General features: G+C 44.4%; 4 protein-coding genes across 4 annotated transcripts; 3 read left to right on the forward strand and 1 right to left on the reverse strand.

Annotated features, from left to right (window-relative positions):
• Positions 1-4,338: 4,338 nt before the first annotated feature.
• LOC147853128 (glucose-1-phosphate adenylyltransferase small subunit, chloroplastic/amyloplastic-like) lies at positions 4,339-10,843 on the reverse strand. Its single transcript, XM_087332999.1, has 9 exons — positions 10,480-10,843; positions 9,259-9,555; positions 8,657-8,926; positions 8,347-8,526; positions 8,171-8,271; positions 7,112-7,223; positions 5,141-5,239; positions 4,903-5,022; positions 4,339-4,823 (listed from the first exon to the last, which is right to left on the reverse strand). The coding sequence occupies exons 1-9, from the start codon at positions 10,792-10,794 to the stop codon at positions 4,707-4,709; spliced, it is 1,611 nt and encodes a 536-aa protein (XP_087189125.1). The 5' UTR covers positions 10,795-10,843; the 3' UTR covers positions 4,339-4,706.
• A 20,888-nt stretch (positions 10,844-31,731) lies between these two features.
• On the forward strand, positions 31,732-34,887 carry LOC147853129 (blue copper protein-like). The gene is made up of 4 exons (XM_087332839.1): positions 31,732-31,848; positions 32,425-32,598; positions 33,001-33,334; positions 34,806-34,887. The coding sequence occupies exons 1-4, from the start codon at positions 31,815-31,817 to the stop codon at positions 34,885-34,887; spliced, it is 624 nt and encodes a 207-aa protein (XP_087188965.1). The 5' UTR covers positions 31,732-31,814.
• Positions 34,888-37,162: 2,275 nt separating this feature from the next.
• Positions 37,163-42,371, forward strand: LOC147853130 (uncharacterized). The gene is made up of 5 exons (XM_087332840.1): positions 37,163-37,216; positions 37,987-38,330; positions 41,515-41,854; positions 41,956-42,120; positions 42,192-42,371. Exons 1-4 carry the CDS (start codon positions 37,163-37,165, stop codon positions 42,049-42,051), a joined length of 834 nt encoding a protein of 277 aa, XP_087188966.1. The 3' UTR covers positions 42,052-42,120; positions 42,192-42,371.
• On the forward strand, positions 39,872-41,218 carry LOC147853131 (uncharacterized). Its single transcript, XM_087333262.1, has 2 exons — positions 39,872-40,064; positions 40,152-41,218. The coding sequence occupies exons 1-2, from the start codon at positions 39,872-39,874 to the stop codon at positions 41,216-41,218; spliced, it is 1,260 nt and encodes a 419-aa protein (XP_087189388.1).
• Positions 42,372-72,089: the final 29,718 nt, after the last annotated feature.

Raw genomic sequence — 72,089 nt, forward strand, 5'->3', positions numbered from 1 at the left:
ACTGACAAAAGTGTTGACAAGTACTTCAATGCTCATGAATGAGCGATTGACCCCAACTCCCAAAAATATGACTACCTACTAAACTAGGAGTGTAGGCCTCTAATGACATGTCAGCTCCCCACAGATCTAGTTCTCCAATCCGGCCCATTTTGAGCTTGTTTCTAAACACTCCCCCTCAACCTCAACTTGAGGTTCCTCCTGCTCTGTCGGTTCTTCACCTTGCCTCCTCCTGCCAGCTTGTCTCCTAGCACATGTTCCATGACTCGTCCGATTCCACGCTCTTCGACCTCCTTGGTCGGCTTGTTTGCTCTTCAGGCTCTTCTTAGCTCCCTCGTTGTCGCGGCATTGGCGCCCCTCGACCCGTTGGCTCCTCCGTCTCGGCATCGGCTTTAGCTGCCCTCTCATCCGCTTGGCCTTTGTGTAGTCCGGCTCGTCTGAATCAAACCACTCAATTGAATCGGTTGTCTCCAATTCATTCCCGCTCTTGTCCGAATTGTCTATCTCCAATTCGTCCTCCTTCTTCAGGACCTTGACCACGTCTTACCATGTCCTGGTCCTGGCCTTTTTCTTCCAGTCGGCTTTGTCCTTCTTGACTCTACCGCCTTTGCTGCATGCTCTGGCTGTACTGGATGTTTCGACTTCCTTAGTCGATTCGGCTTCTTCTTCTTCTTTGGCTCTTCTCGTTCGGCTAGTTCTTCCGGCTCATCACAAATGTTCTTCCATGTTGTTCTCCCCCTCAAGTGCGGCACAAATAGGTGCTTGATGCCAAGCATCTCCAAGAAGAGTTGCAACTTGTTAATCCCAAGGGTCTTGGTGAAAATGTCGGCAACCTGCCGATCGGTTCGAACATACCAGAGTTCGACTTCACGGCTTAGGACTCGCTCGCGCACAAAGTGATAATGCACATCGATGTGCTTTGTGCAAGCATGGAATACGGGGTTCTTGGCCAACTACATGCTATAGATGTTGTCATAGTAGATTGGGATTGGAGTGAGAACTTCGATCCGTAAGTCCCATAACAGCCTTTTGAGCCATATTGCCTCACATGTCACAACAGTGGCTCCTCTATACTCCGCTTCGGTGCTTGATAGGGCCACAATCGGCTACTTCTAGCTGCTCCACGCTACAGCCACGCTCCCAAGAGAGAACATAAAACCTGATGTCGACCATCGATCTATGGCATCTCCAACCTAGTCGGCACCAGTATAACTGACTAGCCGTTCGACTATGTCGTGCCGATACATTTGTCCTCAATCCTTTGTGCCACTCACATATCACAATATTCGATGCGCGCAACATGAATTGACTTATCATGCTGACCAGGTAGCTAAGGTCGGGTCGGGTGATCATTAAGTATATGAGGCTTCCGACAACTTGTCGAAGTCGTTTCTTATTGCAGGACGCTCCCAAGTCAGGACGCAACTTTAGGTTTCTGTCAGGAGGAGTGGACACAGAAAGGCAATCTGTCATCCTGAACTTGTACATCATGTTCAAGACATAATGTCGTTGAGTGAGCAATATGTCGTCAGGGGTGTGGATCACTTCGATCCCAAGGAACTAATGAAGGTCCCCTAAATCCTTCATTTTGAATGTGTTTGACAACTAGGTCTTTACTCGGCCGAGTTCATCAAGGTTGAGGCCGGTGACGACCAAGTCGTCCGCGTACAACAATATGCACACCGAACCATTTGGACCTTTTCGGATGAAAAAGGAAGAGTCGGACTTCGATACCTCAAGCCCCATCTTACGCAACCATTGCATGATTTTGGAGTTCCAAGCTCGTGCGGCTTGTTTGAGGCCATAAAGTGACTTCTTTAGTCGGCATACTACTGACATGTTCATCTCCGACTGCAAACCTGGGGGTTGGACCATAAGTACCTATTCTTCAAGGTCACTTTAAAGAAACACGTCCTTAACGTCCATCTAGTGGAGATGCCAACCCCTTGTTGTTGTTGCCGCTAGCACCACACAGATTGTCGTCATCTTCGCCATCAGTGCGAAGGTCTCATCAAAATCAATGTTGTGGGTCTGCGCGTAGCCCTTGGCCACCAACCGGGCCTTATACCGGTTGATCGAACCGTTGACATTGTACTTCACTTTGTACACCCATTTACATCCGATCAGTTTGCAATGTCGGGGAGGGTCAACCAGGTCCCATGTCTTATTGGCACCAAGTGCCCACATTTCTTCCTCCATGGCCAATCGCTACTTGGCATCCTGTGATGCCTCCGCATAGCTTTCTGTAGAGGATCGGATAACTGGAGTCGGAGTTGGAGTCGGGTTGGACAAGTATGAAAAGACAAGTCCAATAGTGTATTTTTATTAAATAGAAACTAGAGTAATTAGAAATAGAAGAGTTAGTTAGTTGTAGGATCTTGTCGAACATGCAAGTGTATGTTCTTGGAAAAGACTCTCAGATCACCTATAAAACAGGATCAAGAGCATTGTATCAACATCATTCTTTTTTTATTAATATAAGTTTTGGTAGTTAGTGTATCTGCTGTGTCGAGTACTCTGTGTATTTCCTTATTGTGGTATGTTCGGATTCAGTCTCTACGATACGTATATTATATCTAATAGTCGATCAAGTTCCTATTTTTATTTACAGTAATTAGATCTATTATTACGGTTCTGAGTAAGTGTATTCCACAGTTAGCAACACCATTTCTCCAACCACAATCATCTTGACAGAACGGTTCGGTGATAGAATGTTCGACCCATTGTGTTGGTCGACGGAGAGTCGACAGGGTGTTAACACAATATTTTGGTACGCCAAGCAAGAGAATGGATGTTGCCCAATCAAGTTAATATAGATCAACCTGTTGGGAGCAGAAGACCCAACACAAGATTGGAGAGTCGACGTGCAGAAGAGGGTGACTTCAATAGTTCGAACGTTGCCGACCCAATCCAGTAGGAAGCTGAAGGGGAATTAAGAGGAATTCCTAAATTAGATACCGATAGTAGTGTTGTATGTTTTAGGTTAAGGTTATTGATAATGATGGTCCTTTCAAGTTAGTCGTCCCAAAGAGCTCTTGGATTCTTACGATAATTCAATTTCCATTAAAACTTTGGTTACTTGTGAGAATTTTTCATCCAAACCTCATTAGCCAAAAAGAATTCTCGATTAAAAACTAAATGTTTACGTTCTAAGCATATTCGAGAGTTTAAAATTAAATGGATGGATGGTTTTGTTACTTAGGAGTGAAAAGATGCACTTAAAACAAACTTCCCTAACTTTTCATTGCAAGATTGCAATGATTTAGACAAGGAGAGTATGTTATGAGCATAAATGTAACTATAGTTGTGGGCTGATTCATATGTAATGAAAGGTGAGGATTGAGTTATCTCAATCCTACGATGCGACATAACTTTAGAGGTATTCATCACTTGGATACTTTTTATAAAATAAGCAACCAAGGGACACTCACAAGGGCCTAGGGTTTGAACCTATATAAGAAGGCGGGCTATCTTCATCAAGAGCGATCTCTTTACTTTATTATTTTGAGATAGAGACTAGGTTGTAGCTCCATACCCATCTTTGCTCACTACCAATATATATAGATAATGCATCCTTGATGTTTTCCAAACTACGCACTTTCAACACAATCATCCTATTATTTTCTAACAAACATCATATATGAAGTGATGACATATTTCCATATGCTTCACTTTCACATGGAAGACCAAAATTTTCACCCATTCAATTAGAGACTACTACCACCATGGAGAGTTCAAGATCACGCTAAAAAGTAGACAAAATGTACTCTGCCCACATTAAAGTGGATGCACAATGATTGAGTGTACGTGCTTCTCTTCTTATCCAAGATCTCCAGTTAACTCCTGATCTGTTCTTATGCATCCGAAGGTCTCGTGTAACAGATTTCAATCTTCCACCTCATAAAGGCATTGTTGTGCATAAGCAAGAGCAATATTAATATTTTTCACTTATACACGTTACATACACACATAATCATACCAAAAGTATACTGCCTTCATGGCCACCCTTAATAGACTGATAACCCATCAGTTTTGACCATTTCTGAAAATGGGGACTTTGATCACAACAGGCAGTAACAGATCAGACATTTGCTGATATTTTTCATTTATAAGTGTACATACACTCTTAATCATATTAAGTGTATACTACCTGCATGGGAACCCCTAAAAAACTGAACCCATATATTACACCGGCGGTAAAAGATCCGACTTGTCAATTGTATGTCTATGGATGATGGGACGCACAAATCCATTGGGTGTTGTGGATCAATTGTGAAGGTGCATAGCATCGAATCAATTTACCTCTGCATAGTTTATTTATAGCAAAACTTAATGATCAAATTTGATCAGACAAAGTTTTATCTTTATTAGCAAAATTTACAGAGGTCATGACTTTGTAGTCTGGAGTACATATTTTCACATATATACTCCTTATTTTTTCACATATTTCCAATCTTCAACACAAATCGAATCACACCCCCTCGAAAGCTTAATTAAGACATAATTCCTACCCTGAGAACATGCTGGCATATCATCACAGATTTGTTGGTATCTCAGATCGTGAGATACTCTAATATCTCATGATCATGAGACTAATTAAAAAACCCCCTCTTACACTTATGACAGAATCTCCAGTTCTCGCTGCTCACTTGCACATAGGAATGGAATCTGGTTGGTGTATAGAGAATCATTGTTCATCTTAATATGTGTTAAATTATCATGCCAGATGGAATAACAGCATCTTTTATAACAGTTACAATCCCCGACTTGATAAAATATCCCTCTATTTCCCTAGCAGCCTCTTGCACATCATCTCTATTAATGATCTGTAAAGCAAGCACATGTTTTGTTTTATAAAGCCAAATCATCAGAAACATGAAACATCCTGACTTTTAGAGGATATACCTTAACATTGTCTCCTATGTGAGCATTCTTGTCAATAATAGCCCTTCTGATGTGTGTGTTGCAACCAATACCAACAGGCACACCACCATTGGCTATAACAGAACTCCGCTGATCATCCGTCTTTTGATGGAAAGGAGGAAAATCAATTGTTTACTAGCGAGCTCATACTCGTACACTAGATTCAATAATATCCCATACATAGATTGCATGTAAGAACAAAAGGCATAAACTCATATACCTCGTAATAATCTGCACCCATCAATAATGCATCTTCAATGATTGCCCCTTCCGAGATCCATGAGCGCAGTCCAATCACTGAATGATGTATCTTACAATTCTGGAGCCGTGATTAACTCTAGTATTAAACTTTGATAAGCTATTAATAAACAACAATATTAAGGGGTGGTTATTAAATGTTTATTAGCTTTCAGCGAAATATAATTAGAATATGAACCTTCATAAAAAGTATTTCATCGATTGGCACCCAAAACATAGCATCTAACAGAGGTAGTTCATTCTATTTCGATTAGGATCACAACACTAGTCATATCAGATAGAACACAGCCCAAGAACACAAGACCACTGGAGTTCCAGCTAAATTACACAGCTGCCAAAAAACCCAAGTTCAGACATCACCAGGATTATGACAAGATTTCAGCCAGCCACAATCTAGATACTCAAACATACACATGAAAGCTAAAAACCTTAAGAAACCAGAGAGTTCTACTACAATAACTCAGCCAGTTATGATCCAGGTACTTGCACAAGAGCACCTAGGTGTGAGGGACAAACCGTAAGCTTGCAGCTGAAACCCCAATTTTCACTACATCTTTAAAATACTAATTTCAAAAATTGCAAAAAACACTAGACCTGAGACAATATATGGAGGGAAATGCCTGACATTGTAGGATCAGGTGTACTGCTTGCTAATCAACAATGAGGAAGATCCCTGATGACCTTGCCACCTTCCAAACATGGATGCTCACTCTAAATATGGTATGAACTTCTAATATTCGCATTTTCTATGTATAAGAAGAGAAATCAAACATGGATGCTCACTCAAGATGTGTCAAGAGAGGTGGTACGAGATATTTGAGGGAAGGGCAGATGATTTATATCACTTGACCCATGTTGCAGGACAGAACAACCTAAGAGGTTCAACCCATGTACACACGATAATATTGTGAAAATGAAGAATGCACGAACAATTACCTTAACCTGAGAGTAATCACACGTTTAATTCCATCACTCATGGTGTGTCAAGAGATGTGGTACAGGACACCTAGTAAAAAATGTGAATGGCTTGTGTCACTTGACCTAGTTTGCAAGCCCAAGTTCTAACAACTGAGGGGTTTAATCTCGTTTTGGCACAAGAACTTTATGGAGTTGACAGTTGTGTGCTTAATAATCCAGCATATACCCCATAGTTAAAGCAATTGAAAGAATTTTTATGTTATTAAAAATATCAGTACATAACTATAGAACAGTGCATTTTTAGTACTACCGTTGGAATAAGAGACAAGCTCATAAAAGTCAAGCCCCCTTTCTGTGTTTGTGGTGTTTGGGTTTTGTCTCATTGAACCATTTCCTATAAATGATCAATAAAAGACACACAGAAGCAGGTGCCATTGTTTAGGGCTAAGATGAATTTTCTTCTTTGAAGAACAATTTAGCTTCCTAGACATAGATACGAGTGTTAATGCACCGTAAAGGATATTTTTCATTGTTTTATTATTTGTTCAGTGATGAAGTCTAGCTTGAATGGTGATTTGATTGGAATTTTACTACCCTCTAGAAATCCCACAAGTCGGTTTCAGGTTCACCATCATCATTATCAAGAACAGAGAGAAGGAGAGCATAGATCAAAACAAAAAGGCTGATTAAGATTGTTATTGAAACTGTGGCTGATATTGAAATTTGAGAACTTCACTGTGAAATGGATGGTAAGGTGGACATCTCCTATATTGAGCACCGTATATCAAATTCTCTTAATCATACTACAACGCATACTTACTTGATTTATGTAATTATTATTCCCTTTCCCTCATTCAATTTTCACAATAGTACGTACAGAGAAATTGTGAGAGATGGTTAGCTTTGGGTTCCATATATTATATTTAGTCTCGCAATGACAGAATCTCTCCCTTCAATAGAGTTGCATAAGAAAAGGACTGGTGCAACTGTTCCACGTTATTTGAATAACAATTACCTTGATTAGGCATCCTTCGCCTATAACACTATCCGTAACATCCGCATCAACCACCTTTGAAGGTGGAAGAAACCTAGGTTGTGTGTAGATTGGAGCTGATCTGTCATAGAAACTGATAAAAACAACCATTATTTCAATAAAATAGAAATACCATGTATTCCAATCAAACAAAACTTATGATACAGTGACGAATGTATCAGATCAGCTCGGATAAAAACAACCATTATTTCAATAAAATTTATGATACAGTGACGGATGTTTCAAATCAGCCTCTGATAAAAACAACCATTATTTCAATAAAATAGAATTATTATGTATGTCAGTCAAACAAGATTTATGACACGGTGATGAATGTATCTGATCAGGTATTAAAAAATTTCAGTGTAATATTTCCATGTTGAGAGAAGCCAATTTACATTATGCAGGCTGCAGCTCTACTTGATTATCACATTTTCTACCCTGCACAGTATAAATATGGCTGCCTGAAACAGGCATCTCTGGATAACAAAAATGGGAACACCATTTCATTGGAAACAGCAACCCAAAAGATGTAATCTATGGCTGGATACCTTCTTTTTCCTATTCAAACATTAGTGTTTTATTGTTTCTTCTGTTTCACTTTAAAATTGGCATGACATGCTACATAGTTAATCTTTTATCATTTAATGATCGTAAGTATAGAAGCTGAATGATTCCAGCATTATTCTATCCTCTTTCAAAATAATCAGACATCATTTCCAAGCATGCTTGACCTATGTACAAGTATCCAGGTAGCATAACAGTAAAGGATTTCAAAAACGACTATGGAACGTGTCCAAAATATTCGATTTACTCTACTTTTAAACACAAAACTAGACCTGACTTACAAATAAAGTACATGAGGGAATGGGTGAGTGAGACGTAGGTAATATACTAATCTAGAAAAATGTAAGTGTGAAGAACTACAATAAAAAACATTATTTGATTAAGAAGATACTGAATGTATATATCAATGCGTAAGACTTCAATATATTGCATCTAGCAACAGCATACCAGATCCATTTTAAAATTCAACCGCACCTGAAATCTGGAGGTTTCTTTGTAATGCCAAGATTGGCATTGTAAAAGGCCTCTATGGTACCAATGTCTTCCCAATAGCCATCATATAAGTAAGCTTGGACCTGAAGACATGAGATACCCAACACATTAAATATGTTACCTCAAGATTCACAGATAGAAACAGGTTATCATATTACCTTCATGCCAAGGGCTGTGGCACCAGGAATGACCTCACTACCGAAGTCATTGGCATTTGGGAAGTCATCTTTCAAAAGCTTGATCATTGCATCTTTATTCACAACATATATACCCATGCTAGCAATATATGGAAGCTCTTTTGCTCTCTCCTCATCCAAGCCAAGGATAGTAGTATCCACCTAATATGTTGCAAGAGAAAATTTAGATGATTTGCCAAAAAATGAATCAGCATAACAATTGAAAGCTGATGCATGGATCTTCTTTACAAGCATGTACCAATATTCAGCACAAATAGATGCATATACGAACCTTCATTCCCCTAAGGAAATCCCCTTTTGGTTTCTCAGCAAATTCCACAATACGACCTTCAGAATCTATCTTCATCAATCCAAAGGCAGTGGCCCTCTCCTCATCCATAGGCAATGCTGCAACCGTAATATCAGCATTTGTCTCCCTATGAACTTGAATGAATTTTTGATAATCCATTCTATAGAGATGATCTCCAGCCAAGATCAAGAACTCCATGACCTGTTGTTCCTCAAACAGCCACAGGTACTGCCTCACAGCATCCGCGGTACCCTGTGAAAATAAGTTCCATGCATATATTAAAAGCATAACATGTCATTTTTCTCAAACAATATACAACCTAGGTATTTTAGCTAAACCAGTTGATGAAACATTAGCTGCTGCAAGATAATGACAAGTGAGTTATTAAACATTTAATTTCGCCACATTTAGGTTCACACATGTATTTAAACTCAGTCATACATCCGTTTTACTCAAAAACCACAACATACTGGCTAGCTATTTTGGTTAATGCAAAATGACATAATATCAAATTCAACAGTATAGTTAATTACATGCGTGCAGAATCATTGAATAGCTATGTAAGTCTTCTAGTACTTTATTACCTGGAACCAGTTAGGATTTTCAGGGCTCTGCTGAGCTGCAAGCACCTCAACAAATCCTTCATGCTTGTAACCTCCCATGTTACTCGAATATGCTCGAGATAGATGACGATTCAGTGAAGCAGAATTGAACTGTGTAAGGACATATATCATCCTGATGTTGCTGTTGATGCAATTGCTGACAGGTATATCAATCAGACGGTAGTTTGCACCTAGCGGCACAGCAGGTTTTGCTCTCTTCTTTGTGAGAGGGTAAAGCCTTGTACCAGCTCCTCCACCAAGAATGATTCCAAGTACACTCTAGAACAATATTTACAAAGTCAAATGATGAATGTGCATACCACAAGTTCAGAGTTTCAATTAAAATTGAAAGCAAAAGTACAGAAATAATGTGCAGGAAGAGTTGGATGCTACCACAATACAACATGTTTGATGTGGTTGATAATCCAAAATATGTGTGTTTGCATGTATAGCATGCAAACAGATCACAGACGATGATGCATTATATAGAAATGGAATATGGTCCAAACGGTATGAATGGATGATCTGTTCATACTAAGGACTGAGTATATGACAGAAGACAGCCATGAGGAATTCACGATAAGCATGTATATTCTGAGTGGGAAGTAGACTGTAAAATACTATGGGTTAACAGTGCATAAAGCACGAGTATTTGGCAATCGTTAAAACGAAATGGAGAGAGGAAATGTAAGAAAGATTCAGGGTGTAAAGAAGCCATAAAGGATCTACACAGATGAAGCACAAACACCATGGACCAGTGCATAAAGCAAGAGTATTTGGCAATCGTTAAAACGAAATGGAGAGAGGAAATGTAAGAAAGAAGAAGCCATAAAGAATCTACACAGATGAAGCACAAACACCAGGGCCGTACAGTGTAAAAGGTTAAGCTCTGATAATAATATAAAATGCAACACAGAATTCGCAAAAGCACAATATCCACGAATGAGCAGCGCAAAAGGTTCACTTCTGATAATAATCTCAAATGCAGCAGAGGATTTAACAGAGCAAACAAACAACAAATTTAGTTTCAATATAAATAAAAATGCCGAAAAGGCCATGCATAAGAAGTAAATTTTCAGTTGCGATGGGAAAGAAATGCAGAAACGTTTCCTGCGAAGATCAACATTAAGGACGCCACGCGATGAATCAACGGGAAACAATAGAGAGAATCGTTCGAATGAGGTATATGAAGCTTTCACTCACATCTCCAGCGTCAGGATCTAAGCAAACTTCATCGTTGCGAGAATCTGAGACAGCACGAGGAGAGACGAGCTGGAAATCATTCGGACGACCTTGGCGATGAATAGCAGATCCCACAGAAGGACGAGTAGTGAGCGAGGATATGTCAGAGATGGCGTTGGAGGAAGCCAAATTGTTGCTACGAATGAAGGTGACCGATACCGAAGACGGAGAAGGAGGCCGCCCATGTTGTTGCCATTTAACGTTAAGGTTAGTGCTAGAGTTTGCGATGCAGGAGGCAGAAGAAGCTGAGAAAGCCGCCATGGAAGCTTCTGCCATCGCCGGAAGGCGTATGTGTGCCTGCCTGCGCAGAGACAGAGAGACAGAGAAGAAGCAAAGCAATAATGGTAGAGGAGGAGGCAGCAGCTGCTCTCACAAAACCGCTTTTCAAGTGAACCCACTCTTTACGCGCTTGGAAGCGGTTTTGTGACCTGACCCAGGTGGTTTTGCTTTTCCTCTATCTACATATCTATATCTATGTACAGGCCAGGTGGTTTTGCTTTTCCTCTATCTATGTACTTGAGCGAGAGAAGACATATATATATATATGTACATACAGACGGATGTCTTCTCTCCCTCAAGTGTCTCTATGCGTCTTTTTGTCTCTCTTGACGATATGTATTACATATCTACATACATACACACACACACACACACACACACACACACACATATATATATGCTGCATATGCGAGTACATGTAGAAAAAGATTCCTCCTTCGAATAAGACAACAACAGTATGTACATAATATTATTATTATTAATTAAATTTTGGTCCATTCAAAATTCATTCTTTATCATCTCTCTCCCGCTTCTTGGCTTTACAAAAGCAACTAATATCTTGTGACTCACCATATGTCCACATCCACGTGTGGCAACTGGTTCATCCCACATGTCCGCCCGTCTCTCTGTCCAAAACTTAAAGCCCAAGTCTAGCCCCCTTTTGGATCGAGGGATTCTGGCGTAGGCATAAGGTGCCTTTAGTAACTAGGAACCAAAATAAAGTCATGTGGTGGTGGTGGTGGTGGTGTTGTTGGACAAGAGTCTTTCGAGTGTGCCACTCACTCACATGTCCCAAGCATTCCGATCACATCCTCCCTAGTTTTCAAGAAGGAATTTGTGCCTTTGAACTCAGTCCAAGTTGATGGAGGAAACTCTCTCTCTCTCTCTCTCTCTCTCTCTCTCTCTCTCTCTCTCTCTCTCTCTCTCTCTCTTTGCCCTAAACAAGTTCGTGAGTCTGAGTATCACAATTTGATACAATGCTTACCTTTGATCATATTCGACCATGCTTTCCACATCTCTTCGACCAAGCCCAATCCTTGCATGAATTCCTCTTACAACCACAATGTGCACTCTCGATTGCAACATTCATTGGTAAAGTTCTTGAACATCGAGAGAGTCACTACTCACTTTAACACGTATCACGTGAAATGTAATATTTTTGGTCTCATAGGTCATATTTGACCTCCGAAGACGATAATATAATCTATCTATCTATCTCCATCATTACCATCTCTCATAAATGATGCCATGTCTTGTTAATTTTTGGTGGAAGATATGAATGTTGCCTTTTCATTGTGTTCCTTCTCTTCCCTATTAAATGTTGAGATGCTTGCAAAAGGATCAAGGGTTTTTGGGGGGAACAAGTTGAGTGGCCTAAGTTTTCCCTAAACCTAGGGAGGTCATGGATCAACGAGACTTTGTCATACACTCTCCTATGCAAAAAGAGTGATGGTTGTTGAGCGGACAAGCTCAACCGGATTCGGATCGGTTGAATAAGCCAGAGCCTGATCGGTGTCCAGATGGTATCTGGATCAGAGAGCCGGATCGGATTGTAACCGGTAGGCCGTTAGAGGCCTACGAATCTAGCCAAGTACGTAGGCATATTTTTGGAAGTCAGTGTCAGTCGCTCATATGAGCATTGAAGTACCTGTCATTACTTCTGTCAGCCCTTTCATGGACTTGTATAAAAGTCCTCACTGAGCACATTGTATGTACAGAGTGTTATTATTTTGAATTGATTTTATTGTTCTGCTCTCTCTGTCTTTGTGATTCTGGCTTCCATTAAACCTTGTCTCTGTTTTTTGTTGCTATCCGGATAAACCGGTTTGTCAAAGTTTCCGCATATTAACATTGACATGGTATCAGAGTGCAATGGTTGAGAACTGTTGAGCGGACAAGCTTAAATGTATCCAAATCAGCTGAACAAGCCAGAGCCGGATCGGAGTCCAGAACGGAGAATCGGATCAATGTCCATATGGTATCCAGAACCAAGAGCCAGATCGGATTGGAACTGGTAGGCCAGTAGAGGCCTACGAATCTAGCCTAATACATAGGCATACTTTTAGGATTCAGTGTTAGTTGCCCGTATGAGCATTGAAGTACTTGTTAGTACTTCTATCAGTCCTTTTAAGGACTTGTATAAAAGTGCTCACTGAGCACATTGTATGTACAGAGTGTTGTTATTTTGAATTGAGTTTATGTTGTTTTGCTCTCTCTATGTCTCATGCTCTCTATCTCTGTGATTCAAGCTTCCATTAAACCTTGTCTCTGTTTTTTGTTGCTATCCGGATAAACCGTTTTGTCAAAGCTTCCGCATATCAACTTTCACATGGTATCAAAGCGTGAGGGTTAAGAACCTCTATTGCCGACAAATGTTTTTTTTTCTGAAGACAAACCCTAACCACCGATAAAAGATCAACATGTCGTCCACGTACAGGAGGAGTATTAGAAAGTCTCCTCCTTCGAACTTCTTCACAAACACGCAGTGGTCGGACTGCGTTTTGAGGTACCCTTCGTTGGTCATGAAGGAGTCGAACTTCCGGTACCATTGCCGGGGAGCCTGCTTCAGTCCGTAGAGGCTCTTCTTCAACCGGCATACCAGGTGCTCCTTCCCTTTCTTCTTGAATCCTTCCGGTTGCTGCATGTAGATCTCTTCTTCGAGGTCACCGTGAAGGAATGCCGTCTTCACGTCCATCTGTTCTACCTCGAGGTCCATGCTTGCCGCTATGCTCAGCACCGTCCGGATGGAGGTCATCTTCACTACCGGGGCAAATATCTCGTCGAAGTCGACGCCCTTCTTCTGCTGAAACCCCTTCACCACGATCCTGGCTTTGTATCTCGGGGGGTTTTCGGCATCTCCCGGTTTCAGCTTGAACACCCACTTGTTTCGAAGTGCCCGCTTTCCTTTCGGCAACTCCACAAGTTCATATGTGTGGTTCTCATGCAGGGAATCCATCTCGTCCTACATGGCACTCAACCACCTGCGGCTCTGGGTGTCATGCTTTGCTTCTTCAAAGCTCTCCGGCTCCCCCTCGTCGGTTAGCAGCACGTGCTCTGGTTCCGGAAATCTCCGGGGGGCCCTTCTCTCTCTTAGAGGATATCTCCGTTCCGGAGCTTCGGTAACCGGTTCTTCCGATTCTTCTTCATCCGAATCCATTTCGGGATCGGGGCCGGTTCCAGTATCATTTTCATCTTCTTCGGCCGGTTCTGTTTCTTCACCGTCTCCGGCCGGATCCTCGAGTGCTAACCGGTCCCTTGCCGGTCGGGACTGCTCCTCGTAGAGTTGATCCTCACCGGTCGACTTGGAGCTCTTCATCTTCTTCTCCGACTCCCAGTCGGCGAGTGTCTTGTTCTCCATGAAGATGATATCTCGACTCCTGAATATCTTCTTGTCGACCGGGTCCCATACTCGGTAGCCGAACTCGTCGTCGCCGTAACCGAGGAATATGCATGGCCGGGTCTTTGGATCTAGCTTTCCTCTCCGGTCCTTAGCCACATGCACGTATGCGAGACACCCGAACACCTTCAGATGCCGGTAAGATACTTCCCTACCGGTCCACACTCTCTGCGGCGTGTCTCCGTCCAAAGGTACTGAGGGTGATCGGTTTATCACATATGTCGCCGTCGACATTGCCTCAGCCCAAAACCCCTTGGGTAATTTCGCATGCGCCAGCATACTCCGGACCCTCTCCATTATGGTCCGGTTCATCCTCTCGGCCAGCCCATTCAGTTCCGACGTCTTCGGCACAGTAAACTCGAGCCGGATTCCTTTCGAGCGACAGTACTCCGCGAACTGCCCCCGGTATTCCCCTCCGTTATCCGCTCGTATCGCTTTTAGCTTCTTGCCGGATTCTCTTTCCACTCTCGCGTGGAGTTCTTTGAAGACGCACAACACTTGGTCCTTTGTCTTCAACGGTGCCGACCACAGCTTCCGGCTGTGATCATCAATGAATGTTACGAAGTACTGGGCTCCGCCATGTGACTTCGTTTCTACCTGACACACATCAGTGTGTACCAACTCCAATGGTGCGCAACGTCTCGTCGGTGGCCTTGAGTGGAAGGAGGTTCGGTTCTGCTTACCGGCCAGGCAATCGGTGCACTTCTCCAGGTGCACATGCTTCACTGGAATAAGGTTGTCTTCTGCAAGCCTCTTCATCCCCTTCTCACTCATGTGGCACAGTCTCTTGTGCCACAGCTCACCGGCAGTGTCGGCTGCCACGTTCAACTCCTCTGGACACAACCAGGCATTCATCAGGTACAGTGTGTTGACCTTCCGGGCCCGAGCCACTATCAGGCTCCCCTTGCTGAACTTCATTACGCCGTTCCGGATGCTACCCGTGTAGCCTTCATCGTCTAGCCTCCTGGCCGAAATCAGGTTCAATCGAACCTCCGGAACGTGTCGGACATCCTTCAGCAGCATTTTGCATCCGGTCGGGGTTGTCAACCACACGTCTCCTGTGCCAGCAATCCGGCACGTACCTTCATTTCCCATCCGAACACAGCCATGCTCACCGGCTGTGTAGGATGAGAAGTATCTTCTCTCCGGGGTCAGGTGGAACGATGCTCCGGAATCGACCACCCAGGTCGTCTCATCGCCGGCAATGTTTAGTTCACCTTCTTCGGTGATGAGCATGATCTCCTCTTCACTTGCCGCGAGTGCTGTCGTTCCTTTCCGGTCCTGCCCTCGCCGATCCGAACCATTCCGGTCCGTGGCTCCCCGGTAAGCACCGTTCCGTTCCGAAGACTTCTTCGAATCGGTGTCGTCGGTTCCGTTGTCTTTTCGGTAATGCCGACAATTCTTTCGGAAGTGCCCCGGCTTCCCACAGTGGAAGCATGTGGGCCTTCCTCTTGACTGCGACCGGGTCCCCGACTTCTCCCGTCTTTGCGGACTCCGGTTCCGTTGTCTTCCCCGATCCGATTCGGTAAACAACATCTTCGGATCGGAGGCCGGTTCTTTATCTCTCCGACGCGCTTCTTCGTTCAAAATACTTGTCTTTACCGTTTGTAGGGACAAGTTATCTTCGGTGCAGGAGGTGCTGAGAGTCACCACCAAGTTCTCCCAGCTTTCCGGCAATGTACACATCAGAATGATGGCTTGCATTGCATCCTCCAGCGGGAACTTGATCGCCGCAAGCTGGTTCACGAATCCCATGAACGTGCTTACGTGTTCCACCATACTCTCGCCGTCCCGGTACTTGAGGTTCACTATCTTCCTCATCAGGGAGGTCCGGTTCAACGCATTCTTCCTCTCGTAGAGGCCCGACAGCTTCCGCCACATCTCATATGCGTTGGTGTCGTTCGCCACATGTTGTAGAACGCTCACGTCGACGTATTGCCGAATGGTTGCAACGGCTTTCCGGTTTAGAAGCCTCCATTCCGACTCAAGTACCCCCTTCGGTATTTCCGACCTGTCAATCGGTTCGTACAGGTCCCGAACAATCAGAAGATCCTCCATCTTGATCTTCCAGTCGGCGTAATTCTGTGCATTCAGCACCATCATCCCCGGCTGCCCGCTGCCGCCGCCTTCCATTTTCTGCAGCAGCCCGCTCTGATACCAAATTGATGGAAAATCGATCGACACTTTCCAAACTTCACCTCTCGGCCACAACCAAGGAAACACACGAATCGTTGTTGCAGAAAATGGGAAATGCGAGAAATAGAGTGGACACACGATTTAACGTGGAAAACCCTGTACGGGAAAAACCACGGGAGTACAAGACTCCGAACCAAAACTATGCACAGAGAAATATACAATGGCGAGCTGCAAGGCGACGACCTTGAGCTCGCTGTCCTCGCCACAGGCGGCGGAAATACACAGAGGCGACGACCTCTTCCTCTCTCACGCTCTATCTCTCTCACGGCTGCTCTCTCTTCACTCCTCTTGAGTGGAAAAACAGAAAAATAAGAAGCAACATAAAACTTTTTGCCCTAAGTCATATTTATACGCATATGACTTTCGGGCTATTTACAAATATAGCCTCAAGGGCCCTTGGCAAACATATTCACAAATATGTCCCCACATCCGGATCTCGCTCCGGGTACATTCATCATCCGGCTCCGTAGCCGGGATCTTCATCATCCGGCTCCGTAGCCGGGGTCTTCATCATCCGGCTCCGTAGCCGGGACCGTAACCGTAACCGGGATTGCCGTCTTTCATCTCCGGACATCCCATCCGGAGGGACCGAAATCCCAACAAAACGCTTCTTTTCCCTTGGGCCCCCGTTGACCTAAGTTGGCTAGCGATACCACTTCAAACTTCTTGGAGAGCTCTTCAATTATAGAGTCCTCCATCGCTTTCTTGTCAAAATTGTTGATCAGCTTGCTAGGCTCGACTGTCACAGATGCCTTCCTCCTCCACGATTGTGGATTCTTCATATCAATTTCCTCTTGCCATTGTCGACGCTTATCAAGATGGCTACAAGCCATCTTCATCGCCGCCCAGTCCGCTACCAAGCCATTTGGTTGTGTTTCGTCCTCCAAAAAACTACCCAATTCTCGCCGATCTTTCGTATCCACCGCCTTCAGGAATAGCATGACTTTATCTCCATCGAGAACTCGTTGATCAACACTCAGAAGTCGGTTGTACTTTTGGTCGAATTCCGCATATACTCCCGACGCACACATATTCTTCCCTTTCTTCTCGATTCAAATCATTAGTGTATGTCGAGTCATCCTTGACACATCTTCAAGCATGTATTCAGCAAGAAGTGCATTTTCGAACTCTGCCCAAGTTATGTGCTCGTTTTGGATCTCCATGATGCTCTCGTAGATCCCTGGTTCCACCACACGTTTAAAGCTAGATATTTGTTTGAGATCATTGACATCCCTCTACTACATCTCGTTCCGATACGTAGCAAGGAAATTCGTGATGTTCTTGCCACCAAACCGTCCAGCTATCTCCACTATTCGATCAACAAGTTTGTCGATTAAAGCCTCCCGATCTCTCACCTTCAGCATGTATTCCACGATGCACACCATGCCTTTTGTTAGTTCCACTTCTTGAGTTCTGCTTGTCGAAGCCATCATCGCACTTGATATCCTCCTACCACCTCGTTTCACGTCGGGTTCACCAAAGATGTCGCGAAAATACGACAAGGATATGTGAACTTGAGGCAGGACCTCGAGGCCTCCAACCAGAGGATATCAAATTCGTATGTTATGTATTAAAAATTAATGAAAATCAGAAATTTTAATATTTTTCATTACCAAAGGAAAAGAAATATTACAACCAATCCCAAGATTGGGATTACAGAAGTTTAGATTTAGTAAGATATAGCTTTGATAAGAAAATTAAGGTTTTCGGCTTGGATAAGAAAATTAAGGTTTTTGGCTTGGATAAGAAAATTAAGGTTTTTGGCTTCGATAAAAAAATTAGGGTTTTTGGCTTTGATAAGAGATGGATTTGATAAGATAATTAGGATTCTTGGCTTCAATGAGAGATGGTTTCAATATGCTTATATAGTTGGATCCTAAAGTTTCTTACCTATGTGGGATATCTTAAAATTCTAGTATTCCCTCATCCTCTTAAGCTTCATAGTTACATAACTTAATATGTAGTTATCCATTTTATATGTAGTAAAATGCATTCGGAAACTCTTGAAGGCGTTCATCTTTCTATAACAAGCCATTAAGCTACTATAAAATAAATATTTCATTATTATTATTATTATTATTATTATTATTTTACATAGTGTGTGAAGAATCACACGACACCGGAAACCCACTGAGATACAAAGCCTGGATCATGGTGAATGGGTTCTAGTAGAAGAAAGGAGTGGATTTCGATGAGATCTTAGCCTCCGTAGTTAAGATGACTTCCATCCGAATGGTGCTGAGCATAGCTGCAACCATGGACCTCGAGGTAGAGTAACTAGACGTAAAGACGATGGTCCTCCATGGTGACCTTGAAGAGGAGATCTACATGCAACAACCAGAAGGATTTGTGAAGGGAAGGAGCATTTGTTGGTTCGGTTGAAGAAGAGCTTATACGGATTGAAGCAAACTCCCCGGCAATGGTACCGGAAGTTCGACTCCTTCATGACCGACCAAGGGTACCACAAGAAGTAGGCCGATCACTACGTGTTTGTAAAGAAATTTGACGGAGAAGATTTCCTGATACTCCTCCTATCTGTGGATGATATGTTGATCGTCAGATGAGACCAAGGCAAGATTCTGATGCTGAAGAAGGTTCAGAATCAGACCTTCTCAATGAAAGACTTGGGTCCGACAAGACAGATATTGGGAATGCACATCATCCGGGACCGGTCGAAGAAGCTGTTGTGGTTGTCACAAGAGAAGTACGTGAAAAAGGAAGCTATTGTGGTTGTCACAAGAGAAGTACGTGACAAAGGTGCTTCAACGGTTCAACATGTCAGAGGCGAAATCGGTCGGATCGACACTTACGACAAACTGCACGCTATCCGAAAAACAAAGCCCGAGGACAAAGGCGGAGAAGACGGATATGATGAAGATACCATATGCTTCTACCGTCAAAAGCTTGATTTACATGATGGTATGTACCTGGCCAGATATCGGATATGCAATCAGAGTGGTGAGCCGATTCATGAGCAATCCCGAAAGAGAGCACTAGAATGCGGTAAAGTGGGTACTCTGGTATTTGAAAGGCACCTCAAGTATGTGCCTCCGATTCGGCTTCGGTAAACCCCTCTTGGAAGGCTTCACCGATTTGGATATGTCGGCTGATGCAGATACCAGCCGGTCTACATTCGGATATATCATGACTTATGCAGGGGGAGCTGTTTCGTGGTAGTCGAGGTTGCAGAAGATGGTTGCGTTGGCAACCACGGAAGCGGAGTACATGGTAGCTGTGGAAGCCGGCAAGGAGATAATCTGGATGAAGGACTTCATCCGAGAGCTAGGGATCCAATAAGAGGAATACCGGCTCTACTGCGACAATCAAAGTGCCATCCACCTTGCGAGGAATGCGGCCTACCATTCCCGAACGAAACATATCTAGTGGAGGTACCACTAGATCCGGGAGTTCGTGTTGACGAAGATCCACACGGAGGAGAACGGGTCGGATATGCTGACCAAGGTGTTGACAACCGATAAGTTGGACGCGTGCCGAAAGCGGATCGGGCTGACGAGACATCCTATGCCGGAGTGAAGGGGGAGATTGTTGGGAAGTCGGTCCCTCTGGATGGGATCCGGTTATGAATGAAGAGGACCCAGTGAGAACTGGAAGAGAAGACATATTTGTAAATATGTTTTGAGTAAGCCTATTGAGGATATATTTGTAAATAGCCCTAAGTTCATATGAGTATAAATATGACCTAGGGCAATCACAAAAGTAGAGAGTTGTCATATTGTTGTATGTGCATAACTGTTGTATAGAGTGAGAGGAGATACAGAGCGATACTTTGTTGTAACCGCCACTTGGCAAAGATACAGAGCTCGAGGTCGTTGCCTCCGAGTCTCTGATTGTATCTTTCTTATATAGTGATAGCTTGGATTTTGTGGGCTCTCGTTGTTTTTCCCTATTAGGGTTTTCCACGTAAACATCCTGTGTACTCTCTATTGTTCGTGTGTGTATGTGTACTAATCTCCAACCCCATTTCTATGTTTGATTCTCAAAGAAGTGATTCAAGACTCAGTTGTGACTGAGCAACATTCCACGCTATTTCCTTCATAAGGAACATTTCTTGTACTTCTCTCAGTTAGGTTTTATTACACGAGCAAGATATCTAAATACATTCTTATCAAATGCACTAAGGGTGGCCATTGGACAACTTAGGATATCATCTCACCAACTTGAGATTGAGAATGGTCGGGCTAATAGAGTCCCTAGAGAGGAAGGGCTATGTAGGTTGTGCCACATAGAGATAGAGGATGAGTATCACTTCACATGCAAGTGCCCAACTTATGCCGAGATACGAGTGGAATACCAAGACATATTAGGACCCTTTCCCACCCTCTCCAAACTATTAGATACCTCGGATGTAAAGAGATTAGGTAGGTATATCTTAGAGCTAAAAGAACATAGGGAGAATAAATTACAAAGTGTTAACTATAACCCTTTTACTATTCATCAACTTCATTCAAATACTTCGTGGCATCCTTTCCGCTGAACCGGCCAATCGTACCGATGACCGCCTCAATGGCTCTGTCGAGGGCGTCGGTGCCCTCGCGTGTGCTCAATATCCGATCCACGGCCGAAGCCATGGCTTCTGCAAGATCCGACCCCCTCATCTTCTGCTCTTCTACCGCCTCTTTCACGTCGGGTTCACCAAGATGTCGAGGTATTCCTCGCAGATGCGTGGAATGAGGCGGGGCCTCGGGGGTCTTGTACCGAAGAGCAAGAGACAAAGGAGAAGGGAAGGGACCCACTACGAGTGGGCGTAGATTCACAGGGACACAGCCCTTCGACACAAAGACGCGAGTGGGACACGATGCAGAGAGACACGAATGTATGTATATATATATTAACAAGGACAAACAACAAGAAGCATGAAGTCGGTCACAACCGAACAGGCCAACGAACAGATGCCGATGCCTGTTCGTAAACGCTCAAAAAGAAAGGAGTAGGTTGGAGGTGCTGCCGGAAGCACTCGGGCATTCCTCAGAGCAGCGCGAGCCTCCCGAAACCTTGTGCAGAAAGAAGCTACGGAGTATGGAAGAGAGAGAAGCCTTCGGCCCACAACCCGATAGCACTTCGTCCTCTCTCACCGCGATCCCTCACTCCTCCTCGTCTCCCTCCTTTTATAGGCAAGAAAGGAGCCGTTTCCCATTAACTACCTACCGGATCTACCTACCTAGGATCTTCTATGTACTACATAAGACGCACGTGCATGAAGAGCCGGTTCCTACGCTCCGGTGCACCGATTCCGATTGTGGACGGTTTTCTTCACGACAACGCGAGATGAAATCCGCCATGTTCGCGAAAAACACGAAAGCCAACTCCGACATAGAGCTTTGGCACAAGCAAATCGGCCACATCAATCTCAACAACCTCAAAGCAATGAAATTGAAAGGAGTCGTCATCGGACTCCCGACATTGAAAGAGAAGGAGATTGAAGGTGTATGCGAAGCGTGCCAATTTGGCAAGCAACACCGACATCCATTCCCGAAAGAGCGGAACGTGAGCAAAGGTCTACTCGATGTAGTCCATTCCGACGTATGGGGACTGGCGCAGATGGCTACATTCGGCGGATGCCGATATTACGTGCTCTTCATCGATGACTTCTCTAGGCACACTTGGATCTACCCGATGCGGCAAAAGAGCAAAGTGTTCGGACATTTCCAAAATTTCAAGAATGAAGTCGAGAAAGCCACGAGCCGACATGTACGATGCCTTCGATCGGATGGCGGCAAGGAGTACTTCTCGGACGATTTCATGGCGTATCTCCGAAAGGAAGGAATTCGGAGAGAATTCACTTTCCGACACACTCCGCAACAAAACGGAGTAGCCGAGCGCAAAAATCGGCACATCCTCGAAGTAGCGCGGGCCATGATGAACGAGAAGCATATGCCCAAGTCATATTGGGCCGAAGCTGCAAATATGGCCGTCTACCTAATGAACCGATGCACAACATCCGGCGTGCACGAGGTCACTCCGCACGAAAAATACTTTGGAAAGAAGCCGGACTTATCGCACATCCGGATATTCGGGGCGATAGCGTACGTGCACATCCCCAACGAGAAGCATCAAAAGCTTGACCCAAAGTCGGAGAAATGTATCCTCGTAGGATACTCATTGGAGCAAAAGGGGTACAAGTGCTACAACCCCTAAACTCGAAAATCTCGAGTAAGTCGAGACGTCGTTTTTGACGAGTCCACATCCTAGTACGCACCAGAGACAACTCCAACTCCGACACCGCTTGACTCGGAATTCGCCGAACAAGAGATCGAGGATGAAGATCGCCTTATGCGCATGTTCGAAGAAAGTCCAATCACGACTCGACTGAGCAGACCACAAGAGCCTTTGAGCAATCAAAGCACATCACGGCCTAGCCCAAAGATGGACAAAGGCAAGGCGAAAATGGCGGAATACGAAGATGATCGCTTCGACGACGATGAGGCGACTCACTCACTCGACAGTGAGTTCGGCGGCTTCGAGGTACCAATGGGAGCTAAGAAAGCCCTCATCTCTGCAAATGAAAAACTCCGCCAATCCACCTGTGAAAAGAACCTCGTAAGCCGATTCGGCTACAACGATTATATGGCATACCATTACGCCTTTATGATGAAGGTAGCGACAGTACAGGAGCCGGAAACCTTTTCGGAAGCCGCGAAGGACCCAAGATGGATCGAAGTAATGAACGAGGAGATGCAAGCACTACGGAAGAACGAGACGTGGGATCACGTTTCCACCGCACCGCACAAAAAGGCGATCGGATGCATATGGATCTACAAGGTGAAGTATAACGCCAATGGCTCCGTAAAACACTACAAAGCTCGACTCGTAGCGAAAGGATATGCTCAGACGCATGGTGTCGACTACGAAGAGACCTTTGCCCCGGTGGCAAAGATGACGACGGTGCGGACCGTAATTGCGCTTGCCGCGGTGAAAGGGTGGCACCTCCATCAAATGGACGTCAAGAACGCCTTTCTACAAGGCGAATTAGAAGAGGAGGTGTACATGATACAACCACCTGGCTCCAACTCGAGCACCCATTCGAAAGTTGTATGCCGACTCAAGAAGCCACTCTACAGCCTCAAGCAAGCACCGCGTGCTTGGCGTTCGAAGATAACGCAATATCTTCATCAAATTGGCTTCCGTATGTCAAAATCGGACAACTCCCTCTACATACGAAGCAATTCCGCAAGTCCGATCGTCATCATTTTATATGTGGATGACGTAGTCATTGGAGGTGAGCATCTCGTCGAAATCAATAAAGTCAAATCCCTCCTTTCCGACAAGTTCGAGATGATGGACATGAAGGAGCTCCACTACTTCCTCGGCATAGAGGTAATTCGAACTCCGGTCGGAATCATGATCTCTCAACGGCACTACATCCTCAACTTCTTATACAAGTTCGGTATGGTTGAGTGCAAATCCGCGGCAACCCCGCTCGATCGTAATCTCAAACTAGATGCGAACTCCGGCACCAAAGTGTGTGAGCTGCCTCAGTATCGACAACTTATCGGGAGTCTCATCTACCTCATGATCACTCGACCCGATCTCAGTTATCCGATCGGTCTCCTTAGTCAATTCATGCAAACACCGCGTGATACTCACTTGGATTGCGCTAAGCGAGTTCTACGATACGTGAGTGGCACAATGGATTGCGGCATCCTCTACAAATCCGCGATGCCAATACGACTCGAGGGGTACACAAATGCCGATTGGGCCGGCTACAAAGACGATAGAAGGTCAACCTCTGGATTTTTTTTCTCCCTCGACAGGGGAGCAATATCCTGGAGTAGCAAGAAGTAGCCGGCCGTCGCTCTTTCGAGTATGGAGGCGGAATATAGGGGCGCAGCCGTAGCTGCTTGTGAAGAGGATTTTGAAGGATCTGGGCGTACCCATCAAGGATCCGACCTCCCTTTACTGCGACAACATGAGCAGTATCTATCTGGCTCGGAACCCGATGTTCCACGGATGGACAAAGCACATCGAAGTGCACTATCACTTCATCCAAGATCGCGTTCTAGCTGGCGATGTCGACCTACAACACATTAGCACCAATCTTCAAACGGCTGACATCTTCACTAAAGCCTTAGGAGTCGACAAGCTATGGCAATTCATGACCGATATCGGGTTGACGATCCCTGACTTGCCAAGTTTGAGGGGGAGTACTGAAGAGACTACGCAATAACGTGATTCCGCAACCACGCAACGAAGTCGCGAAGAGCTGATCTACCGCGCAAAGCCGTGAAGAAAGACGCAAGACGAAGCACAGACTTTGCAACTACGCACGCAAGCCGAAGCACAGACTTCGTAACTACGCACAACGCAAGGTGGAGCACGGATCCCGTAACTCCGCAGAAACGCGAGTCGACGCGGACTCCGGAACGCAAGTCGAAGCGTATTTTTGGATACCGTCTGAAACCGACCCGACTTGAGCTTGAGGGGGCGTGTTGAGAATCAAGCTCAACTTGGTCTATTCTGTGAACTCACCTTGAGAGTGAATAGACACTCCAACGGTCAAGAGTCACCATTAAGTCACCACTTTGTATTCTAACATTTAGTATGAGTCATAGAATCATATTCTATGACACATAACTTATGAGCTTTAACATTCCCCATGCTTCATGAGTCATGTAGTTAATGAAGAGAGAGGGTGACTATATAAAGCACCCTCCTCCCTCCTTGTACAATGTTGAGTCTTTCTCCTTTGTCAATATACTTTTACCTTGCGTATTCTTTGTGTTTCACACACTCTCTCTCTCTCTCTCATACACACACAGTTCACACCTATTCCGCTTCACAAGAATCCATCTCTTGATTCTTAACAACATACATAGATATATACATTATGCCCGTGGTGACGCCGGTGTCACTCGACAAGCGCGAGGGGGTCTACATCTAAGGATTGGTTGGGAAGCACCCGCGCATGTTCGCGCAATGGGATCCTTGTGCAAGGCACCTCTCTACTAGAACTGCCTCCTATCGCCAAGCGGCCTACCATGAGCACTCAGGCTCGCCGGCTTGAATGGGTCTTGCACGCCGAGGAGTGAAACCTGCCACCGAACTTCCAAGCGCACAGGCTCACCACCACCATAGAAACTGACACCCACACACGCACACCCACACACGGTGTCGTGCCTTTCGGCGCCGGATCGTTGCGTGAGTCGGGTGGGAACCACTGAGGTTTTGGACTAGGAGAAAGAAGAATATGAGATGAGGCTAGTAATGAATAGATTATTAGAAAGAGAGATAGAAATTTCGTGAATCCCACGAGTGTATTGTATTCGATTAATCAATATTTAGATAAGAATATGTATTTAGATTGAAAGAAAGATATAAGAAACTTGTGAATCCCACAAGTATAGATTATATTATTTTCGTGAATCCCACGATTATATTAATCGGTTGGTGTTTTCGGAAATATATCCAATTTCCAAATATTTCACACACCTATTACATTGTGCTCCCCATCCTTATATAGTGATGGGAGAGATTAAGCATAGCTACATGCTTTTTCTAATATGTTCATGCACACTAAATGTGCATGTGATGCTTTTCTAATCCTTGCTTTTATTTGCTAAATATAGTGCTCATGCACACTAGATGTGCATGAGTCACTTTTTAGTTGCTTGCGTTTTTCTATAAAATATTCACGCACTCTAAAAATGCATGATTTACCTTTTAATAAAGGTAGGCGCAAATAAAGCACTTATAGTTATTAAATCTATTTGTAGAACACTAAAGATAAGGTAGCATAATGGTAAAGTTGAGGTTTCGCTACGTGGAGGTACAGGGTTTGAATCTTGCCCTATGCATGTGATAAATATTTTGATATTCTTATGTGTTTTATTTATATGTAATTAAATCGGTTATATTATTTTTACTTTTTCACATAGTGTACGAAATACACTACGACAATGGGGATGCGGCATGTTGAGAACCCGCAGAAGGCGAAGACAGCCCACGCACTGCCCATCGCGATTCGCAACCAAACACACCCAACTACGCACGCACATAGATGAAACCCTAATAGAGATAAAGTGTTCAAGAACAGAGATAGAGACATAGGCAAAACCCGAACTTATACACAGAAGTTTATTAACAAAATGGAACCTTGAAAAGAGGAACAGAACCCAAATACAAAGAAAATGGGAACCCCTTTACAAGGGACGCTCCCTTCCTTTTATAGAACAAGGAGAGGGATATGTAACAATGTGGAATAAATCCCTATTTACATGGGATTCTCTATCCCGACTTAACTCCTACTCCGCACCATAAAGGCGCCCCTATCACCTCCAGTATTTGTACAAGGGTGAGTGCACATGCCCCACCCTACCGATTCTTCGGATATTCCCCGGTTTCTCACCATGGCCTGGAATCTTCATGACATCCGCACCCACCAAACCGCACATCCACCGGTACGTGCCAAGTTCGGAGAAGGGTGAGAGATTCCGGCCAGTGAGGAACCGGTCTTTCGTAATCCGCATTCCGATTGCCGTGTTGGCCTCGCCGGTCGGAACCGTCGGCTCTGGTACCTTCTCTGCGCTTGCCTCTCTGTAGGCTTGTTCGACCCGTCGGTATGTCGTTCACCGCGATCCCATAGTGCGTGTGCTTCTCTGTTGGCCCTTTGCATGACCGTATGCATGTTCCACGTCCCTTTGAATATACAGTGTCCTCCGTTCGAGGAACACCCGTGATGCCCCGCTTGGCCTCAGTCGACCTGCGTGATGCCTTGATTGCTTGTTTGGTGCCGTTGTTCGCCATTGCCCTTGTCCCCTTGCCGCCACCATCCATCTCCCTCGATCTCACGTTGCCATGTTGGCCAAACTGTCGGGGTCTTCGGAATTGGTGTGAAGGATCCTTCTTGGGCCTCAGATGTCCTTCTAGGCTACTGACCCGTGCAATCTGTCTTCGTGCCCGTACTCGCTCCGGCACCTCTCCGGCACCTCCGTGTGTCGTGCATCTCCTTGACTTCACCCCAAAAGGGGCTCTGTCCAGCCTCCTCCGTTGCTCGCCACCGCTCTACCGAACTCCGATATCCCTCCATGCACGCTCCGTCGGCCCTCACCTAGCTAGATTCGTGCATTGCCGATTCACCCATTTACCTAGTGTCCTCCGTGTCCGAGGAACACCCCGTAGTAGCCCGCTTGGCCCTCTTTTGTCCCGCGTTGCTGCAATCGGTTCAGTGCCATCCGCTTGCCATCATCCCCTCACCCCCACCAGCTTGTTATCTCGAGCTTGGTTTGCCACGCTAGCCGTTCCCACTTCGACTAAGCCGCCAAGATCTCCAAAGCGGATGTGGAGGATCCTTCTCTGGTCTTTGACTGTTTCCGATCACCGACTCGTGCAGTCTATCCCGCGCCCAATTTCCGTCCTGGCACCACCGTGTGCTGTCTTCCGCATCCCTTGTTTGGCTTCGCTTATGCCGAACACCGTCCCGTATCCATGCTTTACTTTGACCCTCGATGGCCACACGCACGTCTCCCGTTCTGTTTTGCAATCGATCATTGTCCCAACACAACGCAGAACCTACCAACAATGGTTGAAATAGCTAGGAGAGCAGGTATCTGGTGTTGCCAACCAAATGGAGGAGGAACAACGGCAAGTTGGTAATCATGCGGAGCAGTTGCTAGCCACAATTCAAGAATGAAGGCCCGGGAACAAATATGAAGCCTGGAAGAAGAATTCTACGTCCATCATGGCAAACAAGGGCCAAACTACAAGCGCAGTAACGGAGCCGGTGCCACCGGCTACTCTACAGAAGGAAGCTCTACAAACGGAGGCATAACCAGTGGTGAGTACAACCCTAGAAAAAGACGTGGAGCGAGAAAAGGAAATAGCAACCTTAAGGGAAGAACTCACCACTGAGGAAGCACTACGAGAACGAGAGAGAGCACAAAAGCAGACAACCGAGGAAGAGAAGCAAAGACTAGAGGAAAATCTCCGGAAAAGTCACGCACATAATGATCGGCTGAAGGAAGAAAGAGAAAATTTGTTGCACGAAAAGGATAAGCTCCGGAGAATGGTGGAAACAGAAATAGAGCGGTAGAAGGAAGAAATCTGGCAACAAGAGGATCGGGAGGATCATGCACGCTCTCAAATCAACCGGAGCCTTAAACAGAAAACGGAGGATTTCAAAAAGTTGCACGAAGACCACAAGCAACTAGATGCCGAACACGAGAAGCTTGGGTTGGAATGTGACCGGCAACAAGAGAAGATAAAAGAAATCTTGAGGGAGCTAACCAAGATCACGGAGGGGTTGGTGAAGGTACGCACTCAGCCGGTCGCTACGGCAAAGGCACTTGCAGAAGCAGCAAAACAAAAAACGGAGTTGAACCAGAAGCACTATGAAGAAACGGAATGGGCAAAAATGGCTTTGGATAAGGTCCAAACCACATACCAGACCCAACTACTTAACTCTGAAGTGCAGGTTCAGGATACCGCGACACTCATCAAGAAAATGAAGGACGAAAAGAAGGATTATGAGGACAATATCAAGCTTGGGGTGGAGCGAATGCGGATGATAGTCACAACATGGAAAAACCGGACAAAGGCAAACATCTATGTGGACGCAATGGTTAAAGCAAGGAGTGGAATTACATGTGGAGAAAAACCGGTGACAATTTCTACAAGATCGATGAAGAAAGTATAGTCACCATCCGTGAGGAATTTTTGCTGGATTTTTGCTCCTTGGATGAAACCCACCTTGAAGCTGTCCAGAGGTTGATTGAAAGGCTTGAGGATTATCACCTCGGAACGCAACTATAGTTCAAAAGATATGAACACAAGTGACGCAGGTTGGAAGCAAAAAAACGGGTGGCGGCAATAACTATCAGTGATGAGGAGTAGACTATAGAACCGCAACTACAGGAGAAGGAGCTGCCACAAGAAGCCAACGGGGAACAACCAAGAGAAGCCGGTGCGGACCAGGACAAAGTGGTCGGGTCAGAGCAGGAGGCAGGAATCGGAAAGGGCGGATGTTGAAACTGACGCAAGAACGGAGATACCTCAACCAAAAGAAGCCAGAAATAAGTAGCAGAAGTAAGAAGAGTAGCAACAGATCGAGGACCCACTCGAACCCCTGGACTAGAGCATATTGGACATACTCATCGAGGATTGAAGGGGTTAACCGTGGGTTCGACTTACAATGTACTGTCCCATGGGCGTGCCATGTGTTGGTCGGAACCCGGAGTATGAAAGACAAGTGGGGGACGAGTCGGAAGTGGAAAGTATTAGTTATTAATTAGCTAAAATTAAAATAGGAACTTACAGATCCGGAAGAGTTGCAACGATCCGGATCTGGACCAATCCGTAGCCGATTGTCGGTATGGCATCGTTTTGTAATCAGAACCGGATTGCTATAAAACGATCTGAAGAACAATGTATTAAGTGCGAGGGAATGAATGAGTAAAATTTTCTTTGAGAATATTGTGTACCTTCCGTTTTGTGAATATGGTTCTATCTTACGTACGGTATCAATTTGTGTATGTTGTTAATCCGGAATCGACCCGGAATTAGTCGGATATAATTATAATTTCTGCCCGAAGCATAAACCCCGTCACCACCCTTTGGTGAAGTGATCCGAAGGGACACCCTGTGCTAGTGGCTAGTCTGGCCCAGGAGTAACAAGAGTCGACATCCAGTTTGAGATTTCGATCGAGAGGGATTGCCACAGATTTGCACTCAGTCATCCTGAACTTGTATACTAGTGTCATTGAGAGATCATAATACTTGCCAAAGTCCGAATTACCTCGATGCCGAGGAAGTAATGGAGCTCCTTCATGTCTGTCATCTTGAATTTTCTAGAGAGGAGGGGCTTGACCTTGTTGATGTCAACTAAATGCTCACCTCCAATAACCAGATCATCCACTTATAGGATGATGACAGTCGGGCTATCAGTCGTTTCATATGTAGTGGCGGATCAGGTTGAGCTTGTTCGCTCAACACCAACAACCAAACCTTGGCTTATATAAGGAGGAGCCTCTCTGCCTAATCTTTGAGTTCTACTTCCTCTCTCATTGTCACCTTGAACACTCTCTTGCTCCTCATATCTTTTGGTTTGTCCCAACTTTGGGACTGTTATAATCTTCCATCTCCTTCTTATAATATAAATCATCTTTCTTGTACCAATTCTCTTTGTTCTAACTGTGTTTCATTTGTTTAGAGACCCTCATAATCTACGAACACTTTGGATACTTGGAGTCTAGAATGTGGGCTCTTCAAAGTTGGGCATCATTTGAGATCTAACACCATTACTAATAGTAATTTTAAAATTTTAACGTGCATAATTTTATGTAGATGTTGTCATAATGATGCCCAAAAGATGTAATACAATACACGAAATCAAGTTCAAGAATATGAAATCCGAATTTGGAGGCACTTAAATATTTAGAATCCTCAATGAATTTTGCATTAAACACAATATGCAAAGAAAATAGGAAGTACACAAATCGTGGGAGGTTTCACCTTGAGTTTGCGCATTTCCTTTCCTTTGAAGATGGATATTGTCTCAATTGTTTAAGCTAGTACAATGAAATCTAATTAAGGTATGATGAAAACTTTGCAAACCATTTTTCCTTGTAGTCGTAAATTTAACACTTGTTTACAAATGAAATTAAAAGAATTATCTTCTAATTCACTCTTTGCAAAGTAAGGTCCCTCATCCACCTTTTAAGCATTAAAAATAAAGTAAACACATGATGACCCTAACATGTCAAAATGTCGTATTTTTATTTTTATCATAAAGTTAGAGTTCTTTAGACAAATATTGCCCATGATAACTCAAATGAAAGAAAATTTTACAAGTATTCACTGTAAGTTATAATGCACATATGTTTCAATATAAAAGTTGGTGTTTTTGGAAAAACTATGATTTGGTTTGCCCATAAATATTATTAAAGTTAATAAAGTTCTACAACTTATGAATAAAGTTATATTGACCATTTTGACATGAGCTAGCACAATGTAGTAAGTCTTGGGATGAAGAGAATGAACCACATGCCTCTTCACCATATAAAAGATGCACTTTCTCTTGTGGTGGATGTAAACCAAAGTCGTCCAAATATTTCATTGAGTAATATTATCCCTCTAAGCTTTCACTTTTGAAAAGTAAGGTATAAATAAAAGACAATGACATTCGTGGGCAAGATGGCTCAAGAGTTTCAGGTTTAAGCGCCACTTTCGGTACTGACCCTACTCAAACTTCCAAATGAAGTAAAAAATAGGAATGAAGTAAAATAAGCTATGATGTAAAGTATTGTTTCACCTAATGTTTGGTGGGTAACAAACAATGATAACTTAGCTCACAAGAAGTATAAGAGAATATGATGATAGAGTTCTTGCTATTAGGATTTAAGGATACTCAGTATCAAGTAGAGATAACTAGAGAGAGAGAGAGAGAGAGAGAGAGAGAGCTACTAGGGCGTATATGTTTTCAACGACAACAAAACATCTTCTTCAAGGTGAAATATAAGGTGTTCTTGGAATATAATTATATTTTGTTTCTAGCCGAAAACTCTTGTTTCTAACATTGATTGATGGCACTTCTTATTCCAATTGAGTAATCATCCAAATAATTCCGAAATTCCACAATCATAGAGTAAATAACCATTACAATTGGTTTTTCATATATAAATCTTATGAAGAATGTCATAATGTTAATAGGTTGGTGAGTGTATACGAGGTTTTTACCTCACTAACGAAAAATAAGCACTCAATGATTCTATTTGATTTAAATGGACACTCCTTCCAACTCTAAACCACACAAGTGAGGATGGGAAGTTCTTTGCAAAATCCTAGCAAATAAAAGAAATGAATCTAATCAATATGATGATATTGTTTGCGATCCTCTTTGCCTTACATATAAATATAATTTTATGTCACTAAGGTTCTTAAGATTATGCTTTTGATTTAAATGAGCTCACTACTAGTTCATTCCATTAATAATAGTTTTTGTGAATTGGTCAACATGATATTCAACCATAGATGCAGTCATTCATTAGAACATTTACGTTTGTTCCAATAAATTTTTATCACAGGTTTAATGGATGTGATGGCAAGCTTTCTTGGTTTTATTATGGTCGGTTTTGTCTCCTTCTTTGTGAGTGCACTTGCAACGGAATACAATGTGGGTGATTCGTCAGGTTGGAACCTTGGCGTTGATTATGCAACTTGGGCTTCTCAATACTCTTTCAAGCTTGGTGACACACTTAGTAAGTTAACTAATTCTCAATTACATCTCAATTGCAAATATAAATAAGTATGCATATATTGTGTTTGTGTTAAGTGTGTTTACTCTTCCAATGTAAGTTTGAGATCATCTAAGATAGTTTGGTGTTTTAGATTACACCACAAAAATACATACATATAACGTATCTCCTTCTCTCTCTCTCTCTCTCTCTCTCTCTCATGTGCACGTATTTGAGCAAAGAAATATTAACAAATAAGGAAAAAGTGAAAAAAAGATATATTGATTTCAAAACCTTTTGGTTCATGAAAATCCACTTTCTCTCTTCTTTTGTATAGATTAACTTTGGAATTTAGTATCTTCAAAAAACTATCCATATTATGTTCATTATAAGGTTAAATTTTTTGTATATATGTTTTCTTTATAGAGTTTACTTATGGCGGACTTCATTCCGTTGCTAGAGTGAGTGAAGAAGACTTCAAAAATTGTAATGTTGCAAATGTAATAACATCGAGTTCAACTGGAAACACAATTATTAAGTTGGATACACAACAAACATATTATTTTATTTGTGGAAATGCAATGCATTGCAAAGGAGGCATGCAACTAATTATAAAAGTAGGCATACAACCTTCTGCAAGTTCTACACCAACAACTTCCAATACTCTTGGCCCTTCCAACTCAAGATCTAATCCGTCGACATCATTATCCTCTTCAACCTCAACATCCTCATCATCCATAATTTCTTTCACAACATCGATAAGATACACATGTCTTATGGTAATTGGTGCAACCGTCATAATTCATTACATGTCTCTCTACACTTGAGTTTTGGCTTTGAAATATGCCTTTCTTTAAAGTAGAAACTATCATATTAATCAACACAAGAGCAATCCATTACAATATTTGCATACTATTAAGCATCACTCTTTGAGTGTGCTTGTATGTTAATGGATCACAATCCTAGTTCGTAAGAAGTTGTATAGTTTGAACTCAATGAATCATGTGAAATATTGTTGATTAGTCTTTATTCGTCATAAATTTTTGTTCAAGAATGTTGATATGCATTAGAATGTTAATGTTACACAATGACACCCTAAACTTCAATTTGTTGGAGATAACATATATGATATTGCCTTATGCTTCAAGTTATGGTTGAAAAACATAGGTTTTGAGATATTCCATATTTGAATACTTACCCATGAAGAGTTCAAGCATACACCCTTTCTAATATGCACAATAGACAACCTATAATGAGTACGAATAAGTTGCTTATAAGTATAACATATTAAGTCATGTAATTTCATGACTTGCAAAGTTGTGTTTGTGTGTTCTCTTAAATATTGACATTGTAAAAAGTTTATATGTGGAACCTGCACAATTAGTCAACTCAGCCGGCACCATAAGATACACAGAGAATGTGAGTGAAGGGCAAGTACACAATAAGAGAGAGAGAGAGAGAGAGAGAGAGAGAGAGAGAGAGAGTTAGCAGACAACTGAATCTTTAATTTAAATGATAATGCTCTGTGTGCTCATTAAGCACTTCTTTATCAATTTAGCTGAGTTAGCAGACAACTGAATCTTTAATTTAAATGATATAATGCACTGTGTGCTCATTAAGCACTTTTTATAAAAGCCCTTGACAGTTGGTTGTGATGAGGTATAGACACGTAAGAGTGTAACACGCGTCACGTTTTATGCTCGATTATAATGAAAAAGAAACACACACAATGACACAACAAAGATTACACAAGATTTAACGTGGAAAAACCCTCAATGAGGGAAACAACCACGGGACAAAAGTCCAAAACCAATCCACTATCACCAAAGAGATACAACACAAGTACAAATTCTACTTCTAGATATACTAGAAATAAGTAGAGATATGTAGCATAGTACTACCAACAAAGATGGTACAATAATCCAAAGGGATAAGATTATCTCTCAAGCATATAAGAGAAAAGAAGAGAGAAGAAAACCCGGATAAGAACGTCCACAAGTCGAAGTAGTAGCCGTGTAGATCTCATGTTGAGTAGTGGAGATGGAAAGGAGATTGGGAGTAGATGAGTTGAGCACCAAGCTTCACCAAGCTTCTCCAAGCTTCACCAAGCTTCACTATGCTTCTCTATGCTTCACTATGCTTCACACTCATCATACTTTGTTCTCACCTCTTCCCATATATATATATCTCCTTTCCACCCTCTCTTCGCTTTGTCTCTCTCAAAACAAAAACGGTCGTTTTGTTTTGTTTTCCTCTTTATTATTATTATTATTATTATTTTTCTTTTCTTTCTTTACTCACTATAAAACGTAACTTACATTTACCCTTTTAAAGAAATATAGTAAGGGTAATAATTACTAAAGAAACAAAACTTTCGTTTTGTTTTATATTACTATCTAATAATAATAATAAATATTATTAAAAAAGAAAAGACAAAATAGTGACCGGATACATTTTCTACAAAAGTCTCTTTTGTAGAAAATACTTCACTCTGTTTGTCTATTTTTAGCAAAATCTCCTTTCCATCTTTCTGCCATTCATCATGTAAGGAGTATACTTATCATTGCGTGGCGTGGTGATTAAATGTGACAAAATATTTAACGGCGATTACTAACAGTTAACTGACTTTTTTTCCCCATAATTATGAAGAACTGAAAAATTAATCGTTTATTTACATCTATAGTACAATTGATTTATTTAAGTAGCCTATTTGGCTAAAAGTAACCCCTTTGCCCGAGGATAATTTGTCCTTTGCTTTGGCCTCGTCATTTCAGCTTGTCATTCTTTCGGCCTATCCCTTGTTGTCTTCGTCAACTACTATGTTGCTTTGACTCCTTTTTCGGTCAAGGCCGAATCGGTCACTATGTTTCCTTCGGCTACGGCCGATTCGGCCAAGATGTTTCGGGTTTCCCTTCTTTCAACCAACTCGTTTCGGCCCTTTTTGTCGGTGAATGGATTTGGCAATGTTGGCCCTAGGTAGGGTTTGAGTATGAACCCAGTCAACCGCTTCTTCATTTCTTCTCTCGCCAATGTACCGCAATGATATGCTTTGTTAAAACTAATGGAAGGATATTTTGTTTTGAAAAAAGAAAAAAGAAAAGAAAAATGTAACGAGCTGATCAATAATCCAATATGGGCCTGTCCATCTGAATCTTAACTTTCCCTGAGTTCTATCCATGTTTGAAATACCAATATCGGCCTGCCAAACCCAAACATTTTTTCATTGCCTTTGTAGTGTTTGTCGACAAAATCCATCTATCTGCGTTGATCTTGCTCAAGTTGCCACATGAGCCGGCACTCAAGGACTTCCTAGCATGGGAGCAAGGAGCAAGCAGGGTGTAATACTGCCTTTCGTCTTGTGTGCATGACTAGATGCAAAATTGCCAAAAGAAGATTTTTGCGGCAAGCACAAAGGCACGGAAGTTCAAGCTTTGACAAGAACTCAACAACATTCGACAATGACATATATCGGTTACCGACTATACCACTAAAATAAAGGAGATCTGCGACATGCATAGTTCCATCAACGTGACGGTGGACGAAGACAAGATGATCTAGATATGCCTCGGTGGTCTAGCACAATGGTGTGGGCCAATCCGAATGGCGATTTGCACCTGGGAGAAACCACTGTCCTTCTTCAAGGTGCAATAGATGCTAATGGTCGAAGACAACCACGTGAGTGGGTCAAGGACCACTCATTCAGACAGCCGGATGTTGTACACAGAGGCAGATCGGTCCCGTGGGCATGGAGGATGAGGTGTGTTGGCACGCAATAGCGGTGGCCGGCAGGAGCAGAATCGAAGGCACACAGACAGTGCCAACAACAGTTCCGGACCCTCGACAGGGGGAGTCAAAGCAGCGCCGAAAACTGGCAAGTGAAGGCCGACACGGAATGTTAGTATTGTGGCAAGAAGACCCACCGCGAGAGGAAGTGCTAGAGGAAGCACACTGATTCGCTTTAATCCGGATCCGGTAAGGTCAGACAAGGGAATCAGTAGAGCTTGCACTACACAAAAGGATTGGAAGGATCCGGAACCTGAAAGATCAGAAAAGGGCTAGCCTTCGTGATGAAGCACAAGGCGAACTCGATAAAGAAGACCACTTCCAAATCGAAGGAATTGTGATACGTTGCCAATGGAGCATCAAACCACATGATGAGCCACAAAGAGTGGTTCTCATACCTGGAGAAACCAAAGCAATCGGGAGTTGTTGAAACCGAAAATGGCACTCCTCAGCCGATCGAGCATGTCGGAGAAGTTCCTTTAAGCCATGTTGGACAAAAGGGAAAGTTGATGAATGTTGTTGCGTAACTACTCGTATGTGTGAGAAACGAAGGCGGGACCGCAGGGGTCCTGGACCGAAGAGTGTGAGAAGGAGAAGGAGAGGAACAATGAGCACACGTCGTGCAAGACGTGGGGTGTCGTGAACACAGAGCTCATCCGGCTCAGACGAAACTAGAGCGGTGCGAGAGACATGTAGAGGAGACAAAAGGGAACCACAATCAATTAAGAAAAAAAGGTTATAGCGGCACGCCGGTAGCCGAGCCACAACTCAGCCAACAATGCGCACACCCCAACCCCGAGATACAATGTGGAGCCTCTGTCAGGAGCACACAGGCTTCCTGCACGAACAGAGTCGTCAGGTAAATAACTTCCGCAGAGAATGAAACAGAGAACATCGCTCGGTTCCCAATCCGACAACACTTCATTCTCCTAAATCCCGTCCCCAACTCAGTCCTCTCTCCCTCCTTTTATAGTCCAAGGAGAGAGAAGGGTTCTTCCATCAAGTAGTTATTTTCTACCATTTCGGACAAAGATTCATCTAGATTTATTCATCCTATTCAAGTTCCTACGTCACGCCAACCTAGCCTAGTCCTAGGTTATTTACAAGCATAGTTTATAATTAGTGAGCATCCGTGCACGTTGCGGTTCACACGCCTTTGGTCTCTATTTCTTCTTGTAGCCGGTTTTCCCCCACGACATCCACCCCCACCAAACCGCACGTCCACCGGTATGTGCCGAGAGAGAGAGAGATAGATATGGGGAAGAACCAACCGTTTGTCACTCGTCGTCCTCTGATCCGTCGACCTTCCTGCCTTCGTCCGCTCTTCCCAGGCCTATATTCTCGTCTTCGCAACCCGGGTCCGACTCGTCCTCGCATTGTTTCTTGAACGCCTTGATCTGTTTTCCTCAGCGTTGTGTACGTACGTGTATTTAACGTATCAATACGTATAATACCTTCTTATTTGTATAGTACGTACCATACGTCAAAGTTGTTCATTCAAATGTCATATACATTCGTCTAATATGGTATTTAACGTACCTTTAAAAAAATACGTATAGTACGTATTTATAGAAAATATGAGTAAAACCCTAAAGAAAGCAAAAGAAAAGAACAACTTTAGTAAAATAGAAGGAAGGAAGAAAGACGGACAGAATAGACTTAGAAGAAGAAGAAGAAGAAGAAACAGAAAAAGCAGAAGAAGAAGAAGAAGAAGAAGAAGAAGAAGAAGAAGAAGAAGAAGAAGAAGAAGAAGAAGAAGCACTAGAAGAAGAAGCACTAGAAGAAGAAGCACTAGCAGAAGAAGAAGAAGAAGAAGAAGCAGAAAAAGCAGAAGAAGAAGAAGAAGAAGAAGAAGAAGAAGAAGAAGAAGAAGAAGAAGAAGAAGCACTAGAAGAAGAAGAAGAAGAAGCACAAGAAGAAGAAGAAGAAGAAGAAGAAGAAGAAGAAGAAGAAGAAGAAGAAAATAAAATCAGGTTAGTGAATATGTTTCTTTCTTTTATTTTTTATGATTAAGTATACCTCCCATTTTGTTGTATTCCAATGTCAAGTTGTATGATAATACCAAATGACAAGGGAGATTTAATTTTTAGTTGATCTAGTTTACGTATGCTTGTGTCCAACAATCTATCTATTCCACAATAATGCATCTATACAAGTAACAAATTGGTAGACAATTGTAATTGACGTCATGCAATAAAACTCTCCTCTTTGCAAGTGTTCAGATCAAATATTATAGGAACCATGTGTTGAAACTCAAACATGTATGTATACATGTAGACAATGTGTTCAAAATCATTCACAATTTGTAGCATTAGCTAATCCTTTGCTTATTGATTTTAGTGGTTGTATCCCATTTAAATTCATTTCAGAAATTGATCATCCTAATTTACTTTCCATGTTACTATAAATGACATTGGTTTCCAGAAACATTGAAGATCTCAATTTCGTGTCATGGGAAAAGTGCTTGGTCCTTTTTTAATGATGTCCCATGTTTTATCATTTGCAATGCATATTTATTTTTGTTAACAACTACTCATTTTTTGGAATATCATGGTTTTGGTTGTCTGCTTTTGAATGTGATGGGTATGAATAAATGTGCACTAGCTAGAATCCTTTCAATACAGCCTCCATATACATGGATTGTCCTTTATCTGTAGGCCCTAATAAACCGCACACTTTTAGGACATGGGCATCCGGAAAGATTCCATCAACTTGCATTTTATCGAAAGAATTTAATGCTTTCTCAGTAGTTCTATACTCAACAAACCCTCCAATGAGAGCATTCCTTTAAGACACAAGAAAAGGTTAGAGTGTTTGGTAGTAATAAGTATCCCCTCATCTTGTATCTTTTCAAAGCTTTTCAGTGCATCCTCAACGGGTCCATGCTCAGCATATCATGCAATCAATGTTGTCCATAATACCACATCTCGGCTGGACATTCGGTTGAAAACATTTTGCACTTCCACTATAGATCCACATTTGACATACATATCTAGCAAAGCACTATGAATAAATAGATCTTCATCGAACCCTTTCTGTACATCTTCAAGATGGATTTCTTGACCAAATTCTACTTCCCTTTTGGCTTCCAAACTTGTTGAATTTTTTGCTTTTATGCATGTCGTTAATACGTTAAGCATTAAGGCTCTTTAGTTAAGTTATGGTAATTTTTGCTTCCTTTTTAGCTTCCAAAAGAGTTTAATTTTCTGTTTTTATACATGTCCTTAATTGTAACATTTTCTTGTATTTGCTTTCTATGAATAAAAGATACTCTTGAGTATCCTGTAGTTGCTTATTTAAAGTAGTATAATCCTCATCCTTCCTGAAGGTTGATCTATTCAAAGTTTTCAGTTCTTCGATTTGCTTTAATGCATTCATATAATCTTGCTCCTCAATGTCATAAAGAAGGAAAATGCCGCCCATTAAGAACAAATATTGGGATACATGTTGCCTCAATGTCGTAAGAAGTCAAACAGGAAATAGGAGTTGGAACTGTAAATTTTGCAATAAACATATGCATGGGTCAGCAACACGAATGATTGCTCATTTAATTGGAAAACCTAGCCATGGAGTAACGAAATTTACCAATGTCCCCAAGGAAATGTTGATTGACCTTACAACTTTGTATGGTAATTGTGGAAGCCAAGCAATTGGCGAAGAAGAAGATATAGTAGCAGAGATCGACTCATTCAACATGCTTGAACAAGGTATAGACACAAGCCTACAATAGGTGTCATAATTACTAATGTTTAAATAATTGTAAATTATTTATCTTGAATTTTTTTTTCTTTTAGGTGTTTCTACCTCATGCTCGTCTACCTTTGTTGATGAAAGTCAAAGCATGTCATGTATGGGTGGTGGTAGTCGCCAACCATATCCACCAGCAATTATAGTGAAACAACAACCGTTGCGTAAAGGACATGTGTTACAAATGCAAAGGAAACAACATGCAAACGTTATGGAGGTGAGATGTATCATTGAAGCAAATTTGTCATTTAATCTATTAAAAACACCATGTTGGCGGAACATGTTAGAAGCTTTCTCTACAATTGGAGAGAAACATAATGGAGTCGCATATAATTACATGAGGACGAAAGGCTTTAAAAATGAGGTTATATCCTTGCAAGCAAAGTTAGAAAGGGTAAAAGGATTATGGCCCAAGTATGGTTGTTCTATATTAACAGATGGATGGGTTGATGTTTCTCATAAGCAACTTGTAAATGTCCTCGTATCATCTTGTTATGGGACAATGTTCCTCAAGTCCATTGATTGTAGTCATGCTAATACAACACCAACAGTTGATAGCTCTTGGTTAGCTGAAAGAATTTCAGAGGCAATTAGAGAAGTTGGTAAGGAAAATGTGGTCCAAGTCATTTCAGACAATGCATCTAGTTGTGTCCGCATGGGGTCTTTGCTAGAATCAGAGTTCCCTAATATTGTTTGGACTCCATGTGCAACCCATTCTTTGGATCTACTTTTGGAGGACATTGGTCAGTTGCCTTGGATGAAAAGTATTATGTTGAAAGCAAATAATATCGTACGTTTTTTTTGCAAGAAGAGGAATGCTAGGAAATTTTTTTCTGCTTACAGTAACCTCGCCATCTTGAGACCTTCTAAGACAAGGTTTGGTGTTATGTACCTTGTCATACAACGTTTGCTCAAAGTTTGGTATCCTCTTAAGCAAACAGTGGTGAGTGACATGTGGAGGTCTGGGTCAGATTGCAATAAGCTAGATGCCATGAATGTAAAGAACTACATCCTTGATCCTACAACTGAGTCCTCGTTTCAAGTTGTTTTGACCCTAATGGCACCATTGTATAGTGTTTTACGACTTACTGATAGGGAGGGATCCACTATTTGAAGTTATTTTAATTTTTTATGGTTTCCTAGCATTAAACCTCCAAATGTTTTCTCATGTTTTAAGATCAGATCATTTTGTAATTACTAATACCCTTTTAGGTATGAAGATGTTTGTTATATGAGTTTATGCGAAGAAGCAAAGATGTTTTAGCAAAAGGAGTGGAAGAAAACATCCCCCACAAATTCAAGTAAATTTCATATTTATTTTAATTTTTTATGGTTTCCTAGCATTAAACCTCCAAATGTTTTCTCATGTTTTAAGATAAGATCATTTTGTAATTACTAATACCCTTTTAGGTATGAAGATGTTTTGAAGTTATTTGACATACGATGGAAATGGTTCAAGAGGCCGATCCACCTTGTAGCTCATTTGCTGCATCCGATGTGGAGAGAGGAGGCTACATTTATTAACCCCGAGTTAATGGATGCATGGATGAGCTATACAGAAAAATTGTACTCGACACTTGAATGTGATATCTTATTTCGTGAATTGCATGAATATCGAAATGGTACAGGGACATTTAGCTATGCATTAGCACGTGAAGAGATATCTATGATGACGCCAGTCACATGGTGGGAAAATTTTGGTGGAAGAACTCCAAAGCTCCAAGCATTAGCTGTCCGCATATTATCCCAAGTAAGTGTCAAGTTTTGAAAAAATGATCAATTTTATAGTTAAGTTCTAAAATACTGCACTTTTTTGTACTACCTTTTATTTCATATTTTGTTTTCTATTAGGATTGCTCTTCTGGGGCAGCAGAAAGGAATTGGAATGCACATGCTCTCGCACATACAAAAAATAGAAACAGACTAAAGCTAGCACAACTTGAATGATTGGTATATGTGCGAGAGAACTTAAGGCTAGTTCGCAAGTTTGAGACTGTGAATGCATCTCCAATGCAAGTATTGTTTTATTCACTTCTTATAATTTACATTCCTCAAATTTCGTTAAGCTTTTATAAACTTGTTTGCAGGTGAATCCAAATGAGATAGATGTCTCTAAGACTCCTGATATTCCATCTATTAGCCACGAGAATGATATGGATAGAGAATTCTATGAAACTTATTTTCAAGAAACAATGAGCATGAGAAGAAGGACAAGGAGCATGACAAGATCACATACGACAACATCAAGCGATGGAGTTCCTATTGATCGAATACGGTGGCAGAGGCCAAGAAGAGATGATGAGCAGTCTTCTTGTAATAGGAGAATAACAAGATCAAGTACATTTGCTTCTTTACCACCAAATGATCAAGATAATGTCAATGGAATAGAAGAAGCAATTCATACAAATTATGATGATCTTACTGATGAAGAACCTATGTTGATGTCATCAACTAACACTGAATCTGATGATGAAGATGGTGATTGTGATGAGGACGAGATCTAATAACTAATATTTCTGATTTCTATACATTATTACTAAGCTCAATAGCCATATGTTACTTTTCTTTGATCTAAGCCCATTTTGATACATTGGAGTCTTGGACATAGTTCAAGTTATGTGTTCTTAGAAATCAAATATTTGATGTTGTGTTGTTAAGGTTTTTTTCTAAATTTTGTTCCTACAATGCATTCTATTTCTTTGACAAAATGCAATGTAAGTGTATCTCAAATATTTGATGTTATGTGTTCTGAAGGTTTTTTCCAAATCAAAAGACGTGGTCTTTTCTTCAATAGGTATGTTGCACTTCTTGTCAAAGTGTTGTTTTTGTCAAAAGTATGATTTTTTTTGTAGAATTTTAGCTTGTCATGACTCATCATGTGAATTCCCTCAATCATGTGAGGGATATACAGTTTTTGCTTCGTGGCCTTGACTGTTGTTGTAAATGCCCAACAAGTTTGGGTTTTTTTTTACCTAACAAATATCTATTTGATTTGTTGATTTGTATCCTTTTGATTCTCATATTTTCTCGATTTGCCCTTTAGTACTTTTAAGATGCAACTACAGCCATGGAATGCTTCGTTACATTGCATATACACGGTTACAATATTACAATATTACAAATATTTTTTAAGAAAGTAAATAAATTTCAAATTCTAGAAGTATTTAACGTATTTAACGTACTATACGTATTTTATGTATTTTATAGGTATTTAACATACTAAAAAATGTATTTAACGTATTTTAAAATTGGGAGGTACTATACCTGTATTAATACGTTAAATATGTATGGTATCAGTACTGTACCTAACGTACCTAACAACGATGGTTTTCGTGCAATTGATACCACCATCCGTGTTCCGTCGAGCTCCGCGAAATGGTACGTGGCGTTGTCATTCGCTCTCGTCACCACGTAGGGCCTGAACCATCTCCTTGCGAATTTCCGTGTCGCCTTATGCAGGTTGTCAAGGCTGCTGTCGTAAACCAACACCCAGTCACATTCCTCGATCTTCTTCGGTCTCAGCCAGTATGTTTAGTCGATCCGGTCCTTGTTCTTCATCCGCGCCACGTACAATTTTGGCTTTGCCCGTTCCACGTCCTCCAGCCTCTGCTCGAGCTGGCGAATCCGCGTCGTCAATAGCTCCTCCCGGCTCATTTCGTCTGGTCAATCGATTGCCACCCACGAAGAAGTCGTTGGCTCGATCGGCATGATCAGCTTCTTCCTGTACATCAGCTCTACCGGCATGAACCCGGTCACCGAGATGTGTGTAGTTTGGTCCACCCACAATGCGTAAGGTAGGAGCCTCGGCCAATTCCCAAGTTGCCCTTCATATGCCCGTACTAATGCCTTTACGATTGACCTGTGTTCACGCTCTATCTTCCCGTTCGCCTCCAGATTGTATGTCGTAGTGAGAGAGAGTTTTACCCCTAACCGACCGAACAACTCTTCGGCCTCTTGTGCGTCCAACTCTCCCTGGTCAGCCACGATCTTCCCTACGCAGCCGTACCGGCAGATTACATTCTCAATTAGGAACCGGTGTCGTAGTGTAATTCGCACACTACGTGAAAAATTACTTTTTTGGTCTCTCCGGATAGGACATGGAGTACTCGGTGAGAACCGGAAGAAGGAACCAGTAAGGACCGAATTCGGTAAGGAGACCCAGCAAGAGCCGGATGAAGAAGGCCGGTGAGAGTCGGTGAGAAACGGATGAAGAGACATATTTGTAAATAGAAGAAAGTATAAAAATATATATGTTACATGCATAGGGCAAGATTCGAACCTTGCACCTCCATGTTAATAATGTTAAGCCTTATCATTATACTAGGGTATTATGAATTTTAAAGTTATACTAAACTTTATCCCATGTAAAATTTCTAGACATGCATGGTACAAAAAGTTATTCATGCATAGACACTCGAGTTAAATGAAAAGATGGGATAGAAAGCTAATCATGCACATGCAGTGTGCATGAAAACTAAAAATAGGAAAAGCATGATGCTTGCATGTGATAAACTTAGACTCTTCCAAACACTATATAAGGAAGAGAAAGATGTATAGAGGTTGTTGATTATTTTACAAGGATTTTGATCAATCTAATATATTCGTGGGATTCACGATTTTTTTCCATCTATTTCTCTCTTACATTCTAAGTATCAATTAATACACTATACTCGTGGGATTCACGAGTTTCATATCTTCTTTCAAATATTTCTCTTTCTTGCAATCGATTCATAAGGAGCCTTATCTCATATTCTTCTTTCTCCTAGTCCAAAAACCTCAGCGGTTCCCACCCGACTCACGCAATGATCTGGAGCCGAAAGGCACGACACCGGCACATGGCCCTGGTTCGTCAGGTCTTCTCGCGCAAGCACCAAATACCCCTACCTTGCTGTCGTACTCGTTCTCGTTGAACTCACTGAGTGCTGGAGTGCTCCCCTACCTTGCCGCTATGCGAGCTGACTCGAAGAATTCTACGCCGACTTCTTCGTCTTCGGAGACCATGGCGTCCTCGTCATCGAATCGCGCTCTTGAAAGCATATCGGCTATGGCATTGTCTTTCCCGGAGATGTGCCATATCTCCGGATTCGGGGATTTGATGCACGCGATCCACCTGAGCATAGCTAAGTCCGGAGTCATCCATCCGGAGACCATACCTAGGATAGGTAGGCAGTCCGTCTCGATTATTACCTCCATCGCGATCAGATAGCCTTTGTCAGCCTTGACTACCGAAATGATACCCCAGAGTTCGCATTTAACTTGGGCATATCCTCGTTGCCGCTCACTCAATACCTTCGCCTTGAACCGGATGGGGTACCTCGCACCGTTCTCATCCTCCTTATTGACCACCCATCCGATTCCGGTTGGGCTCGTGTTCACGATCACATAAACTGGGACCCCCTTTCCGTAAACCGCTTTCCGGACCGACTCCACGTGCTCCTCATTCCATTCGAACTCACGCCCCCTTTTCAGTAACCCATAGAGCAGTTCCGTGATGTGTGCGTAATGTGGAATCCAAATGTGGTAGAACGCGCACGCACCTTGCAACCTCAGGACCTCTGTAACCGACTTGCATTCTTCCTTCATCACGGAGATGGCCTCCACCTTTCCAGGAGACAGTTGCCAGCCGTAAGGCCCGCACAAGTGTCCAACCACCAAGATTTCGGATTTCCCGAAAGCTAATTTCTCTCCGGAGAAGGTGAGTTGCGCACTCTCGAGCCTCTGTAGCACCTTTTCGCAGTCTTCAATGTGGTCCGCCACGAACGTCCAACATCCATCTGGCCCGATCAATTTATCCTTATCTTCCATGGGACATCCCTTGATCGGGATGTCGTCCAAGAATGGCATGGTGATGCCCGAGATGCAGTTCCTCCGCACCTTGTTCATCGCGTTCACCATGTGCACTACGGAGTTTGTCCCTCGCGGTAAGGTACACATCCACACTAAGCTGAGACCGAATTGTCGTAATATCCCTGCTCTCTACGGCTTGTTGGAATTGGTCGTATCCCGAATATAGATCACCAACCAAATAGATCGACCTTCCAACGAAGGCTTCCGCCAACTCATCAATGGTCGGCCCAATTCCCGCGTTTCAAATGGTCACTTTATTGACCGGCTGCAGGTCTTGAATGAAGCGCAACGTGCCGTTCTTCCTTGGCACCGTAAACCACCGATTTGAATACGGGGCACTCGGCAGGTCGAGAATGCCCATCTCCACCTTCTGCTTCAGTAGCTCCATCAGCTTTAGGATGTGAGCTCTGGCTACCGGAATTGGCTTGAGGTTTCATGGCACATGCGGTACCGTGAAGATAACCATCGACTCCACGATCGTCGGGCCCACGCACCTGATCTCCTCCGGTGAGAATGCGAAGGCCTTCCCGTGCCTCCTAAGAATCCTCTGAAACCAGTCCTCCTCCGCCGGTAGTAGAAAGCCACCCCCACCGATCTTGAGCTCCCGAAGCATCTGATCAGTGACCGGTGCCCTATGCCAGCAGGATTCCGCAAACTTGGGTTTGACCCGATCCCCTTCATCCGCTCCTTGCGGCCCTTCGGCCAGAATCAACCGGTCTTCACTCAGGCCTTTTTCGACAACCTTCCCGATCTCTCCAAGGGTGTCGTCGAATGAGACCACCTCCATGGCGCCGCTAATCTCATCGTCGAAGCTAAGGGCCCCGTATGCCCTAAGACACTCCTCGAACCTCTTCTTTTCCCGGTTGCCGACACCAGTTATCGTTCAACCTCCACTGTTGGAGAACCAAAATCTCCTACCTATGGTACATGTGTGGGGTTTCTCCGGGGTGTCCAGACTATTGCGACCCCACGCCTTGATTGCCCTCTCTAAAAATACTCTTGGCCATCGCTGCCAAGGGTCTCGCGGTTACGCTTGTGGTTTGGTCTTATTGTCAAAATTGGACGGAGTGACGCTCGTCTTGGCTCTTCACCCGTGTGTACGACGAACCTTATCTAGCACCTTGGTCTCTATGCGGGCCGCTGTAATGTATGGTTCGCCGAGTATCACCGGGTGCGAAGATGTCTCTTGCACAAAGAAGTGCTGATCTATCTCGACATCTCCAATTTTAACGCGCATGTTCGGGCATGCTCCGTGTAGTTCCTCGTAGCGCGTGTGGCCACGTGTATCTTCCATCCATGCTTGGTGTTGATTGGCCATTTCCCCTTTCTGTGGAAATCCATTGGCATTAGGTTTATCTCGGAACTGTGGTCTATCAACACCACTACCGGCTCCAGATTGTCCCCAATCCGGACGGGGGTCTCTTTATAGCCCTCGCCCAATGCAACTTTGAATAGTGGCTCTCCACCAACTCGTCCTCCAAGGCCGCATCCTCCAAGTGCGTTGTCCGCACTTCCACGGGCTTCTCCGGCTTCGGCTTCGTCGTGAGCCTTTTACGCTTCACCAAGTCCACAATGGAATCGTGGAACTCCTTGGTGATTCCGAGCATTTCCCTCAACGACAACACCACCTTGCTGTCGAGGATTCGTTCTTCGAGGACCTTCTGCAAGTTTGTCGCCCTTTTCGTTGTCGTGAAAATCTGTCAATATGTGCGGATCGTGAGGCGGAACCGCCGGGGTTCTGGACTAGAAGGATTTAGTGCAACACGTACAACACAAGCAAGTTTTAAGCATAAGACAAGTGGGAGAGATAAATCATTCCTTTATTGCAAAAGAAAATCGATTCTTTATAATTTCAGAATCGTGTTACAATGGGTTGGGTATGGAAATGAGAGATTAATTTTTCAAAGAAAGGAGCCAACAACCATGCAAGGAGTGGTCCGATATAAATACGAGAGATAATTTTTGACAAGAAAGATCGAGTCCCCAAAGCTAGTAGTTTGATATCAATATGTGAGATAATTTGTTTCTCGAAAACCCCAAGGGAAGAAGAAGGAAGAGGGGGAAAAAAAAAAAAAAACTAGTAGGGAAAAAACAGGACATATATCCAGCTCCTCGTTGATCCTCCCTCCCCAATGTTACTTTGCATCCCTACTTTTAGTTGGATGGCCTCTATTTTTAGTTGCATGGCCTCTGCTTTTAGTTGCGTGCTTCCATTTTTAGATGCATGCCTTTTACTTTTAGTTGCATGGCCTTGGCTTTTGGTTGCATGCGATTGTCCGTATAATTCGGCCAAATGACCCAATCATCCATAAAGTTTAGCCCGTGCGCAATCCGTACGTGCGTCGCAACCAAACCGTAGACACGTCCGCGCGCAAACGTCTCGACCGCGTAGTGTACGCATCCATGCATGCGCACGTCCCGACCGCGTCGTGTACGCATCCGCGCGCTCGTCCGCACGCAAAAAGTCTCGACTGCGCCGCAATGTACGCAAAAAGTCTCGACTGCGCCGCAATGTACGCATCCACGCGTCTTGACCGCGCCATGTACGCATCCGCACGCTCGTCCGAAACGTCCACGCGACCGTGCACGCGTACGCCCGAAACTTGCACATGCACGTACATCCGAAGACGTCCACGTGGCCATGCACACGCGCATACACCCGAAGCGTTAAACAACCGTGCATACACACATACGCGCATACGACCGAAGCGTAATCACAGCCGTGCATACACGCGTATGCCCGAAGCGTGCACACCACACAATGTAGCCTAAGTCACCTTGAACATTCTGTGTTCCACACATTAATAGAATGAATATGTTTTGGCTTCCCTTATATATCCTGGGTTCCAATGTTGTCCTATCTATGTGGGATATCTCACAGTTTTGTCTTTTCTTTCTTCTTTTTCAAACTTCACACTCACATAGCTTGATACTTGTTTATCCGTTTCATGCGTAGTAAAATACGCTATGAAACTCTTGAAGACACCTATCTATATGAATACATTAAGCTAATATTAAATAATTATTTTACTACTTTTCATATTGTGTGTGAAAAACCACACGACACCGTGCTCAGCCGGTAATTGCCTGCTTTACCCTTTCCTGCAAGCTTAGACCACCAGCGTTATTTCTCTTTGGCGCACTCCATGTCTCGTACCGGCCAGAGGGTCCGGCCCCTCCGCGGCTTCTTCCATCAACCGCTTCATTCTGTCGTGCCCGGTATTCAACTATAGGGCTTTTCGGGTTTTGCTCTCGTGCACCCGCCCATTCCAGAGGTATACTACATTGCTTCTAAGTGCCTCCGTATACTCCGTGCAATCTTTTCTACCGTGGCCGACCGCATCGCACTGCATGCATCATTGTCCGGCCGAGGGCCTCCGGTCGCACTTCTTTTCACCACTGTCTCTCCTGGCCTATATTTGTCGAAACGGCTACAAACCCTTTTTACCATGGCCCAGTCGGACATGAGCCCATTGTCCGTCTCCAATAGGGGACCCACCTTCTCTCGATCCTGCACATCCACGGACTTGATGAACAACAGGACACGACTCGTGTCGAGCACGGTCCTGTTCAACGCCGAGAGATGAGCACACTGTTTCTCGAATTCTTGGAGGAGCACCGACGTGTTCCTCCCCTTTCTCGGGCTTTCAAACCATCCATAAATTCCGGTTTCGATAACAGATGTGAATAATCGAACTTGTACCTCTCAAGGAGCCCCCCTTCAAACTCCGCCCAAGTCTGGCAACCGGCCTACATTTTGAGCACCTCCGCGTGGATGCTCGGCATCACCACCTGAGGGAATATGGACAGTGGTCTATCCTCTGGAATGTTCCTCATTATCAGTTCAGCCTGGTAGGCCTCGAGATAGCTCGTCACGTTCTTACCTTCAAACCGGCCTATTGTGCCAACGATCGTTTCGATGGCTCGATCGAGGGTACTCGTACCTTCACGAGCATTCACTAGTCGGTATACAGTTGCCACCATGGCTTCGATGAGTTCAGTTCCCCTCATCTTCACACTCCTCTACCGCCTGTTTCACATCGGGTTCACCAAATTTATGTCGCGTAACTACGCGTATGCTTGAGAAACGAAGGCAGGACCGTAGGGGTCCTGAACCGAAGAGCGTAAGAAGAAGGAGAGGAACAATGAGCACAAGTTGTGCAAGACGTTGGGGGCCGCGAACACAGAGCTTGTCCGGCTCGGACGAAACTAGAGCAACGCTAGAGACACATAGAAGAGAAAAAAAGAGACCACAATCAATTAAGAAAACCAGGTTACAACCGACATGCCGGTAGCAGAGATTTATTCATCCTATTAAAGTTCCGACATCATACCAACCTAGCATAGTCCTAGGTTATTTACCAGCATAGTTTATAATTAGCGAGTATCCGTGCACACTGCGGTTCACATGCCTTTGGTCTCCATTTCTTCTTGTAGCCGGTTTTCCCCACGACAACGTACTACATGTTCCGATAATTACGAAGAACTTGGTGTCGGTTGGACATATTGTCGATCAGGGGATGCAGGTATGGTGTACACATCTTGGGTGCCTCATCGAGGAAGAAGGCCAGATCATCAATGACGTTGGCATGGCTCTGTTCCCAAAAGGACAAAAAGTCGAGTCGGATATCCACTTGTCGCACAAAGGGAATCAACCACGTCAATTATCAAAGGCTTTAGAACCTATAGTCGAAACAGGTCATGTTCGAACAGCCGAAATTCAGTGGCTGGAAGGTGCAAATTTGTGAAACCTTCCAACTAGGGAAGCAACATTGGATTCCATTCCCCACCGAAAGAAACCAGTGTCGTCACAAGCTTGACTTGATACATTCGGATGTGTGGGAACCGGCACAAAACATTCATCTTGGCGGGAGCCGATATTTGGTCTCCTTCATGGACGACTATAGCCAGCACACGTGAATCTATCTCATCGAGAAGAAATGCGAAAATTCTTTGACTGTTTCCGGAACCTACAAAGTCTTATCGGATGGGAAACAAAGAGAAAGATCAAGTGCATGCGGTTGGATGGCGGAAAAGAGTATTTTTCCGGCCAACTCAACAACTATCTATAGCAGAAAGGAATTTGGAGGGAATTCAACTACTGATATATGCCGGAGCAAAATGACATTGCCGAGAGGAAGAACCGATCGATTGTGGAGGCGGCAAGGACGATGCTTGAGGAGAAAAGTATGCCCAAGTTCTACTGGGCTGAGGCGGTCCAAACGACCATCTACATCCAAAACCGGATCACGAAGAAAGTGTCAGCACATGAACTGTATTTCGAGCTGAAGTCAAATTTAAAGCACCTTAGGGTATTTGGTAGCATAGCCTATGTGCATGTACCGAATGAGAAGTAGAGGAAGCTAGAACAAAAGTCGGAGAAGTGCATTCTAGTCGGCTACTCTCATGAGCAGAAGGGGTATAAGTGTTGCAACCCCTCGACAAAACAAGTTCGAGTAATCCGAGATGTCAAATTTGATGAATCAACATCCTTGTACTCCCTACTGACTCTAAACCCCGACTTCGACCCAATTCCGGAAGATGAGTCCAATGAGCCTGAAATGATCCGGGCATAAGAGGAAGAAGATTTCGGTACTTTAGATGAGTGTCCGATCTCATTCCAATTGATTGGGACGAATGAAGAGCCGAGTCGGAAAGACTAGCAGGATGATGAGCCAACGAGTAGTGGAGACTCAACCGTGCTCTCCCTGCACAAGGAACCGAGGAGACGGTTCATGTGCAAAGAGAAGGGGAAGAAGACGATGTCGAAATACGATACTGGTAGAGATGAGTCGGATCGGAGCGAATTTGACTCCGGATAAAAGGAAGACGGACCTTCGGAATCGAAGTCCAAGTTGGCGAAGATGGCCCTTAAATCGGCTAACGAGAAGTTACGCCGATCGACCCGCCAGAAGAACCCCATAAAATGGTATGGGTATAATGAGTACATGACAAAAGTGGCGGAAGTACATGAGCTAGAGAGCTACACAGATGGGGTGAAAGATGCGAACTGCCGTGCTGCGATGGAGGAAGAAATGCGGGCACTCGATTGCAATGACACATGGATCTTCGTAGATCCTCCCTGACACTGTAAACTGATCGACTGCAAGTGGGTATTTAAGGTGAAGTACAATGCCGACGGTTCAGTCAACTGGTACAAGGCTCAGTTAGTGGTGAAAGGGTATGCGTAGATCCACAGAATTGATTACGACCTTCGCTCCAGAAGCGAAGATGACGACGGTTCATGTGGTGCTAGAAGTTGCAGTGGCAAGGGGGTGGCATCTTCACCAAATGGATGTGAAGAATGTGTTTCTTCAAAGTTATCTTGAAGAACAAGTCTATATGACCTAGCCCCCGGTTTTTAGTCGAGGATGAACAAATGGGCACTGTACGGACTCAAGAAGTCACTTTACGGATTGAAGCAAGCTCCCCATGGTTGGAATTCAAAAATCACGCACCGGTTGCGTAAGATGGGGTTTTTGGTCTCAAAGTCTAACTCTTTGTTGTTCATCCAGAAAGACCTGGAAGGTTCGGTATGTATTTTACTATACGTCGATGACTTGGTTGTTATCGGACCCTATCTCACTAAAATCGGGCAAGTGAAGTCCCAACATGTCGGATGCATTCGAAATGAAGAACCTAGGGGACCTTCATTACTTCTTCGGGATCAAAATGATCCATACCTACGACAACATATTGCTCTCACAGTGACACTATGTGTTGAATATCCTGTACAAGTGCGTCATGACCGATTGCCGACCGGTGTCCACACCCCTAGACCAGAACCTGAAGCTTCGTCTCAACTCCGGACTTGCCTGCAATGAGAAACGGTTCCGAGAAATTGTCGGAAGCCTCATCTATCTTACTATCACCCGACCCGATATCAACTATCCTGTCAGGATGATAAGTCAGTTCATACAGTTTACTCAGGTATGCGAGTGACACTAAGGACCGGGGGTTGTTATACTGACAAGGTATAACCGAAAACCTAGTCAGATATACAGATGCTGATTAGACCGGTGATAAGTTAGATTGACGGTCAATATTCGGATTTATGTTCTCTCTTGGTAGTGCGGCAGTTGCATGGAATAACAAAAAGCAGCCAACAATGGCTTTGTCAAGCAATAAGGCTGACTATTGGGGAGTTACCGTTGCTACCTATGAAGCCATATGGCTTCGGTGGCTATTGCAAGACCTCCAGATCGAAGTACCGACTCTAATCCTGATTTACTACGACAACATGAGTAGTATGCAGCTTGTCTTCCATGCTCGCACAAAGCACATAGAAGTGCACTACCACTTTTTGCGCGAGTGGATCCTAAGCGGTGAAGTCGAACTCTGGTATGTTCAGACGGATAGGCAGGTTGCCGACAGCTTCACCAAGGCACTTGGAACCAATAAATTGTAACATTTTTCGAAGATGCTTGGTCTTCAGAATCTCGACATGCCGCACTTGAGGGGGAGAGAGGAAGAAACCAGAACGGAAACTGGCAAAACAGGCAAAGGCACCGGACAAGCAGTCGGAGAGAAGAAAGCCAAAATAATGGGAGACAAGATGAAAAAGGGAGCCGAGTCGATTGAAGAAGTCGGCACATCCGAAAAAGTCAGAACAAGCGGCGATAGCGGTAGAGTCAAGAAGCATAGAGTTGACCGGAAAAAGAAGGCCAAGACCCGGACATGGTCCTATGTGGTAAAGGGCCTAAAGATTAAAGACGAATTGGAGACAACCAATTCGGATAGTAGCTAGAACGAATTAGAGGCACCTGATTTAGAATAGGCGTTTGATTCGGAGGAGCCGAATCAACTAAAGACCAAATAGCAGAGAAGGCAACGGAAGTCGACACCGACACGGAGGAACCGATAGGTTGAGAAGTGCCAAAGTCAAAGCAACAAAAGAGCTGAGATGGGCCTTTTGAGCAGATGTGTCAAACAAGCAGGTCAAGATGCGCAGAACCGGATGGGTCGTGGAAAACGGGACCGGACGGGTCAAAGAGCACGAGCAAGGCGGGAAGACGCCAGGAGGAGCTAGAGGAAAGGACCAGTATACATTGACACTACGATCCGACCACAAGTTGAGCTTGAGGGGGAGTGTTGAGCGGACAAGTTCAACCGGATTTGGATCGGGTGAATAAGTCAGAGCTGGATCGGTATCCGGAACCAGAAACCATATTAGAGAGCCAGATCGGATTGTATCGGTAGGCCATTAGACCTGAGTTGGTATCCTGATTTGTCTTAACCAATTCTTAATGGGCATAGACCAAGGCTATACTCAGTGGAGGCATTTGAATTCCCATCCCTTTATTCCTTGTGTTTCGTTGCCTGCCGACTTGCTGCGATTCTCTTTCGTCCTCTGACTCTAGTGCTCTTAGCATGGCATACTGGATCATCTCCCAATCCTTATGTTCTTGCGTCAATTGATTTGAAGCAAACTGTAAGCGCTTAGCTAAGCAGTCCACCAATTCATATGTTGTTCCGAAGCATAGTATGGCTACAATTTCATGTGCCACCAATGGTATGTCTGGTATTCCCAAGATCTCATTTGGAGATACTTCTGACACTTTTTCCCACTCCATAGTTCCTTTTAGAATGTATTCGATTGGTTCTACAGTCGTTGTCAGTCGATCGACTGCTTCGTCTTGTCTTTGATCTTCTTCACCGACTAACTTGTTTCCTGATTGTGGTATTCTGTATCGGCTCATTGTGATGCTAACTGACTTTTTTCTTTAGGCTATTGTAGTGGAGAAGATGTTGTTTCTTCCGGTGCGTGGCTTGTTCCTTGTTGTATCCTTGGATCTTGTGCCTCCGTACTGGGTGGTTGTTGCTGATTGTTGGGTGTCGGCTTTGTTACTTGCCACTCCTCTTGTGGTCTTGTTAAGATTGTCCTTCTTACCGATTGTTGTGGGAGTGCTTGTGATGAATGCCCCTTTCCAATACTCGGGGTCTTATGTCATGTAGCGGCGACTGGCATGGGGCATAATACAATTAACCACCATGCAAAAATCGGTTCATGGGTTTTCCCTTCCTAGCCCTATGTAATTGTGCACTTAGCGCGATACCGGTAATCCATCCCCAATCAATTTTCTCACGCTCGTATGTTGCAATGATCAAACCGGCCCTCTGCTTGGGCATGCAATACAATCTTGGGCTTACACAAGGCACATCCAACAGAAATGTCACCATATCATGAAAGAACAAATCATTGCCTCATTGTGTCATGTAAGTTTTGGCTAAATGAGAATACTCACCAAACTAATGTTGGAAAAATAGGTTCCTTTGGATGGAAAGAGCACTACACCGGATCAGACTATTCTGGAGGTGAGAACCGGATGAAGATTGGCAATGGCTGGATCGGACGGATCCGGAAGGCATCTGGCCGGATCCAAAGATGAATCTAGAGAAGGACATATTTGTAAATATGTTCAATTAAGGCCTATTGTGGCAACATTTGTAAATAGCCCTAAAGTTATATTAGTATTGAAAAGAATTACATATGGAATCTTGAAGACCTAACCGAATTCATCGGATGTTAATGTAAAACATACACAGGTTTAATGGAAGCTTCAAAACACACAAAGAATACACGAGAGAGACAGAGAGAGTAGAACAACATAAATCAATTCAAAATAACACTTTGTACATACAATGTGCTCAGAGAGCACTTTTATACATGTTCTTAAAAGGACTGACAGAAGTACTGTCATGTACTTCAATGCTCATACGAGCGATTGACACTAACTCCAAGATATATGCCTACATACTAGGTTAGGACCGTAGGCATCTAACGGCTTATCGTTTACAAACCGATCTGGCTCTAGGCTCCGAATACTGATCCGGTTCTCTGTTCTGGACTCCGATCCGGATCCGGATCCAGTTCAGCTTGTCCGCTCAACACTCCCCCTCAACCTCAACATGAGGTCGGATCGTGGTGTTAGTGTCTGCACATCCTTTTCTTCGGCTCCTCCTGACATCTTCCTGCCTTGCTCGTGCTCCTCGACCAATCCAGTTCTTCATTCCACGACCTTCCCGATCGGCTTGTCTGCTCATAAGGCCATGGATCTCAACTCCACTGATATGGCTTTGGTGCTTCCCGACCCATCGGTTCCTTAGTGTCAATGTCGATTTCCCCTGCCCTCTAGTCCATTCACCTTCAGTTGATCCGGCTCCTTCGAATCAAATACCTCTTCCGAATTCGGTGCCTCTGATTCATTCCAGCTCTTGTCCAAATTGGCTGCCTCCAATCCATCCTCAATCTTCAGGCCCTTAACAACATCGGACCATGTCTGAGTCTTGGCCTTCTTCTTCCAGTCGGCTCTATCCTTCTTGACTCTGCCATCATCGCTGCTTGTTCCGACTTGTTCAGATTTGCCGACTTGCTCAATCTACTTAGCTCCCTTTCTCTTCTTGTCTCCCCCAGTTTCGGTTTCCTTCACTCCAGTTGTTTGTCCGGTGTTTTTGCCTATTTTCCCGATTTTTGTTCCAGTTCTACCCGTATTAGTACCGGTTCTCCCCCTCAAGTGCGGCATGTCGAGATGTTGTAGCCCAAGCATCTCCGAAAAATGTTGCAACTTGTTGGTTCGAAGTGCCTTGGTAAAGATGTCGGCAACCTGCCGATCCGCCGACATACCGAAGTTCAACTTCACCATTGAGGACTTCTATGTCCTTTGTTCGAGCATGGAACACAACATTTTTGGCAAGCTACATGCTGCTCATGTTGTCGTAGTAGATCGGAATCGGAGTTGGGACTTCGATCGGAAGGTCTTGCAGGAGCCGCCAAAGCCAAATCGCTTCACATATGGTAACGGTAGCGCCCTGATACTCAGCCTTTGTGCTTGATAAGGCCACTGTTGGCTGCTTCTTGCTACTCCACGCAACAATCACGCTACCAAGAGAGAACATAAATCTGGAAGCGGTAGCGCCCCGATACTCAGCCTTTGTGCTCGATAAGGCCATTGTTGGCTGCTTCTTGCTACTCCACGCAACAGTCGCGCTACCAAGAGAGCACATAAATCTGGAAGTTGACTGACGATCCGGCGCATCACCGACCTAGTCGGCATCTGTATATCCGACTAGCTTTTTGGTTATATCGTGTCAGTATAACAGTCCTCGGTCCTTAGTGCCGCTCACATACCTCAGTATTCGGTGCGTGCATTGAAGGTGCTCCATGGTGGGCTTCTGCATAAATTGACTGATCACCCCGACTGGATAGCTGATGTCAGGTTAGGTGATAGATGAGGCTTTCGACAGTTTGTCGAAATAGTATCTTGTTGCAGGCCAGTCCGGAGTAAGGACGACGCTTTAGGTTCCGGTCAGGGGGAGAGGACATTGGTCGGCAATCGGTCATAACGAACTTGTACAACATACTCAACACATAGTGTTACTTTGATAGCAGTATGCCGTCGGGGGTATGGATCACTTCGCTCCCTAGGAAGTAATGAAGGTCCCCCAGGTCCTTCATTTCGAAAGCATCTGATAGTTGGGACTTCCCTCAGTCGATTTCAGCGAGTCTAGGTCCGGTGATGACTACATCATCCACATATAACAAGATACATGCTAGACTTTTCTGGACGAACAGTGACAAGTCGGACTTGCAGGTCACATACCCCATCTAACGCAACCGATGCGTCATCTTTGAATTCCAAGCTCGGGGAACTTGCTTCAAGGCATAAAATGACTTCTTGAGTCGGCACACTGCTGACTTGTTCATCTCCAATTGAAAACCAGGGGGTTGGATCATGTAGACCTGTTGTTCAAGATAGCCTTGAAAAAACACATTCTTCACGTCCATTTGATGAATATGCCACCCCCTTGCCGTAACAACCGCTAGTACCACACGAACTGTCGTCATCTTCGCTACCAGAGCAAAGGTCTTATCGTAGTCGATTCCGTGGGTCTGCACATATCCTTTGGCCACTAACCGGGCCATGTACCGGTTGACCGAACTGTCGGCATTGTACTTCACCTTGAATACCCACTTGCAGTGTCAAGGAGGGTTTAGAGTGTCAGGGAGGGTCAACCAAGTCCCATGTGTCGTTGGCATCGACTGCCTGTATCTCTTCCTCCATAGAGGCACGTCAATGTGCATCCTTTGTCGCTTTTGCGTAGCTCTCGGCCTCATGCACTTCCGCCACTTTTGTCATGTAAGCATAGTCATGCGCCATGTACTCATTATACCCATACCGTTTTATGGGGTTCTTTTGGCGGTTTGATCGGCGTAACTTCTCATTAGCCGATTTCAAGGTCCTCTTGGCCGGCTCGGACTTCGTCTCCGAAGGTCCATGTTCGTTCTTTCTGGAGTTGGATTCCCTCCGATCTGACTCTACTCTACCGGTGTCGTATTCCGACATCTTTTTCTTTCTCCTCTCTTTGCCAACGAACCGTCTCCTTGGTTTCTTGTGCGGGGAGAGCATGACTCAGTTCCACTACTTGCTGGCTCTTCATCTTGCTGGTCTTTCTAACTCAGCTCTTCATTTGGCTTGCTCGACCGAAATGAGATCGGACTCTCATCTAGAGTACTGAGCTCTTCTTCCTCTTCTTCCTGGATTGTTTCGGTCTCATTGGCCTCATCTTTCAGAATCAGGCCGGAGTCGGTAAAGAGTACCATTGTTATGGGCATGACCATATAATATCCCGCGGTGAGAATTTACCATAGTATTCTATACACATGAATAAAGTATGAGGGTTAAACAAGAGTGTAAAGAAGGGGAGGATTACTTTTAATCCTCGGGATTGAGACAACCCATTAGGCAGGGTGTGAACTTGCCTGGGGCCTTAGGTCTAGTTACCCTCATTGGACACATGATCGACTACGTCAAGACTCCGTCATTGTGGTGGGTCAACACTTGTAGCCAGTGTGCCAGCACTAGGTATGACTCGACGCCACATTAGTGGTATGGGACGCCGATCGAGGCTCGAGTCCATCTCGATTCCTTTGCTCGGGGGTGGTCGGGTGGATTGGCACCCTTCTTTCTCTCTCTCCTTTCTTATTAATCTATTATATCCTTATCATATGCTTACTTTACATCATATCCCTAACGAATGATGTAATTGAGATACGTAATCGAGGCATATAGCCTCTACGCACACGAAATATCCAAAAATAAGGTGATGCACCCTTCCTTCTCTCTCTCCTTTCTTATTAATCTATTATATCCTTATGATATGCTTACTTTAGATCATAGCTCTAATGAATGATGTAATCGAGATACGTAATCAAGGCATATAGCCTCTACGCACACGAAACATCCAAAAATAAGGGTGAATGCAATATACAATTGAGGTATTGACCTCTTACGCATACGATACCAATCACATATCATTTACATAGAGATCGAGGTATTCACCTCATATGCATATGTAACATATGTATGTGAACGTAATACGCGATTGAGGTATTAACTGTGAGGAATAACGCTCGACCACAACCAAGACTCAAACACTTTATGAAAGAACAAAAACAGAAGTGGAGGTCTGTACACTTACACTGAAGAGACGACACAGGATGTTTACGTGGAAAACCCTAGCATGAAAAAAACCACGGGAGCCAATGACCTCCAACTATCACTAAATGAGGAAGGAGGTACAACAGGAGACTCAGAGGCAATGACCTCGAGCTCTATGTCTTCGCCAACCGTTCTGTGTACAGTGATGATACAACAACTACCACAACAGTAATTTTGTATCTCACACTCTCTCTCTTTCTCACGTTCTGTGTACAATGATGATACAACAACTACCACAACAGTAATGTGATTGCCCTAAGTCATATTTATACTTATATGATTTTTGGGCTATTTACAAATATAGCCTCAATAGGCTCACCATCCGGATTCACTCGATCCGGTTTCCGGGTCTCATCCGGAGGAACCGAATTCCCAACAAACTCCCCCTTCACTCAGGCATGGGATTTCCTGTTAGTTAAATTCATCTTCGGCATGCGTCCAACTTGTCGGTTGAAAGCACCTTGGTGAGCATATCTGATCCATTCTCTTTCGTGTGGATCTTCGTCAACACGAAGTCTTGATCTTCTACCTTCTCCCGGAGCCAATGATATCTTCTCTAGATGTGCTTAGTCCGGGAATGGTAGGCCGTATTCTTCGCAAGGTGGATGGCACTTTGACTATCGCACTAGAGCCAAATTTCCTTCCTAGCTCTCCAATAAAGTTCTTCATCCAAATTACTTCCTTGCCGGCTTCCACAACTGCTATGTACTCCGCTTCCATTGTCAACAGTGCAACGGACTTCTGGAGCCTCAACTGCCATGATATGACTCCTCCTGTATAAGTCATCACGTATCTGGAAGTGGACCGGTTGGTATCCACATTAGCCAACATATTCGAATCCGTAAAGCCTTCCAGTTGGGGTTTACCTAAGCCGAACCGGAGGCACATACTCGAGGTCCCTTTCAGATACTGAAGAATCCACTTGACTGCATTCCAGTGCTCTTTTCCCGGATTACTCATGAATCGCCTGACTACTCTGACAACATATGCAACATCCGGTCGGGTGCACACCATAGCGTACATTATTCCAAAGGCAGAGACATATGGTATCTTTGTCATATCCGACTTCTCTACCTTTGTCTTCGGGCTCTACTTTCCGGACAACTTGCAGTTTGCCAGTAGTGTCGATCCCACCAGTTTCGCCTCTGACATGTTGAACTTTTGAAGCACCTTTGTCACGTACTTCTCCCATGACAACCACAAAAGCTTCTTCAACCGGTTCCGGATGATGTGCATCCCTACTATTTGTCTTGCCGGACCCAAATCTTTCATTAAGAAGGTCTAGTTTAGGGCCTTCTTCAGCATTTGGATCTTGATTCGGTCTTGTCTGACGATCAGCATGTCGTCCACATATAGCAGGAGTATTAGGACGTCGCCTCCATCAAATTTCTTCATGAACACGCAATGGTCAGCTTGCATCTTGTGGTACCCTTGGTTGGTCATGAAGGAGTCGAACTTTCGATACCATTGCCGGGGAGCTTGCTTTAGTCCATATAGGTTCTTCTTCAACCGGCATACCAGGTGCTCCTTCCCTTTCTTCACAAATCCCTCCGGTTTCTGCATGTAGATCTCCTCTTTGAGGTCCCCATGAAGGAATGCCATTTTGACTTCCAGTTGCATGACCTTGAGGTCCATGTTTGCCGCTATGCTCAGCACCATCCAGATGGAGGTCATTTTCATTACCGGGGCAAAGATCTCGTCGAAATCCACTCCTTTTTTCTACACGAATCCTTTCACCACAATCCAGGCTTTGTACCCTGGTGGATTTCCGGTGTCTCGCGGTTTCAACTTGTACACCCACTTGTTCCGGAGTGCCCTCTTTCCTTTTGGCAACTCCATCAGTTCGTATGTGTGGTTCTCATGCAAGGAATCCATTTCTTCCTACATGGCACTTAAACACTTGCGGTTGTGGGTGTCTTTGTTTGCTTCCTCGAAGCTTTCTAGCTCCCCTTCATCGGTTAACAGCACATGCTCTACATACGGAAATCTCCGGGGGGCTCTTCTCTCTCTTAGATGATATATCTGTTCTTGATTTCCAACCACCAGTTTCTCCATTTTCTACTCATCCAAATCGGATTCAGGGTGTTGTTCGGTTTCAGTGTCTTCTTCTTCTTCGTTTTCGGTCAATTCAATTTCTTGTCCGAATCCGGTGGGTTCATCAAGTGTCATCCGGTTACCGACCAACTTTCGGTTTTCAATCGAGTAAGTCCTTGTGTCCTCAAACCGGTTTTTGATGGTTGATCTGGAGTTCATCATCTTCTTCTCTGACTCCCAATCGACAATGGTCTTGTCTTCCACGAAGACTATGTCCCGACTCCGAAACACCTTCTTGTCGACTAGATCCCACACTTGGTAATCGAACTCATCATCGCCGTATCCAAGGAATATGCATGTCTGGGACTTCGGGTTCAACTTTACTCTCTTTTCCTTTTACGACATGCACATATGCGAGACACCCGAACACCTTTAGATGTGGGTAAGACACGTCTTTACCGGTCCATACTCTTTTTGGTGTGTCTCCTTCGAAGGATGCTGAGGGTGATCTATTAATCCTGTACGTCGTTGTCATTAGCGCCTCAGCCCAAAATGTCTTGGATAACTTTGCATGTGCTAGCATGCTTCGGACTCTCTCCATTATTGTCCGGTTCATCCGTTCAACCAGGCCGTTCAATTCCGGTGTCTTCGGCATGGTGAATTCGAGCCGGATTCCCATTGACTGGCAGGACTCCTCGAATTGCTGCTGACATTCTCCTCCATTATCTACTCGAACCACCTTTAGCCTCCGGTCGGTTTCCCTTTCCACTCTCGCGTGGAGCTCCTTGAAGATAGACAACAACTGATCCTTCATCTTCAACAGTGAGACCCACAGCTTTTGGTTGTTGTCTTCTATGAACGTCACGAAGTACTACGATCCGGCATGTCACTTCGTGTCCACTTGACTCACATCAGTATGCACCAGCTCCAGTGATGCATCCTGTCTCATCGGTGGCCTTGACTGAAAAGAGGTTCGGTTTTTCTTGTTGGCGAAGCAATCAGTGCACTTATCAAGATGCACATCTTTCACCTCCGGAATGAGGTTATCTTCGGCAAGTCTTCTCACCCCCTTCTGGCTCATATGGCATAGTCCCTTGTGCCACATCTCACCGGCAGTGTCGGATGCTACATTCACCTTTTCCCAGCATATCCGGGCGTGCATCAGATACAACATGTTGATCTTCTAGGCTCATGCCACAATTAGGATTCCTTTGCTGAATTTCATGACTCCGTTCCAGATGCTACCTGTGTAGCCTTCGTCATCTAGCCGATCGGCTGATATTAGGTTCTACCGAACCTCCAGGATGTGTCAGATATCCTTCAGCAGCAACTTGCACCCGATTGATGTTTTCAACCACACATCTCCTATGTTGATGATTCAGTAGGTCACTTCATTCCCAATCCGGACACAACCGTGATCTCCGGTTGTGTAGGATGAGAAACATCTCCGATCCGGCATCAGGTGGAACGATGCTCTGGAATTGACAACCCACGTTGTCTCATCGCCAACAAGGTTTAACTCATTCTCCTAGGTGATGAGCACCAGTTCTTCTTCACTTGTCGCGATCCCCGACGTTCCTTTCTGATCCAAACCTCTCTGGTCCGAACTCTTCTTCGAATCAGTGTTGTCGGTCCCTTTCTCTTTTCGGAAGTGCCGACAGTTCTTCTGGAAGTGTCTTGGCTTCCCACAATAGAAGCAAGTAGGCCTCCCCCTTAACTTTGAACTTGTCCCCGACTTTGCCCGGTTCTTGGGACTCCGGTACTGATTTCTCCTTCATTGTGTGTCATATTCGAAAATCAAGGCTTTTGGGTCGGAGATCACTTCCTTGTTTTTTCGACGTGCCTCTTCATCTAACAAGCTCGACTTCACTCTTGTTAGGGATAGCTACTTTATTTCCGGCTCGACGTTACTCAAAGTGACAACTAGCGTCTCCCAGCTATCCGGGAGGCAACCGGACAATAGCAATGCAAGTACCTCATCGGTCGGAGGTATTTCCAAAGAGCTGGCTTGATTTATGAGCCCTTGCAAGTCATTCATGTGCTACGCCATACTGGAGCCGTCTTGATATCGGAGTCTCACCAGCTCCTGGAAAACCGAGACTCGATTTACAACATTCTTGTTTTGGAACATGATGCGTACCTTCTCCCAGAGTTCATGAGCCTTGATTTCTTCGTTGAAGTTGTTGTACAGGCTCAAGTCAATGAAGCATCTAATGGATGTCCTTATTGTCATGTGCATCACCTCCCATGTTGTGGTATCGATCTTGTCTGGTTTCTTGTCCCCGAACTTTATCAGCAACCAGAGACCGTTGCCCAGGAGCATGTCCGTCATCTTCGACTTCCACACTAGGTAGTTGGAGCCGGTGAGCTTGAACATGCCTCCGAATGACTCTTCCATTTTCTTGTTCGCTCTGATACCAGTTTGTGAGGAATAGCCCTCAGCCACAACCGAGACTCAAACACTTTATGAATGAACGAAAACAAAAATCGAGGTTCGTACACTTACATCGAATAGACGACATAGGATGTTTACGTGGAAAACCTTAATAGGGAAAAAAACACGCGAGCCCAGAATCTCCAACTATCACTATATGAGGAAGGAGGTACAACAGGAAACTCAGAAGCAACGGCCTCGAGCTCTATGTCTTCGCCAACCGGCGGTTACAACAAAAACTAATTCTGTATCTCACACACACTCTCTTTCTCACGTTCTGTGTACAAATAGAGAACTGAACACGGAAAATACGCAGGTTTAATGGAGAGCTTGAATATACACAGTACGCGGGAGAGACAGAGAGAGAGAGAGCACACTGAAACTCGATTCAAAATAATACTCAATTTGTACATACACCATGCTCAGTGAGCACCTTTTATACAAGCCTTGACTATAGGGTTGAGACAAGTACTGACAGTACTTGACCGCTCATAAATGAGCCTACTACACTAACTCCCAAAATTATTCCTTACGAGTAATATCTTCCCAATGGCCTCGTTATGCACCAGTTTAATCGGTTAGGCCGGATCCGCCCTCAACTTTTTCAGCCAATCCGAAATCGAAATCGTCATCCGACTCGGCTTGGTCTTTTCCGCTCCTTTCCTGCTCCCTTCCGTGGTCATCATGGACATCTCTCCCTCTCAAGTTCGGCACGTCAAGGTGACGCAACCCAAGCGCACTCGAGAATTACCGCAACTTGTCCAGACCAAGAGGGTGTTCGGAGACAGGTCCCTCCGGATGGGAAGCGAAACCGGAAGAGGAGTACCTGGCTATGGAGAGCCGGATGGTGCAGGCCCGGTATGAACCGGATGAGGAGTACCCGGCTACGGAGAGCCGGATGGTGCAGGCCCGGTGAGAACTGGATGAGGAGCACCCGGCTACGGAGAGCCGGATGACGCAGACCTGGGGAGAACTGGAGGAAGAGACATATTCGTAAATATGTTTCTGAGAGCCCATCGAGGCTATATTTGTAAATAGCCGAAAAGTCATATTAGTATATATATGACTTAGGGCAAACTTTTAGGGAGTTGTTGTCATTCTTCTTGTTGGTGCAAGAAAAGAGAGAGAGTGCGTAACTGTACAGAGAGTGAGAGAGAGAAAGAGGTCTCTGCCTTTGTTGTAACCGCCGCCTGTGGCGAAGGTCTGTGAGCACGAGGTTGTTGCCTCAGTGAACTCACTACTGTACATACTAACTAACCTAGTGATAGTTTGCAGCCTGTGGGCTGCTGTGGTTTTTCCCCTAGTTTGGGGTTTTCCACGAAAACCTCCTGTGTATCTTCCTCTTCTTTGTGTGGTGTTTCATTTCCCGTTTTCTGTGTATGATCCTAAGCTCGGTTGTGGCCGAGCGTTGCGTATAGCGGAGCGTTTTAGTTCCCGTCAGAGGGTTGGTGAAGATGTCGGCGTTTTGCCGATCCGTCGGAACATACAAAAGTTCGACTTCATCGGAGAGGACACGCTCACGAACGAAATGGTAGTGCACCTCAATGTGCTTAGTCCAGGCATGGAAGACGGGGTTCTTTGCTAGATGGATGTTGTTGAGGTTGTCGCAGTAGATTATCGTTGGATCGGATACCTCCACCTGCAGATCCTTAAGTAGCGGCTTCAACCATATGGCTTTGCATGTCGCAACAACCGCTCCTCTATACTCGGCTTCGGTGCTCGACAGTGCAACTATCGGCTACTTCTTGCTACTCCACGTGATCGCGGCACTCCCAAGAGAGAACGCGAACCCGGACGTGGATTGGCGATCGACGGCATTGCTGGCCCATTCAACATCAGTGTAACCGACCAACTATGCGGCAGTATCGGTCCGATATAGTAGCCCCGGTCCTTAGTGCCACTGACGTACCGGAGTACGCGTTGTGTGCACTGAAGGTGCTCCTCGGTCGGTCGCGCCATGAACTGACTAATCACCCCGATCGGGTAGCTGAGATCTGGTCGGGTGATGGTCAAGTATATAAGGCTTTTGACTATCTGTCGGAACTTCGTCGGGTCGCATACCTTTCCGGAACCGGGGCGAAGCTTGACGGTTCTATCCAAAGGAGTCGAGAAGGACTTACAGTCGCCCATCCCGAATTTGAAGAGTATACTCAGCACGTAATGTCGTTGGCTGATCAATATGCCTTCGAGGGTGCGGATCACTTCGATCCCGAGGAAGTAATGAAGGTCCCCTAGATCCTTCATGTGAAATGATGCCGCAAGCTGGAGCTTCACGCGATCAATCTCACCTAGGTCGGTGTCAGTGATGACCAAGTCATCAACATACAGTAAAATGCTAACCGGCTCGAGTCGACCTTTCCAGATGAGCAGTGAGGACTCCGATTTTGACGTTGGAAAGCCCATCAGACGCAATCGTTGCATGATCTTCGCGTTCCAGGCACGCAGGGCTTGCTTTAGTCCATAAAGGGACTTCTTCAATCGGCACACCGCCGAAGTGTTCGTTCCGGAGTGAAATCCAGGGGGCTGTACCATGTACACTTGTTCCTCAAGCTCACCTTGAAGGAACGCATTCCTTACATCCATCTAATGTAAGTGCCACCCCTTTGCCGGAGCAACCGGGAGCAAAACACGGACGGTCGTCATCTTCGCGACCAGCGCAAACGTCTCATCGTAGTTGATGCCATGTTTCTGCGCGTAGCCTTTCGCTACTAACTGGGCCTTGTATCCGTTGACCGAGCCATCAATGTTCTACTTGACCTTGTACACCCACCTACATCCGATAGACTTCACACCTTTTGGTGTGTTAACCAGGTCCCAGGTTTCAATCTCCGCCAATGCGCGTATCTCTTCCTCCATCGCGGGGAATGCACGACCGAGTCTCCATTACTCGCGCCGGCTCTTCATCGGACTGGTCGAACTGACTGAGTTGTCCATTCGGTCCACTTAACCGAAACAAAATCGGACTCTCTTCGCGGGTCCCGATTTCAGGCTCATCCGGAGGCATCTCGGCCTTACTGATCTCATCATCAGAACTCGGATTGGAGGTGAGGTCTGGAGTCGGAGGCAAGTACCAGGACGCAAACTCGTCAAACATAACGTCACGACTCACGTGCATTTGTTTGGTGCGAGGGTTATAACACTTATAACCCTTCTGCTCGTCTGAGTAGCCGACCAAGATACACTTCTCGGCTTTCGCATCCAACTTCCTCTGTTTCTCCTTTGGCACATGGACATACGCAATGCTACCGAAAACTCTAAGTGTCGTAGATTTGGCTTCCTTCCGAAATATTGCTCATGCACCGACACTTTGTCTCTGATACGATTCTGGATGTATACTGTAGTTCGTATCGCCTCGGCCCAATAGATTTTGGGCAAGCTCTTTTCCTCCAGCATTGCCCGTGCCGCTTCCACAATTGACTTGTTCTTCCTCTTGGCCATGCCATTTTGCTCGAGCGTGTATCTACAACTGAATTCGCGCCGAATTCCCATCTATTGCAGATAGCCGTTGAATTGACCGGAAAAGTACTATTTTCTACCATCCGACCGCAAGCACTTGATCTTCCTTCCTGTTTCCGTTTCCACGAACCCTTTGAGGTCCCGGAAACAGTTGAAGACTTCACTCTTCTTCTCGATGACATAGATCCACGTGTGCCGCGTATAATCGTCGATGAAGGAGACAAAATATCGACTCCCGCCAAGACTAACATTCTGTGTCGGCCCCGCATACATTGGAACGTATCAAGTCGAGCTTGTTCCGGCTCCAGTTACGCTCGTTAGGGAAAGGAAGCCGGTGTTGCTTCCCGAGTTGGCATGCTTCACAAATTCGTGCCTTCCGGCCACTAAATTTGGGCAATCCGAACACCACCTATTTCGATTGCAGGTCCTGAAGCCATTGACAATTGACGTGGCCTATCTGCTTCTGCCATAAGTCGATATCCGACTCGACTTTTTGTCCTTTCGTGAACATTGCGGTGCCACCGTCAATAGAGTCGAGGATAAACATCCTCCCATCTTTGCGCCCTTGCGCAATGAATCGGCCTTCTTCTTCAATGAAGCACCCGAGATGCATGAACCGGACTTGCATCCCCTGGTCGACGATCTGCCCAACCGACACCAGATTCTTCATGATTGTGGGGACGTGTAACACGTTCATAAGTTTCCCTTTCTGCCCGACATGGCTTAAGGGAACTTCACCGACATTCGCGATCGGATGCAGAGTGTCGTCTTCGATTGTCACTACTCTCGGTTGCATCGGTTTTTTGAGGTACGAGAACCACTCCTTGTGACACGTCATGTGGTTTGACACTCCGGAGTCGACGTACCACACCTCGTCCGACTTCGAGCTGATCTCCTTCATCGAGTTTGCTTTGTGTCTCGTCACGAAGACTAACCCTTTTCCGGCCTTTCCGGATCCTTCGGCGTAGTGCGATCGTTACCGATTTCTTTTGTCGGTCTGTTTGGAACCTGATCCGGATCTGGTCTTCTCCAAATCGGCCCGCTTCTTCTAGCACTCGCTTATGTGCGGAAGCAATAGAGAACTAAACACGGAAAATACTCAGGTTTAATGGAGAGCTTGAATATACACAGTACGTGGGAGAGACAGAGAGAGAGAACACACAGAAACTCGATTCAAAATAATACTCAATCTGTACATACACCGTGCTCAGTGACCACCTTTTATACAAGCCCTGACAATAGGGCTGACACAAGTACTGACAGTACTTGACCGCTCATAAATGAGCCTACTACACTAACTCCCAAAATTATTCCTTACGAGGAATATCTTCCCAACGGTCTCGCGGTTTACGCACCGCTACGGCTTCTCGTTACGCGCCAATTTGCATACCAGTTTACGCACCCGTTTTACGCACCGGTCCGGCCTAACCGATTGGCCCCAACTGATTTGGTTCTTAGCTTGCACAACCGATTCGGCCAATGTTGAGCTTGTATCTCAACATAAGAGAGGTGTAGAACTCTCTAGAGAAGGAAAGAGTGAGAGGGAGAGGGAGAGAGAGAGAAGTGATGATAACAAAAAATATATATTATGTGAAGAGAATATACAGTAGTATCTAGGAGGCTTAAGTCTAGCGTTGAACCGATTTGGTTCGAAATAATGCCTTGTGCCTCCTTATATAGTGTTTTCAGGCGTACTCTTGAAGTTTCTAGAATGTTCCAGAGAAATCTGGAATATACATCAATTTTCTATAATGAAATAATAAATGAAAATAATATTTTTCCTATTACAATGTATAGTCTCATGGCAAGGGCTCGACCCATGTAAGATAAGGTCATGGGTTCGAATCTTACACTATCCCCCCTTTAAAACGACGAGTGTTACGAGTCATTTTGGATTGAGGACTTGGTTTTTCTAGATATCGACGATGGAAATCTTAAAGAAGAGCACGAGCATTGGTCACATTCTCTATTGGCTTGCTAGGACTATATCCTAGCCAATCGACCAAATAGTAGAGCTTGTTGTGAACAATCTTGGAATCAAGGATGATGGCAACCTTGTAATCAGATCCATCTTCAAGTTCGATTGGGGGTGGAGGTGGTTTGATACTACCTGGGATAGTGCTGTCCTGATAGGGTTCTAGAAAAGAACTACGAAATACCAGATGTATCCGTAGTTGCAGAGGTAGATCGAGACAAAAAGCGACATCATTAATTTTTCCGATAATACGGAAAGGAGCCAATCACCGATAATCCGATTTATCGCATGGGCGAGTAGTCTTGATGTGTCATCGTAATAGCCATACCCAATCTCCAATGTTAAAACAGGATGGAAGCCTTTCATCATCGCCTTGTTGTTGTGAAAGAATGGTACCCAATGCGAAATCCGACACTTCTGCCTCAATGATGAATGGTTTTGCCATATCAACATGAGCTAGAATAGGAGCTGATGTAAATGCCTTCTTAAGACTCTCAAAAGCCATGTCCGCTTCTTTACACCAAACAAATGACTACCCCTTCTTGGTAAGTTGTGTGAGAGGCAGAATACGCTTTGAGTAATTCTGTATAAACTTGTGGTAGAAATTGGCAAAGCCTAAAAAGCATTGCACATCTCGCAACGAACATGGAATTTGCCACTCTACCATAATTTTGACCTTAGCTGGATCCATAGAGATGCCTTCGGAGGAGATGACATAGCCCAGAAATTCCACTTGGTTGCACTCGAAGCTACATTTTTCTAGTTTTGCATAAAGACCATGTTCTCGAAGCCATTTTAGTACTAACAATACATGAGAATCATGCTCTTCTTGGGTCTTCGAATAAACCAGTAGATCATCCAAATAGATGATCAAAGAAACATCCAAGAGATCTCGAAATATATCATTTGCCATATGCTAGAAGACTGTTGATGCATTAGTGAGATTGGATGACATGATCATATACTCAAAGTGCCCATATCTGGTGTGAAATGTGGTCTTCCATTCATCTCCGGGTCGGATCCATACGAGGTTATATGCTGCTTGTAAGTCGATCTTTGTGAAGAACCTTGCACCATTGATCCGTTCTAAAAGACTTGAGATAAGGGGAAGTGCATACTTATTCCTGATGGTGACCTTATTCAAGCCGCGATAGTCTACGACAAGACGAAGTGATCCATCCTTTTTCTTAATGAAAAAAATGGGTGCGCCGGCTGAACATTTCGAATGTTGAATGAAATCGTTTGCCAAATTCTCCTCTATATAGGCTCGAAGAACTTCTAGCTCGGTTTGTGACAAATTGTAGATCGGTCCCCATGGGGGCTCTTTTCCTGGTTGTAAATTGATGGGGCAATCATACGGTTGGTGGTGAGGAAGCGTATTGGCTTGTACCTTATTGAACACATCGGCATACTGGCGATACTTCTCTGGAAGTTGAACTATGGATTCCTCTTTAGTAGTGTTGGAAAGTTTTCCTGATATCGTGAAGACAAACATTTCTTCCTTGCGTCCTTCCTCATGCAATTGATGTAGCGAAATGGTTGCAATCTTATGAGTAGATCCTCGGATTTGTCGATACTGGATTTCTCTTGTGTCGAAATTCCGTGCTCGGCCACAACCGAGGAACTGGATCGATTCACAGAAAAACGGGAAATTCAACAATGCACGAAAACAATAGAGAGAAGGGTACACTGGATGTTTTACGTGGAAAACCCTAAATGGGAAAAACCACGGGAGTGCAAGACTCCAACTATCACTATACGCGGGAATGTACAATGGCGAGCTGCAAGGCGACGACCTTGAGCTCACTGTCCTCGCCACAGGCGGCGGTATTACACAGAGGCGTCGACCTCTTCCTTCCTCTTTCTCTCTCACTCTCTCTCGGCTGCTCTCACTTCGCTCCCTCTTAGTGGAAAACAGAAAAATGAGCAACAACATAAACTGTATGCCCTAAGTCATATTTATACACATATGACTTTCGGGCTATTTACAAATATAGCCTCAAGGGCTCTTGGCAAACATATTCACAAATATGTCCCCGCATCCGGATCTCCCTCCGGGTACATTCGTCATCCGGCTCCGTAACCGGGGTCTTCAGCATCCGGCTCCGTAGCCGGGGTATTCATCATCCGGCTCCGTAGCCGGGGTCTTCATCATCCGGCACCGTAGCCGGGGTATTCATCATCCGGCTCCGTAGCCGGGGTATTCATCATCCGGCTCCGTAGCCGGGGTCTTCATCATCCGGCACCGTAGCCGGGGTCTTCATCATCCGGCTCCGTAGCCGGGGTCTTCATCATCCGGCACCGTAACCGCAACCGGGCTTGCCGTCATTCATCTCCGGACATCCCATCCGGAGGGACCGAAATCCCAACAAACTCCCCCTTCACTTCGGCATGGGATGTCTCTCCAATCCGACCCTCTTCCGGCACGCTTCCAGCTTGTCGGGTGTGAGCACTTTGGTCATCATATCTGACCCGTTCTCTTCCGTGTGGATCTTCGTCAGCATGAACTCCTGGTCTTCTATCCTTTCCCGGATCCAGTGATATCTTCGCTGGATGTGCTTCGTCCGGGAGTGATAGGCCGCGTTCTTCGCAAGGTGGATGGCACTCTGACTGTCGCAGTAGAGTCGGTACTCCTCTTGCCGGATACCGAGCTCTCTAATGAAGTCCTTCATCCATATTATTTCCTTGCCGGCTTCAACAGCCGCCATGTACTCCGCCTCCGTGGTTGACAACGCAACCG

The sequence above is a fragment of the Azolla caroliniana genome, unplaced genomic scaffold, assembly GCF_043228905.1.
Source record: "Azolla caroliniana isolate FFs.n. ecotype wild unplaced genomic scaffold, voAzoCaro1.0.p SCAF_17, whole genome shotgun sequence".
NCBI classification, from domain to species: domain Eukaryota; kingdom Viridiplantae; phylum Streptophyta; class Polypodiopsida; order Salviniales; family Salviniaceae; genus Azolla; species Azolla caroliniana.

Coding starts and splice junctions, on each gene's coding strand:
- LOC147853130 (XM_087332840.1), top strand. CDS start 37,163: ATGTGGAGCCTCTGTCAGGAGCACACAGGCTTCCTGCACGAACAGAGT. Junction 37,217..37,986: donor TGCACGAACAGAGTCGTCAG/GTAAATAACTTC, acceptor TTAGTAAAATAG/AAGGAAGGAAGAAAGACGGA. Junction 41,855..41,955: donor CTGTCCGCATATTATCCCAA/GTAAGTGTCAAG, acceptor GTTTTCTATTAG/GATTGCTCTTCTGGGGCAGC.
- LOC147853131 (XM_087333262.1), top strand. CDS start 39,872: ATGCATGGGTCAGCAACACGAATGATTGCTCATTTAATTGGAAAACCT. Junction 40,065..40,151: donor ATTCAACATGCTTGAACAAG/GTATAGACACAA, acceptor TTTTTCTTTTAG/GTGTTTCTACCTCATGCTCG.
- LOC147853128 (XM_087332999.1), bottom strand. CDS start 10,794: ATGGCAGAAGCTTCCATGGCGGCTTTCTCAGCTTCTTCTGCCTCCTGC. Junction 5,240..7,111: donor GCGAAGGATGCCTAATCAAG/GTAATTGTTATT, acceptor TCACGGCTCCAG/AATTGTAAGATACATCATTC. Junction 4,824..4,902: donor ACATAGGAGACAATGTTAAG/GTATATCCTCTA, acceptor CTTGCTTTACAG/ATCATTAATAGAGATGATGT.
- LOC147853129 (XM_087332839.1), top strand. CDS start 31,815: ATGTTTTCAACGACAACAAAACATCTTCTTCAAG. Junction 32,599..33,000: donor CAAGCTTGGTGACACACTTA/GTAAGTTAACTA, acceptor TTTTCTTTATAG/AGTTTACTTATGGCGGACTT. Junction 33,335..34,805: donor ATTTCTTTCACAACATCGAT/AAGATACACATG, acceptor TCAAAACAAAAA/CGGTCGTTTTGTTTTGTTTT.